Source organism: Thermobia domestica, chromosome 14 (assembly GCF_964235325.1).
Source record: "Thermobia domestica chromosome 14, izTheDome1.hap1.1, whole genome shotgun sequence".
In the NCBI taxonomy this organism is placed as follows: domain Eukaryota; kingdom Metazoa; phylum Arthropoda; class Insecta; order Zygentoma; family Lepismatidae; genus Thermobia; species Thermobia domestica.
Window position 1 is genome coordinate 1,050,548 of NC_137467.1, and position 72,089 is coordinate 1,122,636.

The 72,089-nt window shown below is 36.1% G+C and overlaps 2 protein-coding genes across 2 annotated transcripts in view; both read right to left on the reverse strand.

Moving 5' to 3' along the window:
- Positions 1–7,991: 7,991 nt before the first annotated feature.
- Positions 7,992–34,466, reverse strand: LOC145670635 (uncharacterized). The gene is made up of 4 exons (XM_081739427.1): positions 34,410–34,466; positions 24,005–24,175; positions 17,765–17,950; positions 7,992–8,255 (listed from the first exon to the last, which is right to left on the reverse strand). Exons 1-4 carry the CDS (start codon positions 34,464–34,466, stop codon positions 8,094–8,096), a joined length of 576 nt encoding a protein of 191 aa, XP_081595553.1. The 3' UTR covers positions 7,992–8,093.
- A 35,463-nt stretch (positions 34,467–69,929) lies between these two features.
- Positions 69,930–72,089, reverse strand: part of LOC145669479 (BTB/POZ domain-containing protein 2-like) — an 18,718-nt gene continuing 16,558 nt past the window's right edge. Inside the window, exon 5 of the mRNA XM_081737654.1 lies at positions 69,930–70,898. Within this exon, the coding sequence (XP_081593780.1) occupies positions 69,981–70,898 (918 nt within the window). The 3' untranslated portion in view covers positions 69,930–69,980. The remainder of the gene's footprint in view (positions 70,899–72,089) is intronic.

Sequence of the window (72,089 nt, forward strand, 5' to 3'; positions counted from 1 at the left end):
TAACACTGCATCCCAGAAAAACCCAGGACCAGTAAGATACCATGCTGGATCTAATTTATATGTTTTCTCTGAAATTTTCAACAATATATGTTAGTTGAAGAACATCTGTCTTATTATAAAATTGAGTATATTCATTTATTGCTTTTAAATCAAACTCTTCACAAACTCGTACATGATGCTTATGGCGTTCAGCACTCATTTTTCTCCTGTTAATCTGTTTGTAAATTTGTCTATAGATAAAGGAACAGGTTCTTCTAACTTTTCTTTAGAATCAACAAACTCAAATGGATAATCACCTTTAGTAGTAACTAGATCAAGTTTATCAATTGGAAAAAACTTTGACGTTTCTCGAAATTGTTCTGGCTTTAAATTCATTGCTAACTCTGCTAAGCCTTTTAGTAAAAATCTGAATGTATAACCAATTTGATTCGAGGTCTCTATTTGAGTGAACATTTATTTGTAACCGGCTGGAGTTCGGGTCGCTGTTCGGGCTTCCATTTATTTGTAACCACTTCGTATAATCTGGTCGCTGTTCGTGGTTCGTGGTCCTACCAATAAGTATTCTCCTGAGACTGGAACTTACCTGGACAGGACGATGAAGGACCTCTCCAAGAAGAGTTACAAACTGTTCCCAAATCGCTCGACGGTCTCAATGATGAGATGAGCATTAGACGCCGAGAGGTTCGGGTGTCTCGTCTCGAAAACCTCACGGACGATCAGACGGTCATCCAGACCATAACGCACACAAACATCACTCATACAAACAACGAAAACACACTGGATTAAATAACACTATACTTATTTATTAGAACACTACTATATAAAAAAAATAGCGAAGAGGAATGAACACAACACTGAACACTGAATATGTATTGTCACTGAAATCACACTTTGCCTTTTCAGTTCACATTAGCCCTTTAAATATATAAGATTATAATTCGGATTTCACTGTAAATACTTCTCTCACACCATTGACGCACTTGGGGGATTAGTACTGGGGAAAAGTTGTCTGGATCGTCCCACGATGAATCCAGTTGCTGCGCCAACAACCCTGCTGCGTAAAGATGAGTCTTCAGCAAATTAAACAAGAAATCCTCCAAAGTAGAATGCTGATGTTGGAGGGCGCGTATATAACAATTTAGCGCACTAGGTTTGTGAACCTGGGACTTCACTAGTTGGGGCTAGCCGTAAGAAAACGTCCTTCGCCGGCTAATAGCTTGTGCCCCTTAACACACAATCGTACTTGGTTCCCAACGCAACGTGCGTGGTGGCTACGTACAGTATCGGAGTCAAACTCCCTGAGCACCCAAGGTCAAGGTACGGGTTGCAATGGTCAACTAAAAGTTGGTAGTTCATTCCAAAAATCACTCAGTTAACTCACCTGTATGCACATGCAAGCAGAATACGGAAAATAATTTGTGTTAATTTTAGTCAACTGCCTATAATGCACTAGACACGGCGATAACTCTGGCGTGAGAAAGTACAGATAACGAGCTTCGAAACAACGCAGTTGGTGCCACTTTGGTCACTGGAACATCTGGTCAGCCCGTATTTCTCTAATCTATTGCAATATTTCCATAAGCGATTAAAGAAAACACTTAATTCAGATCCAAATAACTATAGAATATATACTGTGCATATAATAAGTCAGGGAGAAACACTGAAATGGTTTGTCACTAACTGAAATGTTCTCACCAAAAGCAAGGTTGTAAATATATATATATGAAAAAGCGATGAAAGACTTCTTTATCCAATTGTGTGGGAAAGAAGCAATTCCCATCGAAGAAAAAACTTATATGCGTTGCAGAATAAAGTACAAATCGAAAATAATAATCACTGTCTTTACGAAATATACTGAGTGTCCACAAAAATCCTTATATAGCCTGGTAGCGGTTATAAGTGAATCAATGAATCTTAACTTGATAGATCTATCTTTTCCTTTTGCATCTTTATACCGAATGGTTTTTGAGAATGTAATGTAGTTTTCTTCAGTGTTAGCTATTACATCTATTTATTCATTCTCATTTCCACCTCCTAAACTTTTTATAAATAAATGTGCATCATACCTAGAGAGATTGTGGAAATATACAGGAATAAATCCTGGATTTGTATATTCATATTACAATAAGAATGAGCAGCACTTCTAAATTTACCTGTTAAATGATCATGATCGTGTACTTTTGTTTTACATGCATCTCTACTATTTTTAAGCTTTTTATATTCTTTCTTACATTCTACTAGGACTTCTTTTATCTCTTTCCTCTGCTCTTTTATTTCTGTTATACTGTCATCCTCCTCGTCTTCTATTTTGAGATGGTGTTCTTCTTCCAAGTGTACAACTCCATCTTTTATTTTCTTCTTTAAATACTCAATTTTAATATTTAAGCTTTCTATTTTCTTCACTAATAAACGTGGCAGAGCTTCAAGACTTCCTTCACAAATATAACATATTGTAGCTGATTCATATATCTCTTCTTCTTCCTCAGATAATGGAGTCATAGGTGTATAAGTATCATATATTTTTGCTATTTTGATTGCTTCTTCTGTTAACCTTTTTATAAGCTCATCTGCTACATTATCCCCTATGTATTCTACTGGTTCACTTGTATAGGAATCCAAAGTGCTTTTTACATAGTAAGTAAAACTATTAGGTTCATGTAGTTGATAAGCATTTGAGTGGAATCTTTCAGGATCAGTTTGACATGTGCTTATTCTTCTTAGTATTGATTCTAAGTCAGCTATTATTGTGAATGGTATTCTTAAAGAACGCTTATCATTTACAAATTCTAATATCTTATTCCACTCTCTAGGCAAAATGATCTTAGCAGTAGAATGTAAACCACAGTATTCTTCATGCCGATTTAATAATTCTTCTGATTCAAAATGCTTAGCTAAACACCCCTCACATAAAAACCTCTTATGTCCATATTTTGTTATTTGACTTCCAACAAGCTTTCATAAATCTTTAATCAAACCGTAATGAGTTTTATTTCTTTTCTTTAAATATAAAAGACGAATATGATTTTGCATTCTTTATTTGGGTATTCTAAGTGGGTAGATTTTTTCATTATCATCCATGGTAAAGACACTGATATATATATTAGCTCTATTTTCAAATTTTGCTATATCAGTAATTTGTACAGGAAAGGGAATATCTTTAAAATATTTATCCAATTCTTGCTCATATTGTCTAGGAACTCTTTGTGGATTTCTATCAACAGGATGTAATGCTCTTAAAACAGACCATAAGAAGCATTTTTGATCTTTGTTTTTAATATTAATGCATGTTATTCTTCTTTGAATTGTTTCTGGAAGTTCTATATATGATGATCCATTCACTGCTATGTATTTGTTAATTCTTAGCTCAAGATAGTCAACAGAATGCAAAGTCCAATCTGAACTCTTTCCTTGAAACTCTTCCATCTCTGCCCTAATTTTCCTAGTTGCATTTTTATAATATTCATTTAGATCAATGAATTGAAGTATAACTTCATTTGATGTTTTAAAATTATGTTCTCGAATATGTTTATCTGTTTTGAAGCTGCATGTAAATGATATATTTACTTTAAGTGCATTAAAATATTTAAATCCATTTTTAATCATACTTTTAACTGGTTTGTTAATTGAATGTACGAATTTGGAAGGATCTTTATATCCACCTGTGTGTTTTTTTTTTTTTAGTTTGAAAGTATGTAATCTATATTTAAATGAAGTTTCTTTTAGTTCAACATTTATATTCACTCTTTTAGGCTTCGGTTCTCCAAATATCTCTTTTTTAAATGTAAACAGTTTTAAAGCTTTCTTCCTACCTAATCTCTTAGGTTTTGGTTTTTCAAAAATGTCTTCTTCAAATGGGAAGGTTTGGTTATAGTTTAATCTGCTTTGTTCATCTTCTTGTTCTTTAATACGGTCAATAAGTTCTACTTTTCTTAATCGGGAATAATCTTTTATCCCCTTACTTTTACATATTTTTTTAATTCAATTACTATATATTTATTCATAATTACTCTCTTGTTTTTTTGTTATATGAAAAAATAATTTTAATCATTTTCGTATCTAATACAACAGCTAATATTCATGTGACGTGGGAAATCTCGATGTCTATTAGCATAGTGTATTAGAACATGTCTTTCATGGGAATAATCCATCAAAGTTATTAGTGATATAATAAAAGTTAATTCATTTTTATGATTATTACCATAAAAATATTTCACAAAGTTATACGATTAAAATCTAGTTTCTAGATTCTGATTCAAACTCTATATCATGTCTGCTAAATCCATTATTGTATTCCTTCTTACCCTTGTACTTTAAAAATATTCTCATTTTCTTTAAATCATCATTTACTTGCTCGGTATCTTCTTTAAACCTATCTGGAAGCAAAGTTTTCATTTTGTCATTTAAATGTATTAATACTTTTTCTCCAGCTTTCGTTTTTATAATTCTCCAAGATGTAATTTCATATGATTTATTTTCTTCAGCTCAGCAAGTTTGATAGGTTGAAGCTCTTTGTACTTACTTTTTTCAGTTAAGTAATAGGTAGACATGGTTTAAACGAGTAGTATATTTATTATAAGATTTATTTTTTAACCTTTTATAGAATATTTCCCATAAAAGATTTACTGCTTTTTGGACTGTTCATAGACTTTGCAATGACGTTTATGCTGACATTTTGACCGACCGCCATTTTGCACAGGGTAATTTTAGAGAGTCGAGACTTGTTCCGTCTTCTTTCATTTTGCAACAGCTTTTCAACGATATGCTACTTGATCCCCTTACCATTTGTAATTTTTGAGTTGGACACTGTGAGTGACCCTGGGAGGGCACTTTTTACTTTGATGCGTTGTACTTTTGAAATGATGACAAACGTGTTTTCCTGTTTTGACATTTGTCTCACCGTTTGCGATATCTAAGGGTGGCAACAGATTTTCTGGACACCCTGTATATATATATATATATATATATATATATATATATATATATATATATATATAACTCGTACTGTATATGCATTCGGAAAATTTTTATTACAGTTTCATAATAGATGTCATTAGTGCTTTTGATTGGTATATGAACCATCTTCCACTTCGATATATAATCTCCCTCTCTTCCCTTGTAAGACCAATTCGATCAAAGGACACATTTCATATAGTTTGTTCCCATGAACACTTACGCTCTTCGTTTGGGGCGGTGCGGGGAAATTTTCCCACTGGGGGATGTACGCCCGGACATCTACGGTTGCAAGTCAATTATTGTGCATAATGTCTAAGAGCACACTGCGTCAATCTTATCAAAATTGTTTAAATAGAAGATATTTTATGCATTTTTAAAAATAGTTTGCGAATAATTCTCACTTTATCTTATAGTGAGCTATAATTACTTTCGTATTCTGAATAAGGTTTTCGTTTATTGTTTAGTGTATAAAAACCCTGCCCTCCTGAAAATGCACTGACCTAGCAAACCTGCTGGTTACACACAGGTGTAGATTGACTCCATGTAAAGGCCGGCGTTAGAAATATTTGGAGGGCTCTATAGCAATTGGTCATAGAGATAGTTATAAGTCATTTATACATGTGTGTTGCTATAGACAACTTACGTTTGTAATCACATTAGATTTTAGCTATATCATAAGACAATATAACATAAGACATAAGCTATCTGTTACAAGAGTGCTGTTTCAGTTTGATATTTGATTACAGAAGACAGCCACGGCACTGCGGCAATATAGTTGTAACTTCAGGATAGTAAATCTTATACCGCCTTGGAGATTCACAAGATACGTGAATTATTTTATGTATTCCAGAAAATAATATCCGGGTCAGAGTAGAATATCAAATATCTGGGAAGTATTTTGACGAAAGACACGTGCTGCACAAGATAGATCAGGTTGAGAATTGCGCTACCCAAAGAAGCATTCAACAAGAAAAGGTCATCTATTGAAGCTTTCGTGGCGAAGTATTGTAAACAGGTCTTCTCGGGCTAGCAGCCAGATACTCTTATATCTTGCGACGTTTCGAAGGTTGACATCGTCCTCATCTTCAGGCGAACATGATGTATTTGTAGCAATAAAGTGTATGGAATATACACTTCATGTATGTGTGATTGGACTCTTCTGATTGGTGGCTGAAATGGCGGGATATGATTGGTCTCCATGTTTGACTCAGTTGGGATCTTGTGTCTCTGTTAAGGTTCGTTTTTTCTTGTGTGATTGCAACAGCTTCAGAAGGAGGCACCATAAGGGGATGGCAAAACGAACCGTAACAGAAACACAAGATTCCAACTGAGTCAAACATAGACACCAATCATATCCCGCCATTTCAGCCACTAATCAGAAGAGTCCAATCCCACATATATGAAGTATACTGTATATTCCATACACTTTATTGGTGCTACATCATGTTCGCCTGAAGATGAGGACGATGTCAGCCCTCGAAACAGGCCTGTAACTTGTGAGGTTGCGGGGAGGGCAACTGACCCATAGGGCAGCTCGCCGCCGTTGGAGGGGGGTCAATTTTAAGACAAAATTTTCTTACTCCATATACGATACGAAGATGAAATTATGAATGAAGCATCAAACAGGTTCACTACATTACATAAACAGAACAACACATAAAAGGTAAATAAAACAAAAATGAGTCGTAGGCCCATTTCAGTAAAAAAAAAAAAAGTGTTTACTATTAGGGATCCTAGAAATAATATTTATTCGCATGGCTTTAAGATTTATTAATATTGTCCCCTTAATTAATTTGTCATGTATGAAACGGGCCCAGGGGCGTAATTAACGGTCCCGCAGACCTTACTGTGCGGAGGGGCTCACAGGCTCTAGGGCTCATAAAGAGTAAGAGAAGATGGAAAGAGGGGGCCCAAGAATTAGAAAAACAACTTATGTAGGGGGCCCAGATAAGCGTATTAATGCTTGCTCTCCCAGAATAAAATCTAAGTTACGGAGCTGCCTCGAAACGTCGCAAGATATAACAGTATTTATCTGGCTGTTAGCCCGAGAAGACCTGTTCACAAGAAAAGGTCAATCTTAACCTCTTGATGGATATGGCATCAAATGATGCCATATATTTATTTATCGGGAAAATAATCCGAATTTTTTTCACGAAGAACAGTGCGAACTGAAGGTAAGTAAAAATAATATTCTGAAGCACTTGTTTTTACTTACCTTCAGTTCGCACTCTTCTTCGTGAAAAAAAAAAAAACGGATTATTTTCCCGATAAATATGTGGCATCATTTGATGCCATGTCCGTGAAGAGGTTAAGTAGCAGCCTTAATATTGGAGTAAGGAGGAAGTAAATCAATGGACTTTATGGTTCAGAGATTTGGACATTACGCAAGTTAGAGAAGAAGTATTTAGAGAGCTTCGAAATGTGGTGTTGCAGAAAGATGGAGAAGATAAAATGGACAGAGAGAGCAACGAGCGAAGATGTTTTAAAACGGATAGGAGAGAAGAGGACACTTCTAGCCAGCATCCGTCGTAGGAAGGCCAATTGGGTTAGACACATCTTGCGATGAAATTGTCTTCTTCATATCGCCATAGGTGGAAATATGGAAGGAAAGCGAGGGATAGGAAGAAGAAGAATACAAGTGATCGATGATTTGAGAAATATAATAAAATATTGGGAGTTGAAAGAGGAAGCTGAAAATAGAGAAACAGGGAAGAAACTTCTTCAGGCCTAAATGAAAATTTAGAAGAAGAAAAGGAAGAAAGCTTCATTAGAACCAGGACCTTCCAAAAGGCATAATAATAATAATAATAATAATAATAATAATAATAATAATAATAATAATAATAATAATAATAATAATAATAATAATAATTTAATAATAATTCTAGAAAAATAATGGAAATTTATTAATTTTATTTTCGTTATTAAATAGAATTTTTTGTGTTGAGGGAGGCACCATAAGGGAAGGGTAAGTCCACCTCCTAGTTATACCACTGTCTTAACTGCACACAAAACGAAGTATTATTTCTTGCGTACTTCCTTTCAAGTCTTTTATTACATAAGAATTACAATTGAATTATTACAAGTTTAAACTTAAACAAAAGAAAATGATAAAACAATTTATTGCTGTGACGTGGCATTTATGCTTTGTCTAGTCTGGCGTCAATTTCGTAGCATCCAACGATTTCAATATCTTCAAACATGATGGCTTGGATGGTGTATGTCTTCCCCAAAGACAAAGGAAAATATTCATCAAACTTTTCCAAACTGTATGTTTCACCTTCTTCCGCACACAGCTTCTCCTGAAAAAGTAGGCGGTACTTAGTAAATTAAGGAATATTTATTTTCAGGAATACCTCTTCCGTAAAACGAGAGTTAACCAATTAAGTAAGTTAACCATGAGTTAAAAATTAACCAACTGTAAGTTAATCAACCCTGCTGTAAAACAGGTGGAAGTTAAGAAATTAATAGTGGATCTAGCCCGGGGCCGGCGGGCTTAGCCCCTCAGCTTTTTGAGTGACAATAATAATTTATTATCAGTGCAGTGCCATGGAAAATCAGCGCCCGGGTTGAGAATGTACGGCGGCGCCCCCGTACATATGAGTGAGGTCCACAAGCCAACCACGAAGCGCCACCATGGTTGGTGCGAAGCGTGAGAAAATTTTCAAAAATAAACCCTGCTTTTCCTTGAATATGAGCACATTTTAGGGTATTACTTTTTCCTTGCATTTTATATATGTGCACATGCATTTTCCTAACATGAGTAACATATTATAGGACAACTTCCTAAAACAGGAAGAGGATTTAAATACATACTAGTTTGTACTGAACTAAAATATTCAAAGTAATTTTCGTCTCTCTTGTCTCTTTCCTTCTTTTTTCTCCCGAATGTTGTGCTCCTTTATTTCGTCGTCCGGGGTCGTCAGCTCGCTCGCCCTCCCACGGCACGCACTGGTAATTATTTATATATTTTTGGAGGTTTATAGTAAACTCATGATATACCGATCGTTGTTTGAAGTCTTGCTGCACCCCCACTTTTTAGGTTCTAGATCTGCCACTGTAAGAAATTGAACAATATTTTATTTCTATTTATTTTGAAATAACTTATTTATTTTGTAATAATTTATGTAAGTTTTATATTATTTAAAAAGTAGTAAACAAGGAACATAGACAGCATGATAAGTCATCAATTGCCGTTTAATTCATTTTTCTAGTCGGTGTCTTAACCTAATTTTTGAGTAATTCAAATTCTAATCACAATGTAATTTCTATGGATGGCAACACTGTAAATTCTTCCGATTCGTATTTTCGGGTGTAGAATAACATTATCTATTATTGTGGTAAGTTACATTTTATTACCTCTTTCTACTTACGAAAAACGGGCAAAAGAAAAATTATTAGTTTTTCAAAAATATTTAATACTCTGCCGCCTTAATGAATAATACCGTTAGAACAAAACAAGTCACTCCACTAGATCTTCGGAGTCCAACAAAGAATGTTATTCTACATATTAAATTTTGATAATTATCATAATGACATATCGATGATCGGTTTCGGTGCCATTTCAACGATTCTCTGGCTAAAGACACAATCTAATCTACCTATATCCAAGGCAAGGGCGCCCATCAGGGGGGGGGGGCAAGGTGGGGCGCTTGTCCCCCTAAGAGGAAATTGTACTTGGGAATATCGAAAACCCAATAGAATTTTTACATTAGTTACAGCAAAATTTGAAACTATGTTTAAAACGTCGCTTGTATTTGCCCCCCTTGGAAACCAGAACATGGGCGCCCTTGGTCCAAGGTATTATGTGTTGTATAGTCACCCATATAAGTACATTTTTATTGAAAAAGAAGGAGCAGATTTAAAATATTTTTTCTACTGAATGACAATAGCTAGAGTCATGTCCAGTCACGAAAGAATTTTCCAGTTGAGAAAATTTATTTTCCTAATAACTCGACAATAAATTAATCAATTAAAGTATCGATCTGGTAAGTTATCAAGTTATAACTATGCTAACAATAACAACAAAAAGATACAAATTAATTCATTTTTTCACGAGTTATTGGGAGAAGAAAATTTGACAATTGTCAAATACTTTCTTTTCCGCGTGTACGATACATTTGGACAAAGAAAATATTAAAATTTTATTTTATGCATTCAATATGAGCACAATTTGTTATGCGAGAACGAACAAACTGGTCCCTGGTTATTGAACTCACAGCTGTAACAATTCGATCTCGCAGATTATGAAGAGTAGCAGCACACATGGTACATACGTGCAATCTTTTATGTACCCACACAAACAAAATCGCAAAGAGTAAGATGTAGTAACCTTGGAGGTCACTTAAGATGAACAAGATCATATTGCCCACTTCTTCCAATATATCGTCCTGGAGTTCTATCATTCAGATACTGGAGTTCTGTGGGTATTGAATAGAACTAATAGGCATGGGTTTAAAACTTTGAACTTTCTTTTGTATCCAGCAGTACCGTAGCCAGGATGTGTGTTTGGGGGGGGGGAAGGTGCTGTTATAGGTACATATAGAAAAATTACAAACAAAAAATATATAAACATAAAATACATAAAAAATTACAAACATCAAAGTACCAAAGTACATGGTCTGACCTCACTGAGGGGGTGGCCCCTCTTCCCCCCTTCCCTACTCCACTGGTATCCAGTGATGTATTTTATACGTCTCTATCTATTTTTGTTAAATAAAATAAATATTTTAAATCTGCTCCTTTTTTGGGAATAACCAGCTAGAAAATACATAGATCTCTGAGAATAATTCCATAATTGGATTATTTCAAACGACCCAGCAGATATGCAACCCGATATACACCTCTCAAAGAAACACTGGTCAACACTGAAGAAGGAGGCTTTTAATGTAAAGGTATGATCCACGAACTTTTCTCAATTCTAAGGTGATTATCTATTTATTTGAACACTGTACAGCGGTGGACACTTCTAAATGGTACACCTTAGCCGTAAATCTCCATATGGCTGTACCATTTAGAAGTGTCCGCCGCTGTACACCAAGTATATTATAACGCATTGTTTGTTGGCGCTATAGCTCAGTGATAGGGAGTTCACCTCTGGTGCCTCTGGTTTGATCTCAGCTCACGCCAAATAAACTTTGTTGTTGGCAAAGTCACGGCTACTCTTCCATTAAATTTTTAAGCATGTAAAATAAGCAAAGAAAAAGATAACGAATCTTCGAGTTTTACCTCCTACAATTATACCGGTTAGGCTAAAGAAGACGGTGATGATGAGAAATGGATGAAATGGTAGGAGGAAACGGGAGAATCCCGAGAAAACCCACGCACACGGTGTTTGTCCACCACAAAGTTCACTTGGCGCGAGCTGCGATTGAAGCAATGATCCCAAGTACCAGAGGTGAACGCGCTAACAGTGAGCCACCGCGGCCCCTCTCATCAGTTACTCTCAATACGACCGAAATTGGGTTATTTTTTCTGTTCCCATTCTAATCACCTGGCCTTGTGATTTTCATTGAACTGTGTAGTCCAGCAGCCAATAAATAATATTTTCCTTATTGTTTCATGTGATAAATCGTATTGCCTGGCTTTGTCCAAGAGAATAGATGTGTGACATAGAAACCTGTTCCTTGCTTCTGCAACTAGCACTTCATTTTGAGAGACTGTTGTGACTTTAGGCCAGAGCCAGATCTTAAATCCTACGAACTACGCGTTCAGAGGAGGCACCAGTTAAAGAGGGCGCCAAACTGGAATAGGAGTTTTGTGTTTCAAGTGAGAATATTTATTAGAGAAAATGTTATGATGAAAAAATTTTTCAAATAGCTGCCAATAAATATTGTACAGACTGAGATGCAGATAAAATTCATCAAAAGAACAATGAAGAAGTCTAGTCTTTCCGTGGTTGGCTGTAAAACAATTAAAATGGACTCAGACATTAATTGGTGCCAATGCCACACTCACAAGTGATGCTTCTTCTTCTTGTTCACCTCAACCATAGGTTGGCGGGAAACATGGAAATTTTAAAACTTCTCTCTCGCTTGGGAGAGCCGTTTTATATTTCGATAAGGTCTCTTCTTCGTAACTGCATCTAGATATTCTATCCTTGGTCTTCCTCTTCCTGGTTTTCCTTCTACCTTCCCCTCTATCAACACGGTGATCCAATCGGAGTACCGAATAAGATGGCCAAGCATGCTGTTTCTTCTTTTACCTATTATCTTCATGATCTGTTGTCCTAGCTTCCTTTAGTACGTCTTCGTTCCTTTTCCTTTCGGTCCATGAAATGCGTAGCATTCTGCGTAAACACGATTTCAAATGCTTCCAGCTTGGATATTTCAGCTTTTCTCAATGTCCACGTCTCTGAACCGTAAAGCGCCACGCTCCATACCAGGGTCTTAATAAATCGCATACGAACGCCCAATGACACGTTCCTTCATGCTACTAGTCCTCTTGCTAGTTTAAAGAAAATGCCCCGCGGCGCAGGACGATTTAGGAAATATATTTTTTTAAAGAAGGAAAAAGGGATATTTTATGAATAGGAGATAAAATGTAGGGAAATTTAGCTTTTCAATAAATGTCATATTAAGCACTACGACAATACGACTAAAGACAGCGGCGTTCTTTCCAGAATCCCAACATATGCACAAAATACAAGTGTAACAGACTATTCACTCCTTTTCCAACGATCCTTCCACGATCTTGCTAGAGAATATCATTGTAAAATATGTCTTTGAAATGAGAATGAATCAACAAGCGAAAGGAACTCGACTGCACGCGTTGCTTATGGATTGGGTGGCATTATCACAATAGAAGGAAATGTCTTCAAGAGTGCTTCACCTTGTCGTAAACAGTGTCCCGCATGGTGCTTGGGTTCAATGAGCATAGTTAAAGATTGAGAAAGATATGAAATGCACGTTATCGAAGTTCAAGCAACTAGGTTTATGTTGGGGGGTGGGGCGTGGCTCAGTGCTAGAGAGTTCACCTCCGGTGCTTGGGGTCCTTGGTTCGATCCCAGCTCGCGCCGTGTGGACTTTGTGGTGGACAAACACCGTGCTCGTGTGTTTTCTCGGAGTTCTCCCGTTTCCTCCCACTTTCTTCATTCCACCATTTCACTCATCTCTCATCATCACCGTCTCCTTTAGCATAACCGGCATAACCGTGGGACGTAAAACTTAAAGATTTCATTTAAAGATAGGTTTATGTTGTCCATTGGTCCACGGGGATGAATCCTAAGAAAAGACGGGCGGTACAAACGGAATTTTTTATCATTTCTGAGGGAAATTTTAATTTAATTTCCTAATATCTGTGCTTCACACTCGATGCCCACTGCTTAATGCTCACTTTGTTAATGTCTATTAGTCAATTTTTAATTTGTCGACATTTTCGTTTCTACCCTGAAACGTTTCGTTCTTTTTAATTTATTTATAATGATTTGTGTTTTCACTTTTGAATAGTGTTTTGTTTCTCATGTAATAGCCAACAATAGAAAGCGAGCATTTTATCGAGAAAGAAAGCTACGAAACTTGAAAGAAGATGAGATGCAAGTGAAGGCTTTGAAAAGTTTATTTCGACTTCTGAACAAATTTTCGAAAGTGATAATCATACAAATGTTATTGTGGGGCGGTTGTCAATACCAGTTACTGTTAACGAAGCATCTGCAAGTCGACAAACTTTTGAAATTGTAAGTTAATTTTACTTGACTATAATAATTTAATCGTTAAAATGGAATAGATGCGATCACTTTGATTACAGGTATAAGTAAAATTTAAAACATTTAAAATTTTTTTTTGAATATAGTTAGTTTTCACGCAGTATATGCCTACATAACTGTAATCGAAATCGAAACTAATCAAAACATTATCTTCTATCTTCTAATATAAATAAAATAAAGATTTTGTTTGAGTGTTTGTCTGTCTGTGTGCGGCCTGGGGATCAGACGAGTGGACCGAGAGTTACAAAATTTTGGTCAGGGGTACCTTGGCCCAGGCTCCAGATCAAGACGAAGCCCTTTTTTTTAAAATTTCGAACTAGGGGGGTCTCAGGGGGAGCGTTTACCGGAACTGGCTTAAAACCAGATAAATTGACCGAGAGTTACCAAATTTTAGTCACGAATACATTGGTCCAGATTCCAGACCAGAGTTAAACGTTTTTGACAAAATTCGAATCAGGGGGCTCATGGGGCGTTTACCGGAACATGTAAAAGTAGTAGAAAATGATCGATATTAGTGTCGAATTCATACTTTTCGAGGTCGCTGAAATCAATGATGAAACTCCGATCGCATTAACTTCCAAATTCGCGCTATTCTGTTCCGGGTCGGGAGTCACCGGGGGTGGGTGGGTGAGATACCGAGACATGAAAGTAATCGAAAATGGCCGATATTAGTGTCAAATCCATAGTTTTCGCGGTCGCTGAGATCAATGGTGATACTCACACAGGCGTTGACTTCCAAATACAGCCCCCGTGCGAAGCATGGGTATATTCAACTAGTTAGGAATATAAGTAACACTTTTTTTTTTCAGAGCGCTCACTGTCATTCACAGCAGTTTATGCATACGCTCGTTGTATTATAACAGTGTAACAATCATTATCAATCCATTCTCTTGTATTAAATACAGATTGAGCGATATTTTTAAACATATGGAAATAGTCATAATGCAAAGTACATTTTTTTTTTTATTATTAGGTAGTTGTGTTCAGAGATTCACCGATGGAGGTGGGTGGTCCGAAACTCTGAATCCCACAGAATTTCTAATTTTGAAGAAAAATTAGCACAATTTCAGGGGAAATACACAGAATTATTTGAATTTTGTAGGTTATTCCGGATCTAAGACAAATTGAACATCGATTAATGGACACACTTTCGTCATTTGTTGTGTATTAAGCAAGTTCAGGTAAAATTAATAAACAATTATTTGAGATCAACTATTTCTCAAGAACGATTAAATGGACTAGCTTTGATGACTATTGAAAATAACACATTCAATTAAATGGGTATGGATGTAATACAACGAGATTTCGCCAAATTCAAAGCCAGAAAAATGTCTTTGTAACATGAACTTTTCAGTAACAAAGAAATCGAAAAAATAAGCTAATTACTATAATCGTTTCACTAGATAATATTAAGTAAATATGCTTTTAATGAAGCGTAAGAGCATATCTCTTTGTCAGAATCAAACCTATGTTAATGTTAGACATGATCAGGCACGTAGCCAAGGGGAGTCCAAGGGGGTCCGTAAACCCCACCCCACTTCGAGACCAAAAATGAAAAAAATAATGAAAAATGAAAAAAAAAGAAACGAGTAAAAGAAGAATCAGTGTTAAAAATAAAAAGTCACAGCAAGCTTTTGGTTACTCTTTCTTGTGAGGAGATTTGTATTACTTGCAATACATGATGGCGAATGAGAGGGGTATCCTGGAAGAGTCATGGAATCTGTTATTTGGAACAGACAGCAGTTGGCGGAATAATAAAACAAAAAGTTATGTAGAAAGAAAATTGTGGTAACGTTTTATTCAACAGAGAAAGGAACGTAGATATTGTAAAATATTTTACAAGACATTATTGAATATGTACTTTTTATAATAGTGAATATGTACTTTTCCTAATAGTTGAGATCATAATGAAAGGAAAACTGTTATATTTGAATGAACAGAGGAAGGAACGTAAATATTGTAAAATCTTTTTCCATACTTTTTTAAAAATATTCTTTTACTAAAGATTTCTTGATAGTTCGTTATTAAAATACTTAGTAACATATCCTCATTTTATTGTCCTAACAAACCAATATATGTTGCCAGTAAAGTAGTTTAGATTGATCAAACTCCTGGGCCTTCATGTCACGCCTCCCCGCCCCTATTACGAAATCCTGGTTAAACGAACCAATATATGTTTCCAGTAAAATAGTTTAGAATTATCGAGCCCCTGGTGTGATGACCATAGTATTTCATGTCATGCCAACCCCTTTACGAAATTCTTGCTACGTGCCTGGACTTGAAGCTCATGAGTTTTATTGTTTCGACTTTTATGTTTCAATTGTGCTTGTCAAAATACAGGGTGGCCCAAAAGTAGGCATACACCCCTGCATTGATCAAGTATACCATTCTAGCTTATAGATTTATTTGGTTTGGCTCCTCCGAGTTTAAAAACACCTTAAGAACAAATAATAAAGAAATTAAGTCTACCTGATGGATAACAATAAGAAGTTATATAAAATGCAATGAGCTGATCAGTATGGTACTGTATGTCTATTTTTAGGCCACCATGTACATCTTAGGTATATATCTTAGTTGCGTCTTCTGCTTATTTAATAAAACATGCTATTAATTTTAAAATTGGAACTTGTCCAGTATTCCTCCAGAGTCAATTAGTTATAATTTCGCCATTTCTTGGTACTAAAGATATTGAAGAATTGCAATTGTTACAATTATCTGAAGAATTTTTGTCCATTACAACTTTCTACTCTTTTATTATCATTTACGTGGGGGCGTCGACATATTGTTTGCTTACACTTGAGAAATGTCTAGAACTTTAGGCCTCCCTTTCCGTGGCCGAGAAGTGTACCATTCACCACCCCTTTTGAGGATAAAAAGCATAATCCTAACAGCGACACATTATACACATATATAATACTAACAGTTACGTACAGACTTATCAAAAAGTGCAACTTACCATATTAATGTCGGATCACCTTTCGCCCCAGTACAACTTTGATGCGACGTGAAGTGGAGCTATACAAGTAGTGAGTTGCAAGTGGGATAGTACACCATTCCACGAGCGGTGCGTCTTTCAGTTCCATAAGAGAAGATGAAGGCAGAAATTTGTGCGGACTCGTGTCTCCAAAACGGACCACAGATGATGAATTATGTTAAGGTCTGGGGATTGGACGGGCCAGTGGAGACGCCCAATATCATCTCGATATTCCTCAAACCATGTCGCAACAGCTTCAACTGTGCCAATGGGCCCATTATCATCATGGTGTGAGTTCCCGCAAACAACATGTGTACTATAAAAAGCACAAAGTTACCTAAAGTTTGTACATAATCACGAGTAGTGACGCGACCTGTCAGCATAAGCACAAAACCCACTTGAAACCAGTATATTGCAGCGCAAATTATCACAAAGTCTCACGGTTGGGCGGACACACAGCAGATAATAGGTTTCTTTGAGTGCCAGACACAGGCCGTGGTTTCAAATAAGGTGAACAATGACTCATCCAGCCATATCACATGTTTACAATCATCATGTTCGAGGCCATTCGTGTCGTGCTAAAACACTTGAGCTCTTATAAGCGGTTTTGCCTGTCTAATGAGATCCCCATTTTCCTATCACGTAACTTGCGGCGAACTGATTCTCGATACATTCTGTGAAATATGCTGCTTATGTTCCTATATTTTTGTACCGAAGTCGCATGACGGATCTGACTAACAATCTACTTTGATGCTAGGTGAGACCTATCACTAAAGGTTTTCTTCCGACCGCTGTTCCTCTTCGCCGATGTGCTTTTGCTCTGAGTTTTATAGGTCGTTATAACCTTGGACACTCCTTCGCGTGACATCCACTTTCTTCACGCTTTGCCTTCTTTCTGAAGCTAAGAGGTCGCCCATTTTACACCATCGACATGTGCTCAGTTCACTACACTTACGCGTTCTACTGCTTCTCACGTAGTACAGAATTTGATCTAACGTAGCATTACCAAGCCCGTAGCCCGGATCTGCAACCAATCCAGATAACCGACGTGTTTTCAACTGCAGGTGGTTGCACTAAATTGATATCATCTGTATATGTTACTTGTAACGCTGTATAATTTGAAGCGCACTTACTGGGTTTCCTGGACAGGACATCTCGTCGAGATGCATGGCTTTCATGAAGAAGACGTCTTCCTCTGTCTTCTCCTCCTCTGCCTTCTTCTTCTCCAGCTCCTCACACATGTTCTCGATGTTGAACTCCATCGCCTTCTCCTTCTTGGATCCAGGAAAGTCAGACTTCTCTTCGATCAAGATCTTCACCTGCAATCACAACATGCAATACTTAGTATGAAAATATGGTTCCAACGGTCATCAATTTTCATTCCTATGTATATTTTCTAAGTGATTCCAGCACACATGCAAGTACAGTAGAATCCCGATTACCCGAGTTTCGATTAACCGACTTTCTGTGTTATCCGAGCTTAATCCAAACAAAAAATATCTTTTAAAAACTAGTCTGGTTACAACAATAACTAGTCTGGTTCAGGCTTTTGTTTCAGCAAGAAAGCGAAAATGAAGCTAGCGTAAAGATAACGACCCCGCTCGACATTGCCACTAAGAAAGCGAGCATTATTTGTTGCACGTCTTTAGTATAAGTTTTTGCGCCGGTCACAAAAAAAGTTTTTCTCCAACAACAAAGCAGTGTGAGCGACGGTGGGTGTTTTTTTCTAGTTCTCGTGACTATTTGTAGAAATTGTTGGAAAAAGAAAACGTGTCGTTTAATCATTAGAAGATAAAGCTTACAGCTATTAAACGATTATATCATTGTGAAACTATCAAAAAGTTGAATTGAGTTGAATTTGAGTTTAACGTCCCTTTCAGCAGCGAGGCTATATGAGAAGAGACCTACTGGTTAACGTGGAATCCAAACCACATGAGCTCCTGCCGGGAATCGAACGCGGGTCTCCCACGCCAAAGGCGCGTATGCTAACCGCTTAGCCACGAAGGAGCTCGCTATCAAAAAGGTGATAAGTGATTGGTAAACTGACCGTTGGTGACTGGAGAAAAGGCTAATTTCTTATGTACGTATGTAGGTACTGTACAGTATATCCAATAAAAATAATAAATACAGCAATAATAAAGAGGAATAATCAATTAACAACAACTACTGTACAAATTTATTTATGAATATATCCGTATTAACAGAGTTTTTGCTTATCTGAGTTAGGTCCGGTCCACATTACCTAGGATAATCGGATCTCTACCGTATATGGTATAACACATAATTAACTACACCTCCAGGCCGTTCACCTCATTAGGAAACTGTCAATTTTAATAGGTTCAAACACATTTTATCCTGTCACTGCAAAACTTGATAAATTCTTATTAAATTAATCAAATGGTTGCTCGTAAAATTTATTACTTTTTTAACTTTCATACACAAAGTTATGCTATATTTAGAAAACTTCTTTCCAGCGGCCATTTTGTATAGGCGCGTAAAACTATTTTACGCTTTACAAAAGTTTGCGATAAACGCTGAACCTCCCTTACTCTCGAAGCTATTTATTTCAAACAAAACCATTTGAAAGACAATTAAAGAAGAATATTTTATGATAAGTACAAATTTAAGCCTAATTTACTATACATACTTTTAAAAAAATGTTTAAACTTTAAGATCGAAAAACTAAAATTAAAAAAAAAAAAAAAACACATCAACGAAAGAAAAGACAGCGATATTTTTTCGAGACAGCTTTACTGGTGCACTATTTTCTAAAGATGTACCACAGTGGCTTGATCCCTACTCTTTCGTTACAAGCGCTGCTGTCGGATGAAGGAATTCCACTCGCTTTCTCTCGCTTAGCAACAGCTGAAAAACCTTATTGGCTCAACGCGTGGGTGTGTGAGGGTGTGAGCTTTAGTTTACATTTTTGCCACGGTTCAAGTCATTTTGGCAGCACAATAGAAATGTTTTGACACCTGAGACGCTCATACCTTCTCTGTAATGGATCTTCGAATAATGATATTCAAGTGAAATATCTCAAGACACATTTCATAAAATAATTATTAATCGCGTAGTTACAACCCAGACTGTATGCTTGCTTGCCGCAAGCTTGCCTGTCGCTTTTATTTGATTTTATTTCGCTTTCGCATATTAGTCCGAGGGAGAAGCAATTTTTAGCCGTACCATGATTTTATATATATAAGGTTTCTCAGCTGATCTTATATGATTTCGGGGTGCTGATTTTCAATCCGATGAGTGCCACTTCCTAAACCTTGAGGAAACTTAGCAAACGGGGGGGGGGGGGGGGGGTAAAGGGGGGCGGTGTTTTCTTACTTAACATGTATTAAATTACTGGATTATCTCAGCATAGTTTCATTTCTCTCGTTTCCTATTCATAGTATAATACCAATTCATGCATATGTTATAAATAACAATACTAGTAAGCAATTAACGGAGTTTAATAATTTTCTCCTCGATGTATACATATATATATGAATATGCAAATCCAGTGGATACATTGGGATTTAAATATTAGGAATATCACATATTATTGTACATTATTGTGTCTCTTTTGGTTTTCGTGGTAGCTTTATGTTTACCTCTTTTGATTTATTATTTCTGAATTTTGTTCTACTTTGTGTAAATCATGAGGGAGCCAAGTTAGTAGTGTGATATACTAAGAAAACTAATAACTAAATGAAAACATTAAAAGTTTTCTAATTGAAAATTTAACATTTTTACTGTGAAAAATCTACATGCTTGAATTGTTGGAAATAAACCCAATTACATCATAAAAATTCAAGCATTAACCCTGTACCTTGGAGGCTAATATACTGTCACTGATGATTATTTAAGTAAATGCGAAATTAGTTTAAAACACCATTTTAAGGTGAAACAAGAAATGGAAATAACATATGTATAGAGTCGGACGGTACGACATAATTTTCTCAAACTCAAAGTAAAGTAAATTACTGTATTTGAATTGTTAACTGAAGAGGTTCACTTTTCGTTTGTGAATAATGCTGAAAACAAATTCAGAAGCCTTTTCCACAATTTTAAAACTTATGTATTAGTTCTACTTTCTCTTTCCTTGAATGAAAATAGCAAGCCTCACCTTCTAAATCGCTAGATAGGTTTTTCTGTTAAATCATGTTCTCTTATGAAAGTAATATCTTGATTATTGTTATTTCTAGGGATGGCCGCAAAGTTCCAGTTCTTGAAGATCCGGTTTCTAGAAATGGTTCCAGAGCTGGATCCGAAAACCCGGTTCCAGAACCGGATCTTAGCAACCGGTTCCAGACCTGGATCCGAAAACCCGATTCCAGAACCGGATCTCAGGAACCAGTTCCAGACCTGGATCCGAAAGCCCCCAAAGACCCGTAAAGGAGGCAGAAAGTTTATCTTCAAATCACTGCAAGGAAGAGCACGCGCATGTGCCTTCCTCGCCCAGACCCGCTTGTGCCCTCCAGAAAAAAAAATGGTCCACCAGTGGGTGCTTTGGCAAACTCATTGGCTAAACAGGCAAACTGGCGAACTCATTTGGGTGTTACCTAGTTTATTTTAGCCAAATGAGACCAGTGGCTGCCACCTGGGCGCCTGGCTGTCGTGTCCACCATTTCATCTAGCACCGTTCTAGCCCGCTAGCAGCTCGGATTTAGCGTAGGGATGGCAACAAAGTTCCGGTGGAACCGGTTCCAGACCTAGATCCGAAACCCCGGTTCCGGAACCGAATCTTCTAGAACCGGATCCGTATAGAGCTGCAAACCGGTTCCACTAAGAACCGGTTCTGGCCATGTCTAGTTATTTCTTATTTTGGTTAATCATTTTACTTTGGTAGGTATAATTTTTCATCGCTTTTAACCCCTTCAGTGTGGGTGGCGTATATATACGCTTTCATTTTGCTTTGGCTATTTTGTATTGCGTATGGCGAATATACTTGCCTATAATATGAGTAATGTTATCCCGACAATATTTAGCTAGTTTGCGCTTAGCTGGTTTCAATTGTTGCTTAATTAAAAGAAGAAGAGGAAAAAGAAAGAAATTAAAATAGAGTTTGGGCTTCGTCAAATACAGTTTTCATTCTTTGTTTTGTTTGAGACCAGACAGCACAGTAATGGCTTCAAAACGATATTTCAACGATGCTGACGTCGAGCAAGAATTATTAATTAGTGATTCTGATGTAAGTGATTTTGAAACAGATTTAGAATCAACATCCAAAGTTCCCTCCAAAAAATTACACTTTTTACAGCGGTTCGCATCTGAAAATTACGCACTGAAGGGGTTAAAAAAAAATCAAAGGTTTTCTCTTTTCATATTAAACCCTTTAGTACCAGATATTATTTCTGGCCCGTATCCCTGGGGGCTAGGGTGGGCCGCCCCCCCTAAAACTTCCACGGTAGGCTTGTAAATGAACTATAATATGGTTGGGTCGGGCCCTCCCTCACTTCTATCGGGCTCCCCCTACATTTTTGGGCTGGCTACCGGCCTGTATCATTTCCCTATGTGCGTGCTGTAATATCAGGTTTTCATTTGCTGTTAAAAGACTCGACATAGTTATTGTGCACTGCAAGGAGGGTATTCACATTACTGATCAATATATATATATATATTTGCATTGTTGAACATTTGGACTGAAAAAAAGGAAAATTTGATGTTCTGAAGGGATTTTAGGCTGTTTCATGTTGGCAACACTGATCAGAGATCAAAGTTTTTTTTTTTCTATTTTCCGATCTCGAATTACAAACTTGAAATTGCTATTATTAATAATTGTTTATCGTCAAACCAAACACATGCGTGTCGTAATTGAATGCTCCGTTAAGCCTGCCATCTATTGAGACAAAACCTTTCGTTGTTCTTTGGTGTCTGCAAGGTGCTGCCACCTAATGAGAAGTAGTGGAACTAATTCGTGCCTTGCTTTCACTACGATTAATGGACCCTTAATAAAGGATACGTTGTCGTGACATCTCCATGGATGTGACTTAGGGTTGCCATATTTTATTTTTATTTATTTATTTATTTAATTTTATTCCTTTAGCCATCACCAGATACAGCTCAGAGACCATTTTTTTATACTGGATATCCAACAACAACAATAACAATGGAAAGGATTTGGGAAGGTATCGGCCAGGGCCTGTTTAGTAGGTACCATATGCCTGGTAGGACTGAGGGAAACCCTGGAAAACCTCAGTCAGGATGGTCGGCAGCGGGATTCGAACCCACGACCTCCCGAATGCGAAGCCAACGCTCTAACACTTGAGCTACTTCGCTCGGTAAATTAGAAATTAGGATTAGGATTCTAAACCGTAAGTACTGATGTGAACTTGTGTATTACAAATGCTGACCTGGTAACCTTCGGACCATTTTTTTTTGTGTGTGTGTGTGTGTGTGATTTTTTTGTTGAGTGACCATTCCAATGTATTTTTCTAATGAAACTAAAGTAAAGCAAATTTAGTTTTTCCCTTTAATGTTTTATTAAGTTCAACAAATGTGTCCCGAATTGTAAAGTAAGTATTAAGTATTACAGTAAGATAACCATAATTGTAAGGATATCTATAAGGCAAGTTTTCAAAAAAAAAAAAAAAAAGTATATATGGCAGATATTGTTTATACGGTTTTCTCTCTAAGAAACACAAAATAATTTCTGAATTTTTGTCATAAGAAAGGTAAGATATATTCAGGAGTCTTGGTTCAACTCTTATAGAATTGTAATCATTTTTAAAGAGATTGCTACTTGAAATCGTACTAACATACAAAATTACCATGGTTTGCCACTCGCACTGGGCAAATAGCTCACAGCTTGAGAATCAGCGCTACTGCAAATTTAACTCAATCGCGTATAGATTGACACAGACATGTACCGTACCATTTTACGTTGAATATAACAACAATTAATCAACAAAGTCGTCTTAGATTTTTCTCCAATCCAAAAAAAGCGGGTGGTTTTCGTGATTCAGAAATAATTAAGCGGGGGACGGATATAAGACCTGAAAATCGGGAAATATGGCAACCCTAATGTGACTGGTATTTTGCAACGGAGTATTTTTATGACATCCACCTAGATGTCACTGGAACGCAAGACATTTAAAGTATGTCACAGGATTGGACATCTTCTGTATATTTTTATTGTCATTCGTTATTGTATGTATTAATCATTTTTATTACAGCCATTTAAAACTCTATAAATAATTTATAATCACCCTATACAGTGGATATAAACATCTAACAATGGATATAAATTCTTAACTGGCATACTCCTAATAATGACACCATAATGTTAAAACCATTGTTAAGTAGCATAATTCTAACAATGGCACACAGTCTAACATTGATGCATACATAGCTTATAATTGTGGAATATCATTATAAATACTCACAGCCAACAAATTGTCTTCCAAATCAACGTCAATAAGATCCAAAATTTCCACACATCCTGTAATTTGGCAATTACATTCATTAATTATAAATGATACATTTTGGATCTCCAATTTTTTTTTCTCACTGGCACAGTTCCTGAAGTCGCTGAAGTAGATGTCGTAACCATTGCACTGGAAACAAACAAACATGAAAAAAATAAGAACTTTAATATGAGATCTTTCGTTACAGAAAAAATAAGTATTTGATGCACATAGTCTCTTAGAATGAAGTATTCATTACAGTGTAGAACACCAGCGAGGCAACTAGGGCAAGGTGACCAGACGTCCCGTTTTAGCCGGGACAGTCCCTTATTTTCAACCGTTGTCCCGTTTTTTTCTGATTCTCAAACGGGACGCCTAAATGTCCCGTTTTTAAGCAAACATGACCCAGGTGTCCCGTAATTATTATTCAAAATATAAATGGTCAATGCTAATTCTACACTCTTCCGTACCAACACGCATTGGGAAGGTTCAGCCGTGCCTAGAACTTCTGAATATTCAAATCAGAATTGAGTGTTGTGTGGTTCAAGTGGGAATTGAGTGGGAATTGTGTGTCGAAGTAGTGAAAAGTATTGTTGGGTAGTACTTAAGTTAGAAACGCTGTGTTATCATTCTTACTTGTATATTTTGTAAATTGAAAACACTGCTGAGTCCCAAAATGTAATTTTGATTCCCCCCCCCTTCCGTCGCCGATTCGTATGCGTCCCGTTTTTGAAAGTAAAAGTTCTGGTCACCTTGAACTAGGGTAGTTGTTGTCCAGGGCAAGAACTCGCCTTAGCGACCCCCCACCAGGCCCGTATCCAGGGGGGTCTAGGGGTTCCGTACCCCCTAAATTTTTGCTGGCCCCTGAAAATTTTTACAGTAGGCTTGCAAAAGAATTATAATATGGTGATGAACTATCATATGGTTGGATCGGCCCCCCCCTAACTTCAGCCGGCCCCCCCCTACATTTTTGGTCTGGCTACGGGCCTGTCCCCCACCCCCAAACAACCAAACAAAAACGCTCTCCGACTAGGCCTGATATTGGCATCACAAAGTAATTCTCCTATTCCATTTTTTCTTCAAGTGCTTAAGCTTGATTTCAAATTTGCAGTACACCCTACATAATTTAACATTTAGCACAAGATAAAACAAACACCAAGCTAATTAGTATTTGATTGCCAAATAATCTGGGAGTAGCATGATTTATATATTCTTATAGTATTATCATAATAACTGCAAATCACAATGTTTTTACAAGTATATCGGGATGTGCAAGAATGAATCAACAATCTGTTCCTTTAGAATAGAATAATTATGACAAACAGTCAAGCCGTTGTCTCAAGTATTATAGTCGGACAGTTTGCAAATCTCTTAAATCGATGGAAGTTAAATGAAAACACAAACAGCTGGAACTAAAGTTTAACTTTGCGGGCTCTTTGGGTTTAAAGGTTTTTACAATGTCCTCTAAAGATAACTTTGAAGCTAACTTATGCTCAATGGTTATGATCTTAAAGTTGGTGAGTCGTTGTTGTCCTGTTAAGTTTCTATTTTTTTTTTATCTTTACTAAAATTTCTTTCCTTGCCTTATAGTGAAAATAAAATTTTTCCCGTTTTGCGCCCTCCAATTCGGCGCCCAGGGCAAGAGGCCCCGTTTGCCTTCCCCTACTTACGTCACTGTAAAATTCCAAACCTTCTACATTAGGGGCAGTGGCACCTCTACAGTTCTAGGACTAGGGATGCGCACGAGACGAGTCGAGACAGGATTTTCCTGACAAAATTCGAGTCGAGACACGGCTCTTCCAATAGAGAAATATACATTTTTCAAGTCGAGACATCACTTTTACAGCAAAGTTTGGAGAAGAAACAGCCATAAATCTTGTCTCGTGCGCATCCCTATCTAGGACAGAGAAGTGTCATACTCTGACTCTCAGGCCTCCAGTAATGTTTTACTTGAAAGGCATTATTTAAACTCTGGTATTAGGTACAATTATTACAAGAAAAATTTGGCTTTCATAATCTAATATAAATTAAATATAATTCGCTCAGTGCAAATCTTTTAGGGGTCAGTTAGAAGTAAATTACGGAAACATATTTCTTCAATAATTATTTCGAGTGGTGTGCCAAACGTAAACTACCACGCTTTTATAAACGTATTTTCTCAGGATATATCAATCTCACAGGTAAGGATTCCCATATTTGGATTCCATATGAAAAGTTATTTCAAAATTATTCTGTATATTTGAGACGACATTTAGTACGTCCCCCAAATCCATGGACGGCTCTGGAACCGGTACTGTGACTTAGAGTGAAAAGTTATTTACTACGGGCCGTGGTGGCTCAGTGGTAGAGCGTTCACCTTTGGTGTATGGGGTACTTGGTTCGATCCCAGCTCATGCCAAATGAACTTTGCGGTGGACAAACACCGTGCGCATGGGTTTTCTCGGGATTCTGCCGTTTCCTCCCACGTTCTTCATTCCCTGGCTCGAACGTCATCTAGGTTGAAAACTTGATCGAGATCGGTCGGGTGGTTCAAGAGATTAAGAGTCACAAACATAGTCACTTCCAATTTGGATCTGAAGGTTTTTTTGTTCCTAGACACCGCTATAATTAACGAAAATATGAATTGTGAACATCAGATAGAAAACAACCAGATAAATGGTGAATCATAATGAAAATGATGAGTATCACACATATAGTCACTGAATAAAGAAAAACATGAAATGATCCGGGATGTTCAAAACGTTTGAGCGGTGATGTATGTTTACATAGACAAAACTTTCATATCTTATGCACCTGCTTTACTACACGAGAGGAGAGATGAAATATTGTAGGCCTACTAGTGTAAGAATGATCTGAAGTCTCTTATCTCCTTGCTTTACCATATGATAAGACAGCTGTTTTATTACGCTAATGAAAAGATGATAACATGGACCAGTCTAGTCTCGTGTCTGGTTCGCTCACCACATGAAAGAGTAGCTGAGTTGTTCTACTAGTGATAGAATGCTAAAATAGACAAAGTGGTGAAGTCTCGTATCTCCTTGACTCGCCTAATGAAAGGCGAACTCTGGCTGCCAAAGAAGTTTCTGGCTCAGAGGGTTTAACAATGAAATAAAACAACAATTACTTACATGTCCTTTTCCTGCTAAAGCCCTCGAAATAAAACAACAGAAAAAAGCCAAGTTTAAAAGGGAAATCATGGCTTCAGAGGTTGCAACTTTTGTCCTGTACGTCCAATGAACAGGAAGAATAGAGAGGAATGTTTGTGCTATTTATATAATTCATCCCTGCTCCCTTCAGTGACCAATAGAATCAATAGGAAGTGTACTACACAATATAATCCTGTAAATGTAATGTCGTAGAAAGGAAATGCGTGAAAAGAAATGACAATATGTTGAGAATGTTACCCAACAACTTCACAGACTAACACTGTCCCATACAGTGTTTCAACAATACAATATTATTGAAAAGCATTGAAAGAATTTAACCTTGAACATAGAATAAATAGAATGGTTTGATAGATTTCGTTAACGCAATCCCTGTTGCAAAATTATTGATTATTAATGTTGTTTACGATTACAAATTACGATTTTAAAGTGAATAAGGAGAACAACAACAGTAATCAATCATCACTCATCCGATCGGTGACTTCCTCTGCCACAGAGGCTCAAGTTTATCTCTGATTTGCTGCTACGATACTTGGACAGAACAGTCTAATAAAAAAGTTGATCAGCTGGTATATTGTTCAACTTCTTTTCAGCAGCAGCATTCAGCCGGAATTTTCTTTTCTAAATATTAGATATGAATCAGTGGATAGTTTCAAATATCTAGGATCAATATTAACAGAGGAAAATCATATTCACGGAGAAATTAAATGTCGACTAAAAGCAGGGAATTCGTGTTACTATTCGGTTCAAAATCTCTTGTCGTCGCGAATTCTGTCGAGGAATTTGAAGCTTAAAATATACAAAACGATAACCATGCCTGTTATTCTGTATGGATGCGAAACATGATCGTTTACTCTGAGGGAAGAACATAGACTGAAAGTGTTTGAGAACAAGATCCTGAGACAAATATTCGGACCCAAGAGGAATGGGAATGGAGGAAACTTCATAACGAGAAACTACATATTTTATACGGTTTACCGAACATTGTTAGGGTCATCAACTCTAGAAGGCTTAGGTGGGCTGGTCATGGAAGAAAGTAGAAACGCGTTCAAAGTCTTGACTGGAAGACCAATCGGAAAACGACCATTAGGAAGACCTAGGCGCAGATGGGAGGACAATATTAACATTGATCTCACAGTGATTGGAATAGAAAGTAGAAACTGGATGGAGTTAGGTAAGGATAGAAGTCAGTGGAGAGCTTTTGTGAACGCGGCATTGAACCTCCGGGTTCCATAGGCCATAGAGTTAGTTAGTTAATTAGTTAGATATGAATCAGTGGATACAAACGTGAGAGTTGGTTATGAGTATATTTCTCAGGAAAAGACAGATGTTTTGATACAGATCCAAACAAAGGGCTAACAATGGCCTTTATTGATTGTAATAAAACCTGAAGAAATGAAACAAATAGTTAGAAATATTGGATTAAACGAACAGCATCTTGATGTAAATGAAAGAGCACAAGTAAGTAAGTGGGTAAGTGGGGTAAAGTACGAGTCTTTGCTGTGGGAAACTTAGGTGTAACTATCCGTTCCAATTTAGTCGCGACAATTCTGAATTCAGAGAAAATGTCCTGTGTCCAAGGGCGCCGATTTCTCTGTAACTTTGCGGGGGGAGGGCAATTATTAAAAAAATACATATAACAATAAAAAAATCATATTCATAAAAATACATGGGGTCCCATATGAGCTTTGGAGGCCACTCCGCGACCCCCCAGAGTCGGCGCCTTTACTTGTGTCTTGACTTTCATGTTTATAGCTGAAGAAATTGATGATTATTACTATTATTCTTAGCTTTCTCCACTCCTTATCTGGGCAGGTGAAAGGCGCTTATTCATAAATTTTTGTTACGAGGGATCTTATAATACAATATACTATATTTATGTAGTATCGAACATGTGTTCTTCTACATCCGAATAAGAAACGATTTCAACGAACTTAAAAAGTTCGTTACTGAATTTTCTATGGCTATGTGTGTGTGTGGCGAATTTTTCAATTTTGAGCCCTCCATTCGATAGATATCTAAAGGAGTGGTGGCATTTTTCGAGTCACTCTTATCGTTCCCGAGATATGTTCCGATTTCGGGAGATTGAAGAAGCCATATTTCGGGAACCGTAAGTCATAGAAAGATCATACTGGTGTTGGTCAATACCCGAGAGGATGGTGAACATTTTGGTACCAAATAGTAATCGGTGGGCACTGGCCAACTGGTCACCATTCGACAAGAAGTTCTGATTTCGGGAGATTTAAGGAGCGATATCTCCGGAAACGTAACTCATAGAGAGATGATATTACGCGAATTTTTCAATTTTTAGCCCTCCATTTTGAGTGTATGTCTTCGTAAAACAACATATCGTAGAGAGTTTTAACAGAATTATTAAACAAAACATGTGGAAAAAGTTTAGTACGCAAGGAAATTATAAATGGATAGATATATTTCAATATTTATTTAATGAGTATAATTATAATAAAGGACGTGGAACAATTAGTATAAAGCCTGTAGAAGTTAAGAAAAATTAATTCTTCTTTAAGTTAATTCTGGCAATGCTCTTGGAGCATTCTCAACTCGTTAAGTACTGACTCCTATATTCTCACTAAAAATGAGAAAATTGGATTGTTTTTATCAGAAAAGAAATAGTACAGACAGTGGTGTTATTTTAATTTTTTTAACAACCGAGTTATATATATCTGTTAGGAAACAAATCATACAAGGTAGACAAAATATTTTTTTTTACTGGATACCAAAAGTGACAAGTAGGAATCCGCATAGCATCTAATACAAGATAGTGTAACGAAATTAGGTAGCACTGCAAATATATTGCAAGCGAATTATCCAAGATTGGTTATCAAAAAGTATTGGAAAAATCTTAATTCAACAATGGATCAGCAATTGTTGATAATGATCAGTATGTGTGTCAAATATAAATATTGTGAAACCAGTTCTCATTCTTGACATCTGAGCATTTGAGAATAAGAAAGAAACGTTCTGAGAGAGCATATGTTTAACACTGTAGCTGTATGAATCTCTAAAACCACAGATAGGTAAACTAAAATTTATTGTTCCTAGGTATAACTAGGTAAGATTTACTATTATGTCTCGGTGTAACAAACGGTTCTGCGAACTGGAAATATTTTAACAACCGGTTCTAGCAAACCGTTGCAAACCGGCTGAATAGCACCACTGACTTCAGACGATGAGTATGGTCAAATCTTTAGTCCATATTAAGTTTCATTAAGAAAGTGTACAAATTGTGTCGAATTACGAAAGTTTTACGAAAGGTCCTGACCCAGCGGTTCCCCCGTGGGTGCTCCCCTGGCAGATGATATAATAAAATACTGGTCATCCAAATAGATTACTGTTTCTCTATATTTCTAGTTTTAAGTAACTAAACTAACTTTATGACCCATGGAAGCCGGAGGTTGAATGCCGCATTCACAAAAGCTCTCCACTGACTTCTATCCTTAGCCAACTGGATCCAGTTTCTACTTTCTGTTCCTATGTCTGCAAGATCCATCTTAATATTGTCCTCCTATAACGGTCGTTTTCCGATTGGTCTTTCAGTCAAGAATTTGAAAGCATTTCTACTTTCTTCCATTCTAGCTACATGATCTGCCCAGCTGAGCCTCCTAGACTTGATGGCCCTAACAATGTTGGGTAAACCGTATAAATTATGTAGTTTCCTCGTTGTGAAGTTTCCGACATTCCCCATTCTCGTTCCTCTTGGGTCCGAATATTCCTCTCAGGATCTTGTTCTCAAATACTTTCAGTCTACGTTCTTCCCTCACAAGTAAACCTTACGTTTGGGTGAATCGAGTTGCTGACTGAGACACATATGAGAAAGTAGTACTAAATGTGGTCAGTATTTCAGTGAAGTTGTAGGTGCGAAGCTCCAGGGGTTTAGGAGATACAGCTACCAGAACATCACATGGAAGTACAGAATAGTCTTCATACAGTTGGAGGTAAAAGCCCTGTAAGACCTCTTGTAACGACAAAAGGTGAATAACAAATATATGGGTACATATTAGGACAAGGGGAAGTCATATAGTAAGGGTATACCTGACGGCGGCCATCTTGAAATCCGCCATTTTGAATTAAGATTAAGTTTTTAAAATAGGAATAGGGTCGTGATACATTTAAGGCGCAAATTTAATCAGAACAATGGTGACGTTAATTTTGATTTACGCGCAATTGGTAAAAAGTTACAGGGAAATTAAATATTATTGCAGCATATGTATTAGTCCTTTACCCCACCTTGTAAATTTTGTGTTAACGATAATAATTAAATAAAAAGCAGGTGGATAAATATTAGGTCTATGGTAAGAGTTGCCTTGATGGCGGCCATGTTCAAATCCGCCATTTTGAATCAGACGAAAGTTTTAACCAAAACGCATAACATTGACACCTTATTAATAGCAAATTTTACCATAAATCCAACGGTATAACCATTTTTGCTTTATCATTAACCAGCATTTGTTATCGCATAAACAAGTTGCTAATTTAAGGAAAAATGACCAAAGTGGAATTGAGTCATAATTGAACTTGGGTCTTTCTTCCAGAAAAGTCCTCAATTACTACAATCAATACGACACACACAGCCATTAATCTTACCCTTTCACAAAAAAACCAGCATAGCAACAAACAAGAGAGGTGTTGTCGTGTGTGAATGGCACAGACAAGGTGAGCAATAGTACAGTGAGGACAACAGCGAGCGAGAAATAGATGTGAACAGGATACAAGAAAAACAACGAAATGGCGTGCAAGTACAGCATCAAACAACTAAGATTGTAACGGCAACATTGTATTTCTGATTAACTTCTAGCCCGAAGTCATCTATTGCATTACTCTATTCCCATGTAATTTTGTGCTGGTTAATGATAAAGCAAAACTGGTTATACCGTCGGATTTATGGTAAAATTTGCTATTAATGAGGTGTCACTGTTATGCGTTTTGTTTAAAACTTTTGTCTGATTCAAAATGATGGATTTGAACATGGCCGCCATCAAGGCAATTCTTACCATAGACCTAATATTTATCCACCTGCTTTATATTTAATTATTATCATTAACACAAAATTTACAAGGTGGGGTAAAGGACTAATACATATGCTGCAACAATATTTAATTTCCCTGTAACTTTTTACCAATTGCGCGTAAATCAAAATTAACGTCACCATTGTTCTTCTGATTAAATTTGCGCCTTAAATCATGTATCACAGTACCCTATTCCTATTTTAAAAACTTAACCTTAATTCAAAATGGCGGATTTCAAGATGGCCGCCTTCAGGTATACCCTTACTATATGACTTCCCCCTAGTCCTAATATATACCCATATATTTGTTATTCACCTTTTGTCCTTACAAGAGGTCTTACAGAGCTTTTACCTCCAACTGTATGAAGACTATTCTGTACTTCCATGTGATGTTCTGGTAGCTGTATCTCCTAAACCCCTGGAGCTTCGCACCTATAACTTCACTGAAATACTGACCACATTTAGTACTACTTTCTTATATGTGTCTCAGTCAGCAACTCGATTCACCCAAACGTAAGGTTTACTTGTCAGTATAAGCGAGACGAACCACACAGCACAACAGGCAGGATATCGTTTTATATATTTTAAGCTTCAAATTCCTCGACAAAATTCGCGATGACAGATTTAGAACTGAATAATAACACGAATTCCTTTCTTTTAATTTCTTCGTGAATAAGGTTTTGGTTTGTACTATTTATTTTGTTCTTCCTTTATTTTGGGGTTTACACCAAGTTTCTTACAATTCTGCATGTATCAAATATCAAGCTTTTTGTATCTCCTTTAATAGAGAAAGGGTCAAGGGGGTGATAACTCCCCCCTTGGGGAAATTTTGTCCCTATATTGGTAATGTTCCTTAGGGTCCTAGGAATAAAAAAAAATAGATGTTGGTCAACATATAAGTGCAACACCTGGGTCCTGGGGCCCTTAATTCTTTAGCACACGTGTATATTTACGGACATAGATGGGGTCACTTTAAACTACCATAGATCAGACCGTTAGTACAACACTGGAACAAGTTATACTTCGATCGATTTGTAAGAATGTAGGCTTTCAGTTTAAGTAACGAACGAGATATTTTTATCTACAAAGGAAAGATAATTGAGGGATATTTAAGAAAATTTCCTTAAAAACGTCCCTTCACCTGATTCTTTTAGTTATTACTTGGCAACGCTGCAAAATAGGTGAATAATAAAATGTATTTATGTGTCCTATTTTATGTTCAACGTGAACTAAAAATTTCGTTTTGATCGATCAAATAGCAGCACAGAAAATATGTATTTTATAGTTTTCACAGCATGGAAGTACGATTATAATTTTGTGTGAAAGTTCCATTTTTATTTTTCTATCGAAAACGAGTGATACAAATTATTGATTTTCTCATTTTATGACAGATTCCCAGTACTGTGACATGGGGATACTTTGATCAAATTTTATCTGTAAAAGTCAATATCTTCGTTTCGTTCTACATTAGATAGAAAATAAAAAGCATGACAAATCGGCCTTGCTGCACCTACATATTCTGTAATTGTAAAGTCAAATTGTTCTGTTCTTACCGTGAAAAGAAAGGAAATGCGTGTAATCAAAGTTACACTTAGTTTGGGGATACTTTGATTATTATTGACTTTGTCGTGCAATATTAAAGAAAACCCATCGAAAAGCTAGAAAAAGGAAAGGAAGTGCCTGTTAGTATATCGTGGGTTCATTTGTAGGAGATGGAGGTAGTAAATAACCAAAGTAAATGTCATTGCAAATATGTATAAACTGTTTAGATTGAGAATGTAGCTGCAATATGGCACATTGGATGATTAAGGAGCTAGAAACATATAACCATACTAAACAGTGAAATATGTGAAGAAAACGTATTGAGATGTTCACATAGCTTGTAGTTCCATCTACTGATTTGGCTCCTCACTTTAAGCACATAACACAAATAATGGCAAACAAAAGAATAAAACGTAAGAAATCGCAGCCTACATCAGGAGAAGCGTTCGAAGGATCTCAACTATATCGTCTGGTCGGATGACTCAGACATCATCAGCAATAAGCCTGCGCCAATCCTTTTTATTTTATTTGCGCCAATCCTTTTGTGACCTACGACGATTATTTATGGTTCAGTGCCTGTTATTTGACATAAAAATTTTTAAGTTTTTTTTCCTTGCTGGGAAGCAAACTTTGATACAACATACTGACCAACGTCGTAAACCTGTGGCTGCAGTTCGCTGCTAGGTGACAAGTGTTGCGTGTGCGGCATCTCGAATGCTCTTCTATCACAGGCAAATCAGTGGTGTCGTCTCTGTCAGTGTCTTCTTTTGGTGTAGTTACAGCCGTAGATATACCACATCCAGGTGCAACATCCAGTCTTTTCTTCTTTCTGGGTAGTTTGCTTGACCTACCGGTAGCGAATCACTGCTCTTTGAGCAGTGTGATTAAAGCATCTTCGACACCATGGATGGGATCTTCTGCAGCATGTTCTTTGGGCAGTTTGTTAAACACTTGTTGACAATCAATGGGATATATCCCACACGTATGGAATCCATTGATCAAATTTCTCTTCATTGCTAATGTCATGTTGCAGTTGTAATCGTATGTGTGACACGTGCTACTACTGCGTCCATCTTCTTCAGAGTTTTCGTCAGTAGAATGGAGAACATGTTCTTTGGAACTGTGCGTAATCTTAGATATTGTACTTGAAATCAGTGAGACATGAGCGCCAGGCATGAGTCTGAAAAACGCAACATTCAGCGGCTTGCAAAGATGTGTGGAGTTAGCAGCCAAGCAAATAAATAGGGATGCGCACGAGACGAGTCGAGACAGGATTTTCCTGACAATATTTGATTCGAGACACGGCTCTTCCAATAGTGAAATATACATTTTTCAAGTCGAGGCATCACTTTTACAGCACATTTTCGAGACGAGACAGCCACAAATCTTGTCTCGTGCTCATCTCTACAAATAAAATCAATGGCTCAGTGCACAATGACAACAGCTGAACATCCAAATGCGACGACAAATTATCATTGATTAGCACCTTCCGACCTTCTAAACGTTTTGCGTGTGGCAGAAATTTGATTTTGAACCAGTCACGGAATGTAGCTCCATCCATCCATCCCATCACTTGATCAATGTTGACCCTATGGTGTGATCAAAGTTACCCCTTCAATTTTGATCTTTGCTAGACGATAAATTAGCACATACATTTTGCTTTTATATTTTTTCACTACAATCCCAGAGCTACCAAACACAAGTTACACTCAGTTCAATTGGTATATATTTTACACTTACGTTTGTAGATGGGAACTTTCGCAAACATTAGTTACGCTTATAAATTTATACATATCTTCGATGTAGAGATAGCGCTTCCTCGTAGGGACACGTGCGCGGTGTCTATAGCTGTGTCCCAAGTAAGTGACATGATTCTCAGGACTTCCACTTTCGCAGAAATGACTACGATATATTTTGTATTAGTGCTGCTAGGTGACTTTCTATTGACTTTGGAAGTTTTAAACAAAGTATCCCCATATCAGAGTACCGAGAAATCCCCCAGGAAGGTTTTATTTGATGGTCCATGGTATAGTAGAAAAAATTTCAAAGCAATTTTATTGTTGTACGGTTACATTATGTTCTTTTGAAAATATTTGTGGTTCTGGTGTTCTACAATGAATACAACTTCCAAACATGTCTGCTGGTATGTGAAGTTATCAAAAAAAAACTCTCGAAGTTATTGTATAGTGCATGTATTCTTATTGTATATGCACACACATAACCGCACTTAATGTAGTATATAATATATAGTTTTTTAATTCCCGTAATACCAAACAATGTTATATTCTTTGTGATCTTGTCTGCCTGTCTGTAAGTTGATAGTAGTAGCGCATTCATCCTGAAATCGACGTGTTCTCAATTATTCTGTAGAAGAATGGTAAATAGAAAGAAACCAGTCATACAGACGACAATTGCAACAAGAAAAGGAAGTGCTGTTGTGAAAAATCGAAAACCTGTGTAACATACTACGCATAAAACAAAACTGACATGAGGACGAGAAATTTCATCAAGAAAAATTTTTATAGAAGTTTTCAGGTCCAAGAACTGCGGCAAGAGAGATACATTGCAAAAATGCGTCGCTTAATATAACTTTGCATCCAAATTCCTACAGAATACGACACAAACAAAGACGGTCTATTGTTGGGACTATCAAAGTTCTACAAAATTACCACGATTGCTAACTCGGTCTGCTGAATCACATTTGGTGGAAAATTGTGCACTCTTGGTAGATAATCTATTATATTTAAATCGCACTGCTGCACGACAGTGTGTAGCAAATATCATATTGGAGCAGTACGTATTTTGCTAGAAACAGCGAAAATAGGGATCACGAAAAAATAAAAAGGATGTTTCAGGGAATCTCTGGTGACCTGTGTCAATAGAATTGGTGAACATACTATTTAAGGAACAGCTATTTGAAAGGTAGATGAATCACTAGTATTACAGATTCAAGAAGTGGCTCTCATAACAGCTGTAATAAGGTACCACATCTTATGCCGTAAAGACATAAGAAATGATGCTAATAAAACTCCAACTGACCAAAGCAGTATATATATTTTAAGATTATATATTTGTGTTACAGTTTCGGCTATGTAACATAGCCTTCGTCAGACACGTCTGCATTCTTGAATTTTCCAAAGCTTCGATGAATAATTTACAAACTACAACAAATGAGTAGACACTAACCAAGTGAAGATGAAATATCCAAAAATTACTTACATTGCACATGAGAAAGCTTTTATGCAGATTTGTGCATATGCCCAGTGCACATACTTAAGGAGTACAATGTTGAAATGTCAAGTTCTATTCGGGAAAAGTATCTGATGTATGTTCAAGAAGATGACCCAGGCAGTGTTAATGAGGAATACAAAATGTGTGAATACAAGAAGAAGTTGCTGAAACATTTCCCAAGTGCACTACAGTTTATTTAATCAGGTCGTCGAGGTGAAATTGTGTATACAAGAAACATACCTAAATATAAATTCGTTCAAGACGGACCGTGTGCAGTTTTGTCAGTAAGTGTTTTCGTTACTGAAGCAGCTTTATTGTTACTGCGAGCTGTTATTAATCACCATCGACAAGCGTCAGTTCTTTCGTGGCTGCCCACGGCAAAATTGTTACATTCGAAGAGCTTAGACTTACCCCACCTCCTTATATGGTTTATCTATCATTTTAGCTGCAAGTAATACAGGCCCAAGTCTTAGAAAAATCCGGGTGGCCAAATTTTTAGGTCAAGATGTTTATACAGTTGTTTCAGGTGTACCATGGTTGATATCAAAAGAGATAATCCTAGGTATAACAGTCAGATATCTCACAAGCTGTACAGAATTGATAACTCTGGTCAATCGTATGGGCCACTCATCTTCATATTCAGAAATATTTGAATTAGAAACAGCAATGTGTGATTGTGTTGTCGAAAGCGGCGATGACCTCCAGCCATCAATCTTAAAAGGTTCACCAGTGTTCTCCTCCTTTTGATGGGATAATTTCCGAGGATTTGCGTATCACTTCCAATTAAAAGAATAAAGATAAACTGCGTGAGGAGATTAGGCAAATCTGAGCTGACAGAATGTAGCATTCCCGCCGTGAGCAACCCACGAAGGAACTCACACCTGTCGATGGTGATTAAGAACAGCTCGCAGTAATAGTAAAGCTGCTTCAATAACCAGAACAGTTATTGACGTACATGTACGGAGTGTGCCTTTTACGAATTTATCTTTAGATATGTTTCTTCTATGAACAATTCCAGGTAGACTTTCTGGTACAAGTTGTAGTACCTCATTTCGGCTGCTATGACATCCACTTCTTGGATCTCTAACAGTAGTGATTAATCTTTCTTTTCAATAAGTGTTCCTTTAATAGTCTGTTCAGAAATTCTAGTGACATGTGTCCCTAGAGTTTCCCATGAAATATCCTTTCCCTTTTTTCATGATCCCCATTTTAGTTCTATATCTGGCAAAATACACATTGCTCCTAGTTAAAAAAAGATGTCTGCCATATTATCGTGCAGCAGTATGCTCAGAATATGGTGAATTATCCACTAAGAATGAACAATTTTCCACCACCCATGATTCAACAGACTTCGACTTAGCAACCGTGGTAATTTTGAGAAACTTCGGTAGTCCCAGCGATAGACCGTCTTTGTGTCGTATTCTGTAGGAATTTGGATGCAAATTCATGTTAAGCGATGCATTTTTGCAATGTATCTCTCTTGCCGCAGTTCTTGGACCTGAAAACTTCTATGGAAGATTTTCTTGATACAATTTCTCGTCCTTCTGTCAATTTTGTTTTAAACGTAGTATATTACACAGATTTTACGATTTTTCACAATAGCACTTCCTTTTCTTGTTGCAATTGTCGTCTGCCTGACTGGTTTCTTTTTGTTTACTATTCTTTTACAGAATAACTGAGAACACGTCGATTTCAGGATGAATGCGCTACTACTATCAACTTACAGACAGGCAGACAAGATTACAAAGAATATAACAGATTGTTTAGTATTACGGGAATTAAAAAACTATATATTATATACTATATTAAGTGCGATTATGTGTGTACATATGCAATAAGAATACATGCACTACTTCGAGAGTTTTTTGATAACTTCAAATACCAGCAGACATGTTTGGAAGTTGTATTCATTGTAGAACACCAGAACAACAAATATTTTCAAAAGAACATAATGTAACCGCACAACAATAAAATTTGATCTAGTATACCATGGACCATCAAATAAATCCTTCCTCGGGGATTTTTCGGTATTAGGAATCTGTTATAATATAATAAATAAGATAATCAATAATTTGTATCACTCGTTTTCGATAGAAAAATAAAAAGGGAACTTTCACACAAAATCATACTTGTACTTCCAAAAAATAAATTATTATGAACCCTGTGAAAACTACAAAATACATAGTTTCCCTGCTGCTATTTGATCGACGAAATTTTGAGGTTAAGTTGAACATAAAATAGGATACATAAACGCATTTTGTTATTTACCTAGTTTGGAGTTATGCCACGTAATAACTAAAAGAATCGCGAGAATGGACTTTTTAAGGAAAATTTTATTAAATATCCCTAAATTATTTTTCCTTTGTAGACAGAAATATCCCGTTCATTACTTAAGCCGAAAGCCTACACTCTTACAAAACGATCTAGGAATAACTTGTTCCAGTGTTGCAGTAACGGTATGATCTATGGTAGTTTAAAGTGATCCTATCGGTGTCTGTAAATATACACGTGTGCTAAAGGGTTAAGGGACCCAGGACCCGTTGTTGCACTTATATGTTGACCAACAACTATTTTTTTTTTGATTCTCAGAGCCCTAAGGAATATTACGAATATAGTGGCGAAAGTTAATCAAGGGGGTGGGGGTGGATTTACAATGTGTGACCCGAGTCCGAAATATGTTTTAGCATATAGACTCGAGCTCGTGTGATAATCAAATGAGCCCGAACTACATAATCTTAATAATTAATGCAAAATTACGAGGGTCATTCGGAAAGTAAAGAACCTTTTTGTATAAACACTTTAATAACTGATATACAAAGGCGAAATTTGTGTTACATACTATGTGATACTTAAGTTACTTTTCGACATAGTCGCCGTGTAAATTTAAACACTTGTCATACCGTGGTACAAGTTTTTCTATGCCTTCGGCATACACAGTTGCCGCCAAAATGTTGAACCAATCACTAACAGCTCCCTTAAGTTCATCATCACTGCCGTAGTGGCTTCCACCCAAAAAGTCTTTCAACTTTGGGAATAGGTGGAAGTCACTGGGGGCTAAGTCTGGACTATAGGGTGGATGCTCCCAAACTTCCCACTTAAACTGCTGAAGCAAGTCCCTCGTCAATGCCGCGGAGTGAGAACGGGCATTGTCGTGGAGGAGGATGATGCCGCTGGTCAGCAATCCGCGCCTTTTGTTTTGAATCGCGGGGCGAAGTCGACGTAACGTCTGACAGTAGGCAGCTGCATTTATGGTCTCACCTCTCTGCAAGTAGTCAACGAGCAAAACACCCTTACGATCCCAAAAGACCGTAGCCATAACCTTTCTGGTGCTCAAAATTTGTTTGGCTTTTTTCGGCTTTTTCGGAGAATTTGAATGGTGCCATTCCATGGATTGGCGCTTTGTTTCTGGAGTGATGTGTGAAATCCACGTCTCATCTCCAGTAACAATACGATTTAAAAGTTCATCGCCATCCTTATGGTAACGGCTGAGAAAAATCAATGCGGCTCCCATTCGCTTGGTTTTGTGTTCCTCCGATAACAGTCGAGGCACCCACCTTGCACTAATTTTTTTGTAACCAAGTTCACCACTGACAATTTCGTACAACACAGTTCTTGAAATTTCAGGAAAGAATTCGTGCAGCCCATCAATAGTGAATCGCCTATCCTCTTGAATTTTGCGCTCAATTCTTCCTTTGAGTTCGTCAGTCACAACAGAAGGCCGGTCCGAGCGTTCCTCATCGTGCACATTCGTCCGTCCGTCATTAAACATAATGCACCACTTACGAACTGATGCTTCATTCATTACATTTCCATACACTTCAGTGATTTGTCTATAAATTTCTATCGGACGCACTTTTCTTGCATTCAAAAATCTTATCACACCACGAACCTCACACTTGGCGGGATCAGTAATTGTATCGCACATTTTACAGTCGCACAGCGAAGCAATAACGGCCCGTAGCGGATCGCAGCTGGTGCCAGACTGAGGCTAAAGCATGCCCAGGTCAATAACCCGGCGGCAGCGGGGGTGGGGGAACACGCGCTAGCGCAAAACGTTCTTTACTTTCCGAATAACCCTCGTATATATTTATTTACAGCAATTAGACATTTAATTTTGCAGTTGTGCTATAAAAGTTCTCCAGAAAGAACGACACAATATATATCGTTGTACACTATATTTACAAAGTTAAGCCCGAGAAATATGGTTGTATATTTAAAAATTTACTGCCTGAGCACGGCCAGGGCCCGAAGTGATATATGCTTTGTATGCTTGTATGCTTAAGCCCGCTGGCTCGGCTCGAGCCCGTGCAGATCTCTACCATGGTGTAACAAATGGAAATGGAAATAAAATTGTTATTCTAGGAGTTTATTCAAAGTTATTAGTTTTAAATTACATATAACCCAGGGATGCAAATAACCACTCCCCCGGGGCGAGTGGATCATCGATGCGGGCGAGCTTTTAATATCACTACTATTTCAAAGGTAAGTAAATGATTTCTATTGTGGGATGTGGGCTTGTAGTTTTTTTCGTGGGCTAATAAAATTTTGTTGCTTATTTGCATCCCTGATATGGCCTATCAAAATGTACTTTTTACCCTTAGTTGTTTAGGACAGAAATTGCTTTATTTTTAAGTATGTCTTACGGCAATAAGCAAATACTTCGGTATTCAATTTCAATAATAAATTCTAATTTTCGCTTCCAACCTCCTTACGTTTATAGTTTACCTTAGTTCAAGCTAAATTTCAATATTTAGATCCAAGAGTGCATAATAATTTCAGAATAATGATCCCTATTCGGCGCTGATAACATATTTAATGTTTATGGCTCAAAATTTATTTTATATTTTTAAGTGCTGTCTTAATAGAATTTTTCTCGCTGCAAAATCGAGTCTTCGGATGATAGAATTGAGGCTAACAGAAATGAATAAGAGTACCACTTTCTGGAAAATATTGAAATGAAATGAAATCAAGTTTTACATCCCACGCTTATGCCGGCTAGGCTAAAGGAGACAGTGGCGGATCTACAAGGTAAAACTGGGAGGTCAGTCAGAACTCAGACTATGGTAGGTATATCATGAGTTTACTGTAAACTTTCAAAAATATAATAGCTTAAATTATTTGTGTTACTCAAAAAGCTGGTAGGCACCGGGATAGATCCGACTGTACGGTGATGAGAAATGAAGGAAATGGTGGAATGTAGAAAGTGGGAGGAAACGGGAGAACTCCGAGAAAACCCACACACACGGTGTTTGTCCGGCGCAAAGCTCACTTGGTGCTTTAAATCTATTTTTACATCATTTAAAATAGTTTAAGCTCCACATTCCTCGACATAATTCACTATTTTGAATTGAATTTTGAACTGAAAAACACGAATTCGCTGCTTTCAGTCGACATTTAATTTCTTGGTGGATTTGGTTTTGGTTTATTAATGTTGATCGTAGAGATATAAAAATATCCATTTTATCGAATGTATAATTTGACATCTTAATGCACCCATAATTTGCAGTATTACGATCCCGACGAAATGGGTTTTTAATATTCTCTGCATTTACTTGTAAATGTATTTAGATTTCTCTGCATTTACTTCTAAACCCATGCCCCTGAAAGCGTTCAATAAAACCTTTGCATTTCTTTCTATTATTCTCCTCTCGTGCTACTTTTGCATTGAAATCCCCTACGCGGGTGTTGGTCAGATACTCATTCGATTTCTCCGTAGAAACTATTTCTTATATCGTAATACTATATTTTCAAACTTGTAGACATACTTACATGCCCTGAACCAGCTTCAGTAACAGCCAGAAGAGAGGAAACAATGGCGGAAAGTAGAACAATTATCATCTTGAAGTGATGCTCGTCCAGAAGGTTAACTTTCCACTATATTAAAGACTTTAAACAGAACTGAAGAGCTAATTCGTATTTTAACAAGAGGAAGTTGATCAATATTACAAGATATGAAAGAACGGAAGTGATGCAGAGTGCGTGTTTGCTGAAATACAAGCGAAAACCTTGATGGAATAATAGAGATGGACAGAGTTGATTGCATCAGCAATTCGTTATAATAAATGTTTCTATGTGTTTCAGAAATTCTCTTTTTTTTCTTTTTTTGAATCAGATTCCAGCGGAAAAATAGAAATTCCACGTAGATCCATATCTTATATAGGCTCGGTCCTAGAATGCATCACGAGCTCCCTAAACTTCAAAATATTAATAGCATTGTTTTTAGTTTTAATTTACCATAACATTCGGATTACTTTGCACTTGATTTAGGGAATTTTAAACAAAATTGCATGTAACATACAAGCGTAAATATTTAGAACACTGTATTTTACACATATAATACCAAGATATATAAGGAAAACATTGGTGCAAGTGCATTAGTAAACATTCAGTATGACCATAGTTATTGTAATATAAACTTTGCTGTAAAGTTACCCCAAAATGGGAATACTTTATCTTCAACATACGAACATAATGTTTCTGTGCAATGTTTTCCCCTCAGTATTTACACATTTCACTTCCTAAAAAAAAAAAAAAAAAAAAAAAAACGCATGCAGTCTACAAATATTGGTATTAGAATGATGGTACAGGTACCAGTAATTACAAGGGAAATCACCCTATTTTCCAGCTCCGATTTCAATGAAATAGTTTTTTTTTTCTGATAGAGGACATGTATGCATGCTGATGACAGAAATTTTTGCAATGGTGCATGTTTTCTATTTTTTTAAATATAATTTTTAAGAGTTGGGATGTGGTTATTAGAGATTACTGCAGAAGTCTCTTACTACCCTTTGTAAACGGGGTGTTAATGAAAGAACAACCATGTAGATACATTAGGGTGGTCCTTAGGTATATGGGAAAAAATAAATTTTCGAATTTCTTCCGCCACACCCCCTATTTCTTTTCCTTTGGCAATAGAAACATCATACACAAAATTTCACAAAAATCCATCAACGTTAACCTGTGCCGCAAAGCAGTTGATTTCTGTAAAAAGAAACCCATTTGAATTTCAATGGCACTCGATTTACTATTTGACAATGAACGTATAATAATTATCACAAATGTAAATAGGACAATATAAAGCTTTCCTCTGTAATTCAGAATTGACTAGGTTTCAAATACAGTCGGTTGGTTATCAGGCAACAAGCTACAAGCAGGATGACCATCGTCCGTACATATAGTACTTATGGTTTATGCACAGTGTTATGAACCACTGTGGAAAAGATATTTAGTTCTGTTTCTCATGTCACTTGCTTTGTTAGTAAAATTTACAAGGGTTAGAAATCAATCAGCTAATAAATACAAGTAAAAATGATAGTGGCTGATATTTAAAAAAATGGACAAATATATATTTATTTGAATTGTAGATCGACTTAATGATAACTTTTACTTTTTACGCAAGGTAGCTTTTCCCCATCATGGAAACAAGTTTCTATAGTCTTTCACCACTTGCAAAAGGAATTGTTTCTGTTCTTCATTTTTAGTTAGAACTGCATTGTGATCTACCATTAACTTTAAGCTCTTTCCACTGCGTCATTTGTAACATGAAGCTTATCAACTACTTTTTCCCGAAAAGAAATTCATCATTTGTCGACCAACAAACCGGATCAAGGTCTAGAAAACCTGTAGAAATCCGAAACCTTTCGAAGAACTTCTTCGTGTTTCTATCACAAAATCAGCAATTTCTTTTTCTTCAATATCATCTATTTCACTAGCGTGCAGTTCAAATCGCTTCATCGTTTCATATGAACTGTCACTATTTTTAAATTTTTCTGCTATTTTATGTTTTCTTCATTATTGACATTCTCGTCAAAAAATGAAAGTGCTCACACTCCTCTGAGTGGTACCAAAGATGCTAGGAAAACTTCGATAAAGCCACTCTCGAGACATCAGAGTTTATGAGTTTGTACGTTTGAAGGCTCTTCAAAAATGGTAAATCTTGATGTGATGAACGAGATGCACTGGGACAAATAAACCAAGCTTTCACATACAACATAAACCAAGTTTTTTAGAACAGGAAAAGTGCACACTTGACGCAGTCCTTCTTCTTCCCGCTCATTTAATTTAAACTGATTACTAAGGGAAAATATTTTTAAACATCATAAGGCTTTTCCCATCCACCTTTCCTGATTTACAGCTCCAGGGAAACGGAAGGAAATACCTCCAGGAGGCGTACTTCCTAGAAAAATTGCTGTAAGCTCCAAAAGTTCTCTGTAATCTTCTCTGCAATGCTTCTCTGCATTTCCAAATTTTGAACAGCAAAAACTAGCGTATCTTTCTTCATATTGTAAAGAACTGAATTAACACTTCGATCAGAAATTCATGTAACAAAATTGTTGTGTTGAAATCCCGGCCACTCTTTTTGGAAACGCTTAAAAATTGGCACCTCTGGGCCGGGAGAAAGTGAAACACATTCTTCAAATACACACTTTAATATCAATTCAAAAATGTGATGCCTACACGGAAGATATAAAAGACCTTTTTCCAATTTCTGTTCAAGAATACAAGCTCCATTGATACGTCCAGTATTAGAAGAAGTAGTGTCCCATTGCCTCTGCTGTTGCGATTAATATGTGCATGGAGCTCTATCAATCAATTTATTGCCATCAAAAGCCGCAACGAGTCGTGGAGTAAAGAAACGTACTTTCAGTCTTCTTCTCAAAGATTCTGTCACTACCTCATCAGAATCTACTCCTTCCATTGGAATTGTATTTACTGTTTGGCATACATATTCGTCTTCAACACTTGAATTGATAATCGACTATTCACCCGTTTCGCTCACTTCACAAGTTGTCCTTTTTGCCTTTGAGATATAAGGAATTTCTTGTCCTCTCCTGAATTTGTATTACGTCTAAAGCATTTGCATGTGCTGTATCAAATAAATCGTCTAACATATCTAAGAAATATGACTTGTCTCCTCTTCACTTCACTATTTCCGATACTTGATTTTTGAAACCGATGTCACATTTCATACAATCCAATGAGTTTATCGATGCTGTGGTGAGTATCCTTGATTGGTATTCTTGCTTTAGACCAAAACATTTCTGTTTCACGTATTGCTAACCGAGCATTCTCTCTTAAAGGTAATTTTTCATTTGTATGTTATAAAAGAATGCACCAAGTATTTGTTTGATGGACAGTAACTTACAACCCAATATCGGTTCACTCATATTACCAACGAGGTAAATACCACTACGATAACTGATTTCACTAGACACCGAACACATAATGATCACTTTGTTCATTTAATCACCTGTAATGATACAAGACCCACAACGAAATTTCAATTCCCTAAAAATACCTGTCATATCAAAAGATCACAAATATAAGATGCAAAAAAATTCTTTGTCCGTCATCCCGGTTAAAGGGTTGTGCCCTTTCTTCGGGTAAGTGCATTAATTTGACTGATTGAATTGAAGGAAATGTAGGTGGTCTAAGAGGTTTCTTAGTTATCATTTATTTATTCATCATATTAATATTAATCATAGACACACATACATATAAAAAGAAACACATACATATAAAAAGAAACACATACATGAACGGTAATATTTTAGGTGCTATAAGTGAATATGTTAACATTGACAGGTATTAGATGAACAGAAAGCATGGAGGAATTTGTGGACTCAAAAACAAAAGGTGCAAATGTAGTTAATGGAATGGATGAAATGAAGTGCTCTGGACGTCACATCACTGGGTTATGTTAGTTCAGACGAATGAAGTTATCTTCTGTTCCTGGGGCGATTCAGGAACTGATGAGGACGGAGGAGGCCCTTGTTAATAGGTACTTACTGTGCGTATGATGGATAGATATGAAATGAAAATTCATGCGAACGATACACTGCAAAGATTTCGGGGTCCAGCACATCGTTATCTAATTGTAAATGATATAGTGTCATGAAGTGCTGAAGGGGAGTGTCAATGTAATGAGGCGGTGCATCATTATCACGGTCGTAGCGGAGAATTTCAAGCATCAGGGGATGGTGCTGAGCAATTCGTTTGCAGATATAACGTATACGAAGTTGTTCAAGATGATTTGGTAATGGTGGGAAGTCGATCATCTCATAAAGTAATCTCGTTGGATGCGGCAGACTTATACAATATGCTAGGCGTAGAGCATGGCGCTCGAGGATAGCAATTTTTGGGTAGAATTTTAACGGTGCAGATATCCAAGCTGTATGTCCGTATGTTAACGTACTCCGCATGAATGTTTTATATGTATTGATTACGGTACGTGCTCGTAGTCCCCAAGTTGTGCCAACTAGCCGTTTTAGAAGATTAAGTCGGTTTTGTGCTTGGCCTATGAGTTTGGTAAGATGTGGAGTCCAGGTAAGATGAGTATTAAAAATGACACCGAGATACGTAACAGTAGTTGACACGGGAACCGGCGTAAGATCAACCTGAAGGCGAAGTAGATTCGGATTTCGATGGACTCGAGAGCGGCGTCTACGTGTCAAGAAAACTATGGCTTGTGTTTTGGAAGAGTTAATGTTCAACCTCCATATGTGACACCAACGCACGAATGCATCAATAGCTTCTTGCATGGTTTTATTAAGAGATCGTACTGTGCGGGCAGTTGTGAAAAATGCAGTGTCGTCCGCTAACTGGAATATTGTGGTGGTATTAGGAACGACTAGATCGGCGACGTACAATAAGTATAATAAAGGCGACAGAGATGAGCCTTGCGGTACTCCAGAATGTAAGAAGATAGGATGAAATAGCGTTCTATTGATCGAGATATAAGCTAGTCGCCCTATTAAGAAGGAGTTTATGAATCGAAGGTACGAGGGTGGTAGAAGGTAATTACGAAGTTTGTATAGTAAATCAGGGTGCCAAACCTTGTCAAAAGCTTTTTCTAAATCAAATGTTACAAGGCAAGAAGGTAAGCCTGTATTAAACTGATTATAAATGGCTGTGGTGAGACGGAATAATTGATCTAGAGTGCTAAAATGTGGTCTAAATCCAGCTTGGTGAATTGGAAGAAGGTTATGTGATTTGAGATGGTCGTGCATGCGGCGTACAAGGATTCATTCCAAGATTTTGCAGAGACAACTTGTGAGGTGAATAGGACGATACGATGTGACTTCTGATGGAGGTTTCTTTGGTTTAGGGAAAAGAAGAATTTTGGAGTATTTCCAATCGAGCGGAAAAAATCCAGTTCGTAGAATAAAGTTATAGATGCTGCTGAGAAAAAGGAGAAAAGAATGAGACGCCTGTCTGACGAGAACATATGTAACACCGTCAAAGCCTGGTGCTGTATTCCGTTTGCCTATAAGTGCATTACTGATAGTTTCGGGGTAAATTGTCATGGTTAGAGGATTATTTGGTTCTAAAGTATGATCAGCACATGGTCGAAAGGAAGTAGAAGCTGCATCGGTATGTCGGTTGATAGCTGATTGTAAGCGGTCTGGTGTATACCAACCGGGTAGTGGGGTAAAGATGCCTTGAAAATAAGAAGCAAATATATTGGCCTTGTCCGTATCCGTAAGGACTGCTTGATGGTTATGAACGATGGAGTATGGCGTACGAGAAACTCTACCAGTTAGTTGATGAAATTTGCGCCAATATTTTGTAGGATGTGCTTCATTAGCAAGTGTGTTGCAAGTTTCGATCCAGTGACGCTTCTTAAACGCAACGATATAGTTATGAGTTATCCTTAAGTATTGGCGATGCAGACGAAGCGCTTCAAGGTTGCCCGTAGTTAGATATTCACGGAAAGCTCTGCGTGAGGCTGTAATAAATGTTAAGTATTGCGGAGGTAGCTTAGGTTTATGTAACTGAACTTCAATTGTTGGAATTGAACGTTGTGCTGCGTCCTGAAGGGCTGTAGTTAGATCAGTTATTGTCCTATCGAGTTCGTATTGTGTGCTAGGCATAGTGAATGAAGTTACTGCAGCGTCTAAGTCGGAACGATATTGCTCCCAATTTGCCCTTTGGTAACAGTAGAGGGCTTAGGCTGAGTGCTAGAAGAACAGTGAAGTTCGACTTTGATGGGAACATGGTCGCTACCTATGGAGTCTAGCACAGATATATGGATGGACTGAGAGAGAGAAGATGAGGTTATGACTACATCAGGAGTAGTACTACTGATAGGACGTGTAGGTTTCGGGAGATTATGGAATTCAGCTCGTGTTTCATTCCGAACAAAATCTAAAAAGTTGTCCTTGTCTCGTTGTGAGCGACTATGAAAATTTAGATCGGCCATCATAATATAATGCCGGAAATTATCATCAATGTGGCGGAAGAAATCATAATTAATAGCTCGTCCTGGACGATAGTAAATGGTGACAAGGGTCACTGTGCGGCCTTGAAAATAGACCGTCGTGATGTGTTCGGGAAGGTGAAGTGCAGGTGGAACCGTAACTGCACGATAAGGAAGATTGTGCCGGATGCCAATAGCTGTGCCTCCGTAGAGACGTGGGCCTGTTGGAGCGTCGTGGCGAAGTAGATGATACTTTGGTATATAACACGTTAAGTATGGTGCAAGATAAGTTTCATTTAGTGCAAATGCGGCAATTTGTTCTTCCTGAAGGAGCTGGGTGAAGAGTACTTGATGTGTCAACAGAGATCGTATGTTAAGAAAAAGTAAGTTGTAACCCATAATGATAAAGAATATAAATGAATAGGTTGAATTTTCCATATTAAACATAAACCTCAAGTGGTTGGATTTGAAAATGCACTGTTGGTCCCGAATAAGTTGCATGTAGTTGTAAATTAAACAAGAGTTTAACTGCGTGCATGATTTGAGTTAGAATATGGTTGCGAAGAAATGGATGAATGTTCTGTAATGAAATAGTGAGAAAACGGAGAAGATCTTCTACAGTGACTGGATGACGTAATGAATTTGCTGGTGGAGTACCTGACTAGTAGCAGAAATTCTGAGAATTCTGCAACTTTTCTAGAAATTTCAAATTCCCTGACTCCTCCAGGATAAATCGCTCACCTCGCAACCATGTATTGCAAGTAATACAAATTTCCTCATAAGAAAGAGTAACCAAAAGCTTCCTATAGTTTATTTTTAACGCTGATCCTTCTTTTTCTCATTTCATTTTGTTTCGTCCTTTCCTATTTTTTTCATTTCTGGTCTCGAAGGGGGGGGTCCGGACCCCTTGCTTCACAGGAGGAATTTTCTACACTTGCTCCGCTGCACGCCTGGCTAAAACTACTGTTGATTTTGACTGACGTAAAAATTACTTTTCCAGCACAAAATGTTAATTTGTTTGTTTCTCTTAAAAAGGAAAAAAAATGTAAAGAAAAAGAACAGTGTAATTGTCTTTCGCACGTTTAAAAGTGACCAGAGAGCTATTTCTTTTAAACGATTGTCGGCATTATAACGAAAAGCGGTATTATTTATCCCATACTAAATTTTAACCTGATAGTAAACCAAATGCGTTTCGCATAGTCTGATGCAAGTTCAATCGACCACAACGAGAACGCGGATTTTATTCCTTTGGTAGAAGACATATAAGAAAAACTTAAAAGAATTACCGATTTTGTGCAATTATATTGCAAAGAATATATAGAAATGTGTCTTATCGTTAGAAAGTGAAAAAATGGGTTTCCAAATCGGTAAAATATGTCAAAATATGTCCTATCAACTTTGCTTATTTCAGCTGGTTTTTGTCTGATACGTGAAGATCTCAACCCATTATCCGATTTCCAAACATAAACTCCCGGGCGTTATTGATAACTGTAAGAATCAATGTCACGCAAGCAGAATGATCCTTTACATATGTACACGTCGATCTGTGAGATAGAGACTTGCACGGGCCGGGCTCGGCAAGAGGCCCGGTCCGGCTCGTGGGCCAGGCTTGCGCGGGCCGACTCTGTTATTTCTTTGGGCCGGGCCGGGCTTGGGCTGGCCGACACTGATTTCTCTTCAGGTCTGGCCGGGCTGGGGCCGATTAATTCCAATTCTTTAATAATTATTGACTTTTGTTAAACGATAATTGGAATAAAGACAAACGTTGAAGAAGTGTGCCCGTGAAAAATATTACAAAATGAAACTTTTAAAATTTATCGGGCCCGGGCCGGGCTTGGGCCTAGAATTTTTTAAAAAACTTATCGGGCCGGGTCGGGCTCGGGCCGAAAATCTCCAAAATTTTTCGGGACCGGGCTGGACCGGGCTGGACCGGGCCTAGGTACATTCAGGCTGAATTGGCCTCTACTACCGTCTATATACAGTCCTTTCTTTCATACGGAAAGTACGTATAGATGGAACACTTATACGGAAAGTATTATAAAACATATATTTTCAGTTTTATGTTTGCTGCGGGATATTACATAAACTCGAACGTTAAGTCCAAAAACTACAGGATTTACGCATCTAACCTACGTTTTACGTACACCACATACCATTTTTTCTCTGTATGCATGAATTTCCGTTTTAGTACGCGGGTAAGGATGAAAATGGAACCCATTCTTAGAACGAGTTCGATCCCGATATTGTAAATAGCTGTTAGATTACAAAAAGCAATTTTACCTTTTGCATTACGTAAACGTATCGCGCCAATTTATGTATCTGTCACAAAAGTTCACGTTACGCAGCTTCATTTTGTTGTGCTCCGTTTCGCTTTTTGTTATAAAGCTGGTCCTGCCAAATGCACTCTAGCCTAACTTAATAAATCGACTAATTTCTTTAATGTAGAAATCAATGTATATTTTCTGCCCCATCTATCTCTCTAGATATATTGATATATGGGACAGAAGATAACCATGGTTGGCAACATTAATGAAGAAATTAACCTTTTTTTTCAGTATAGCGTTCTACAATTATGCACCAAAGCTAAGGGAGATGGTAAATGACATGAATGATACTGGTGAAATTATGAAAGAAACCCTGAGAAAACACACACGGTACTTGTCCACCACAAAGCCCACTTGACAGGAGCTAGGATTGAATCAGGGACGACACGCGCAAGAGACAGCACTCTACAACTGAGCCAATACACTCTCTTAGAAATTACCCGATGCATTAAGTTGGACTGGAGTGCATTCGGCAGGAAGAGCTTCATATTAAAATACCAAATGGAACGTTCAGAGCACAAAATAATCAAGTTCAATTGCCAAAACTGTGAGAAAAAATATATACATTTTCAAGGAACGCTTAAGTAATGAAAAAGTTAAGATTGCTTTGCACATCATAACACATATTTACAATATTTCGATCTAAATATTTTAATCTCTGAAAGGATACCCCGATAGAGATCTTGAAGTTGGACTTCATTCCGTTGAACACTGAATGTGCTTAATGCAATATGTGTAAAGGTAAAACTCTCAATGAATGTATTCTGCCTGTTTTCAGATATGTACGGAGACGTGGACAATAACAAGATCTGCAGCAGCACAACTGAACTTGGCGAGATGTTAGGAATCACCCGCAAAGATAGGAAAACAATAATATGGAACAGAAGAATAACAGGAGTGATGGATATTATTATAAAAATAAAGTGATGATCAATGAAAAATAAATTCCAAAACAACCAGAAACAAGCTAGGAAACGTCCTCATAAAAGCAGGGTTGTGAAAAAATCACCCTTTTGTAATAGAAACTCAAAACCATGGTTCATTTAAACAGTTTTTTTGGGTTAAGTTTGTTTCTTGGTTTATATGAAAAACTATGTTGAAGTGTAATAGTTTTATTAGAATGCTAATGCAGTTCTTCCATATACAGGAGTAGTACACACAGATGTAGTATTTGTAGTTATACTTTTGTCCTCCTTATTATTTTCACGAAGTTTCTTATATTGTAAATTGTAGTTTTACTTTTGTTCTTCTTATTACTTTAATTTAGTTTCTTATATTGTAAATTGTAGTTTTACTTTTGTCCTCCTTATTACTTTAATTTTCTTATATTGTAAATTGTAATTTTACTTTTGTTCTCCTTATTACTTTTACGAAGTTTCTTGTATTGTAAATTGTAATTTTACTTTTGTTCTCCTTATTACTTTAATTAACTTTCTTATATTGTAAATTGTAGTCTTACTTTTGTCCTCCATATTACTTTCACTAAGTTACTTGTATTGTAAATTATAATTTTACTTTTGTCCTCCTTATTACTTTAATTTTCTTATATTGTAAATTGTAATTTTACTTTTGTTCTCCTTATTACTTTCACGAAGTTTCTTGTATTGTAAATTGTAATTTTACTTTTGTCCTCCTTATTACTTTAATTAAGTTTCTTATATTGTAACTTGTAGTTTTGCTTTTGTTCTCCTTATTACTTTCACAATGTTCGTGCTTCGACTACAATACGAATTCAATAGTAGTCACGTAACTGCAAAGATGGATGGTCGGACGTTTGATGTAAGTAGAAATTTCTTACCTGTTTAGAATCGTTTCAGAAAGATTCAGACTATTGGCTGATTGTGCCAATAGACCTTCATTTACTTAGAGACCTTCAGTTAGAGACATGGTGGATTATGATATATATATTTAAAAATCTCCGTTTCTTATTTTTTTAAACTACAAAAAACCAAAATTAAAAGCGGAAACATTAGATTTCCACAGATTTTGGTACCAATAGAGGGATAAATGCCGTGATTGAACCTATCTTTACGACACTAAATTCATAGAAAAGAGGCCGTTTCTCGTTACCTGTTACAGTTCTTGATCTGCGAGGATCTATATTGAAACCAGAAAAGGTAACATATTCTTACTATTTCGGTATGAATGCAGACAGAATCAAAACTGAACTTACTATTAAAAGTGTAAATTCACATGAAGAAACCTTTCCAGATATCTATTACCATTCTTTCTGTGGTAGTAGTCAATATTAAAACCAGGGAACATAGTACCGTTCTACCATGGGATCCAAATGTTGCCCACACCTAAACTCAATTGTCTATTAATAGTATTATAGTTGAAAAGTTCTATCGATTACTGCAAGATGGCATATCAGTGTGAATATTAATAACAACAGCACAGATGCCACTGAGGTGTGTATTGAGAAAACAACGCTTGCATTAGTGCTTTGCGTATTCCTTCGTGAACATATTTGTTTTCCCAGTATCAAAGAGTTTTCATTATTAATGTATTCCTTCGTGAACATATTTGTTTTTCCAGTATCAAAGAGTTTTCATCATTAGTGTATTCCTTCGTGAACATATTTGTTTTCCCAGTACCAAAGAGTTTTCATTATTAGTGATTTCCTTCGTGAACATTGTTTCCCCAGTATCAAAGAGTTTTCATTATTAGTGTATTCCTTCGTGAACATATTTGTTTTCCCAGTATCAAAGAGTTTTCATTATTAGTGTATTCCTTCGTGAACATATTTGTTTTCCCAGTATCAAAGAGTTTTCATCATTAGTGATTTCCTTCGTGAACATTGTTTTTCCAGTATCAAAGAGTTTTCATCATTAGTGTATTCCTTCGTGAACATATTTGTTTTCCCAGTACCAAAGAGTTTTCATCATTTGTGTATTCCTTCGTGAACATATTTGTTTTCCCAGTATCAAAGAGTTTTCATCATTAGTGTATTCCTTCGTGAACATATTTGTTTTCCCAGTATCAAAGAGTTTTCATTATTAGTGTATTCCTTCGTGAACATATTTGTTTTCCCAGTATCAAAGAGTTTTCATTATTAGTGATTTCCTTCGTGAACATTGTTTTTCCAGTATCAAAGAGTTTTCATCATTAGTATATTCCTTCGTGAACATATTTGTTTTCCCAGTATCAAAGAGTTTTCATCATTAGTGTATTCCTTCGTGAACATACTTGTTTTCCCAGTATCAAAGAGTTTTCATTATTAGTGTATTCCTTCGTGAACATATTTGTTTTCCCAGTATCAAAGAGTTTTCATTATTAGTGATTTCCTTCGTGAACATTGTTTTTCCAGTATCAAAGAGTTTCCATCATTAGTGTATTCCTTCGTGAACATATTTGTTTTCCCAGTACCAAAGAGTTTTCATCATTAGTGTATTCCTTCGTGAACATATTTGTTTTCCCAGTATCAAAGAGTTTTCATCATTAGTGTATTCCTTCGTGAACATATTTGTTTTCCCAGTATCAAAGAGTTTTCATTATTAGTGTATTCCTTCGTGAACATATTTGTTTTCCCAGTATCAAAGAGTTTTCATTATTAGTGATTTCCTTCGTGAACATTGTTTTTCCAGTATCAAAGAGTTTTCATCATTAGTGTATTCCTTCGTGAACATATTTGTTTTCCCAGTATCAAAGAGTTTTCATCATTAGTGTATTCCTTCGTGAACATATTTGTTTTCCCAGTATCAAAGAGTTTTCATTATTAGTGTATTCCTTCGTGAACATATTTGTTTTCCCAGTATCAAAGAGTTTTCATCATTCGTGTATTCCTTCGTGAACATATTTGTTTTCCCAGTATCAAAGAGTTTTCATCATTAGTGTATTCCTTCGTGAACATATTTGTTTTCCCAGTATCAAAGAGTCTTTATTATTAGTGTATTCCTTCGTGAACATATTTGTTTTCCCAGTATCAAAGAGTTTTCATTATTAGTGTATTCCTTCGTGAACATATTTGTTTTCCCAGTATCAAAGAGTTTTCATCATTACTGTATTCCTTCGTGAACATATTTGTTTTCCCAGTATCAAAGAGTTTTCATTATTAGTGTATTCCTTCGTGAACATATTTGTTTTCCCAGTATCAAAGAGTTTTCATTATTAGTGATTTCCTTCGTGAACATTGTTTTTCCAGTACCAAAGAGTTTTCATTATTAGTGATTTCCTTCGTGAACATTGTTTTTCCAGTATCAAAGAGTTTTCATTATTAGTGTATTCCTTCGTGAACATATTTGTTTTCCCAGTATCAAAGAGTTTTCATTATTAGTGATTTCCTTCGTGAACATTGTTTTTCCAGTATCAAAGAGTTTTCATCATTAGTGTATTCCTTCGTGAACATATTTGTTTTCCCAGTATCAAAGAGTTTTCATCATTAGTGTATTCCTTCGTGAACATATTTGTTTTCCCAGTATCAAAGAGTTTTCATTATTAGTGTATTCCTTCGTGAACATATTTGTTTTCCCAGTATCAAAGAGTTTTCATTATTAGTGTATTCCTTCGTGAACATATTTGTTTTCCCAGTATCAAAGAGTTTTCATTATTAGTGTATTCCTTCGTGAACATATTTGTTTTCCCAGTATCAAAGAGTTTTCATTATTAGTGATTTCCTTCGTGAACATTGTTTTTCCAGTATCAAAGAGTTTTCATCATTAGTGTATTCCTTCGTGAACATATTTGTTTTCCCAGTATCAAAGAGTTTTCATCATTACTGTATTCCTTCGTGAACATATTTGTTTTCCCAGTATCAAAGAGTTTTCATTATTAGTGTATTCCTTCGTGAACATATTTGTTTTCCCAGTATCAAAGAGTTTTCATTATTAGTGTATTCCTTCGTGAACATATTTGTTTTCCCAGTATCAAAGAGTTTTCATTATTAGTGTATTCCTTCGTGAACATATTTGTTTTCCCAGTATCAAAGAGTTTTCATTATTAGTGATTTCCTTCGTGAACATTGTTTTTCCAGTATCAAAGAGTTTTCATCATTAGTGTATTCCTTCGTGAACATATTTGTTTTCCCAGTATCAAAGAGTTTTCATCATTAGTGTATTCCTTCGTGAACATATTTGTTTTCCCAGTATCAAAGAGTTTTCATTATTAGTGTATTCCTTCGTGAACATATTTGTTTTCCCAGTATCAAAGAGTTTTCATTATTAGTGTATTCCTTCGTGAACATATTTGTTTTCCCAGTATCAAGGAGTTTTCATTATTAGTGTATTCCTTCGTGAACATATTTGTTTTCCCAGTATCAAAGAGTTTTCATTATTAGTGATTTCCTTCGTGAACATTGTTTTTCCAGTATCAAAGAGTTTTCATCATTAGTGTATTCCTTCGTGAACATATTTGTTTTCCCAGTATCAAAGAGTTTTCATTATTAGTGTATTCCTTCGTGAACATATTTGTTTTCCCAGTATCAAAGAGTTTTCATTATTAGTGATTTCCTTCGTGAACATTGTTTTTCCAGTATCAAAGATTTTTCATCATTAGTGTATTCCTTCGTGAACATATTTGTTTTCCCAGTATCAAAGAGTTTTCATCATTAGTGTATTCCTTCGTGAACATATTTGTTTTCCCAGTATCAAAGAGTTTTCATCATTAGTGTATTCCTTCGTGAACATATTTGTTTTCCCAGTATCAAAGAGTTTTCATTATTAGTGATTTCCTTCGTGAACATTGTTTTTCCAGTATCAAAGAGTTTCCATCATTAGTGTATTCCTTCGTGAACATATTTGTTTTCCCAGTACCAAAGAGTTTTCATCATTAGTGTATTCCTTCGTGAACATATTTGTTTTCCCAGTATCAAAGAGTTTTCATCATTAGTGTATTCCTTCGTGAACATATTTGTTTTCCCAGTATCAAAGAGTTTTCATTATTAGTGTATTCCTTCGTGAACATATTTGTTTTCCCAGTATCAAAGAGTTTTCATTATTAGTGATTTCCTTCGTGAACATTGTTTTTCCAGTATCAAAGAGTTTTCATCATTAGTGTATTCCTTCGTGAACATATTTGTTTTCCCAGTATCAAAGAGTTTTCATCATTAGTGTATTCCTTCGTGAACATATTTGTTTTCCCAGTATCAAAGAGTTTTCATTATTAGTGTATTCCTTCGTGAACATATTTGTTTTCCCAGTATCAAAGAGTTTTCATCATTCGTGTATTCCTTCGTGAACATATTTGTTTTCCCAGTATCAAAGAGTTTTCATCATTAGTGTATTCCTTCGTGAACATATTTGTTTTCCCAGTATCAAAGAGTCTTTATTATTAGTGTATTCCTTCGTGAACATATTTGTTTTCCCAGTATCAAAGAGTTTTCATTATTAGTGTATTCCTTCGTGAACATATTTGTTTTCCCAGTATCAAAGAGTTTTCATCATTAGTGTATTCCTTCGTGAACATATTTGTTTTCCCAGTATCAAAGAGTTTTCATTATTAGTGTATTCCTTCGTGAACATATTTGTTTTCCCAGTATCAAAGAGTTTTCATTATTAGTGATTTCCTTCGTGAACATTGTTTTTCCAGTACCAAAGAGTTTTCATTATTAGTGATTTCCTTCGTGAACATTGTTTTTCCAGTATCAAAGAGTTTTCATTATTAGTGTATTCCTTCGTGAACATATTTGTTTTCCCAGTATCAAAGAGTTTTCATTATTAGTGATTTCCTTCGTGAACATTGTTTTTCCAGTATCAAAGAGTTTTCATCATTAGTGTATTCCTTCGTGAACATATTTGTTTTCACAGTATCAAAGAGTTTTCATCATTAGTGTATTCCTTCGTGAACATATTTGTTTTCCCAGTATCAAAGAGTTTTCATTATTAGTGTATTCCTTCGTGAACATATTTGTTTTCCCAGTATCAAAGAGTTTTCATTATTAGTGTATTCCTTCGTGAACATATTTGTTTTCCCAGTATCAAAGAGTTTTCATTATTAGTGTATTCCTTCGTGAACATATTTGTTTTCCCAGTATCAAAGAGTTTTCATTATTAGTGATTTCCTTCGTGAACATTGTTTTTCCAGTATCAAAGAGTTTTCATCATTAGTGTATTCCTTCGTGAACATATTTGTTTTCCCAGTATCAAAGAGTTTTCATCATTAGTGTATTCGTTCGTGAACATATTTGTTTTCCCAGTATCAAAGAGTTTTCATTATTAGTGTATTCCTTCGTGAACATATTTGTTTTCCCAGTATCAAAGAGTTTTCATTATTAGTGTATTCCTTCGTGAACATATTTGTTTTCCCAGTATCAAAGAGTTTTCATTATTAGTGTATTCCTTCGTGAACATATTTGTTTTCCCAGTATCAAAGAGTTTTCATTATTAGTGATTTCCTTCGTGAACATTGTTTTTCCAGTATCAAAGAGTTTTCATCATTAGTGTATTCCTTCGTGAACATATTTGTTTTCCCAGTATCAAAGAGTTTTCATCATTAGTGTATTCCTTCGTGAACATATTTGTTTTCCCAGTATCAAAGAGTTTTCATTATTAGTGTATTCCTTCGTGAACATATTTGTTTTCCCAGTATCAAAGAGTTTTCATTATTAGTGTATTCCTTCGTGAACATATTTGTTTTCCCAGTATCAAGGAGTTTTCATTATTAGTGTATTCCTTCGTGAACATATTTGTTTTCCCAGTATCAAAGAGTTTTCATTATTAGTGATTTCCTTCGTGAACATTGTTTTTCCAGTATCAAAGAGTTTTCATCATTAGTGTATTCCTTCGTGAACATATTTGTTTTCCCAGTATCAAAGAGTTTTCATTATTAGTGTATTCCTTCGTGAACATATTTGTTTTCCCAGTATCAAAGAGTTTTCATTATTAGTGATTTCCTTCGTGAACATTGTTTTTCCAGTATCAAAGATTTTTCATCATTAGTGTATTCCTTCGTGAACATATTTGTTTTCCCAGTATCAAAGAGTTTTCATCATTAGTGTATTCCTTCGTGAACATATTTGTTTTCCCAGTATCAAAGAGTTTTCATCATTAGTGTATTCCTTCGTGAACATATTTGTTTTCCCAGTATCAAAGAGTTTTCATTATTAGTGTATTCCTTCGTGAACATATTTGTTTTCCCAGTATCAAAGAGTTTTCATTATTAGTGATTTCCTTCTTGAACATTGTTTTTCCAGTATCAAAGAGCTTTCATCATTAGTGTATTCCTTCGTGAACATATTTGTTTTCCCAGTATCAAAGAGTTCTCATCATTAGTGTATTCCTTCGTGAACATTTGTTTTCCCAGTATCAAAGAGTTTTCATTATTAGTGTATTCCTTCGTGAACATATTTGTTTTCCCAGTATCAAAGAGTTTTCATTATTAGTGTATTCCTTCGTGAACATATTTGTTTTCCCAGTATCAAAGAGTTTTCATTATTAGTGTATTCCTTCGTGAACATATTTGTTTTCCCAGTATCAAAGAGTTTTCATTATTAGTGATTTCCTTCGTGAACATTGTTTTTCCAGTATCAAAGAGTTTTCATCATTACTGTATTCCTTCGTGAACATATTTGTTTTCCCAGTACCAAAGAGTTTTCATCATTAGTGTATTCCTTCGTGAACATATTTGTTTTTCCAGTATCAAAGAGTTTTCATCATTAGTGTATTGCTTCGTGAACATATTTGTTTTCCCAGTATCAAAGAGTTTTCATTATTAGTGATTTCCTTCGTGAACATTGTTTTTCCAGTATCAAAGAGTTTTCATCATTAGTGTATTCCTTCGTGAACATATTTGTTTTCCCAGTACCAAAGAGTTTTCATCATTAGTGTATTCCTTCGTGAACATATTTGTTTTTCCAGTATCAAAGAGTTTTCATCATTAGTGTATTGCTTCGTGAACATATTTGTTTTCCCAGTATCAAAGAGTTTTCATTATTAGTGATTTCCTTCGTGAACATTGTTTTTCCAGTATCAAAGAGTTTTCATCATTAGTGTATTCCTTCGTGAACATATTTGTTTTCCCAGTATCAAAGAGTTTTCATCATTAGTGTATTCCTTCGTGAACATATTTGTTTTCCCAGTATCAAAGAGTTTTCATCATTAGTGTATTCCTTCGTGAACATATTTGTTTTCCCAGTATCAAAGAGTTTTCATTATTAGTGATTTCCTTCGTGAACATTGTTTTTCCAGTATCAAAGAGTTTTCATCATTAGTGTATTCCTTCGTGAACATATTTGTTTTCCCAGTATCAAAGAGTTTTCATCATTCGTGTATTCCTTCGTGAACATATTTGTTTTTCCAGTATCAAAGAGTTTTCATCATTAGTGTATTCCTTCGTGAACATATTTGTTTTCCCAGTACCAAAGAGTTTTCATTATTAGTGATTTCCTTCGTGAACATTGTTTTTCCAGTATCAAAGAGTTTTCATCATTAGTGTATTCCTTCGTGAACATATTTGTTTTCCCAGTATCAAAGAATTTTCATTATTAGTGATTTCCTTCGTGAACATTGTTTTCCCAGTATCAAAGAGTTTTCATTATTAGTGTATTCCTTCGTGAACATATTGTTTTCCCAGTACCAAAGAGTCTTTATTATTAGTGTATTCCTTCGTGAACATATTTGTTTTCCCATTATCAAAGAGTTTTCATTATTAGTGTATTCCTTCGTGAACATATTTGTTTTCCCAGTATCAAACAGTTTTCATTATTAGTGTATTCTTTCGTGAACATATTTGTTTTCCCAGTATCAAAGAGTTTTCATCATTAGTGTATTTCTTCGTGAACATATTTGTTTTCCCAGTATCAAAGAGTTTTCATTATTAGTGTATTCCTTCGTGAACATATTTGTTTTCCCAGTATCAAAGAGTTTTCATTATTAGTGATTTCCTTCGTGAACATTGTTTTTCCAGTATCAAAGAGTTTTCATTATTAGTGTATTCCTTCGTGAACATATTTGTTTTCCCAGTATCAAAGAGTTTTCATTATTAGTGTATTCCTTCGTGAACATATTTGTTTTCCCAGTATCAAGGAGTTTTCATTATTAGTGTATTCCTTCGTGAACATATTTGTTTTCCCAGTATCAAAGAGTTTTCATTATTAGTGATTTCCTTCGTGAACATTGTTTTTCCAGTATCAAAGAGTTTTCATCATTAGTGTATTCCTTCGTGAACATATTTGTTTTCCCAGTATCAAAGAGTTTTCATTATTAGTGTATTCCTTCGTGAACATATTTGTTTTCCCAGTATCAAGGAGTTTTCATTATTAGTGTATTCCTTCGTGAACATATTTGTTTTCCCAGTATCAAAGAGTTTTCATTATTAGTGATTTCCTTCGTGAACATTGTTTTTCCAGTATCAAAGAGTTTTCATCATTAGTGTATTCCTTCGTGAACATATTTGTTTTCCCAGTATCAAAGAGTTTTCATTATTAGTGTATTCCTTCGTGAACATTGTTTTTCCAGTATCAAAGAGTTTTCATTATTAGTGTATTCCTTCGTGAACATATTTGTTTTCCCAGTATCAAGGAGTTTTCATTATTAGTGTATTCCTTCGTGAACATATTTGTTTTCCCAGTATCAAAGAGTTTTCATTATTAGTGATTTCCTTCGTGAACATTGTTTTCCCAGTATCAAAGAGTTTTCATTATTAGTGTATTCCTTCGTGAACATATTTGTTTTCCCAGTATCAAAGAGTTTTCATTATTAGTGTATTCCTTCGTGAACATATTTGTTTTCCCAGTATCAAGGAGTTTTCATTATTAGTGTATTCCTTCGTGAACATATTTGTTTTCCCAGTATCAAAGAGTTTTCATTATTAGTGATTTCCTTCGTGAACATTGTTTTTCCAGTATCAAAGAGTTTTCATCATTAGTGTATTCCTTCGTGAACATATTTGTTTTCCCAGTATCAAAGAGTTTTCATTATTAGTGTATTCCTTCGTGAACATTGTTTTTCCAGTATCAAAGAGTTTTCATTATTAGTGTATTCCTTCGTGAACATATTTGTTTTCCCAGTATCAAGGAGTTTTCATTATTAGTGTATTCCTTCGTGAACATATTTGTTTTCCCAGTATCAAAGAGTTTTCATTATTAGTGATTTCCTTCGTGAACATTGTTTTCCCAGTATCAAAGAGTTTTCATTATTAGTGTATTCCTTCGTGAACATATTTGTTTTCCCAGTATCAAAGAGTTTTCATTATTAGTGTATTCCTTCGTGAACATATTTGTTTTCCCAGTATCAAGGAGTTTTCATTATTAGTGTATTCCTTCGTGAACATATTTGTTTTCCCAGTATCAAAGAGTTTTCATTATTAGTGATTTCCTTCGTGAACATTGTTTTTCCAGTATCAAAGAGTTTTCATTATTAGTGTATTCCTTCGTGAACATATTTGTTTTCCCAGTATCAAAGAGTTTTCATTATTAGTGTATTCCTTCGTGAACATATTTGTTTTCCCAGTATCAAGGAGTTTTCATTATTAGTGTATTCCTTCGTGAACATATTTGTTTTCCCAGTATCAAAGAGTTTTCATTATTAGTGATTTCCTTCGTGAACATTGTTTTTCCAGTATCAAAGAGTTTTCATCATTAGTGTATTCCTTCGTGAACATATTTGTTTTCCCAGTATCAAAGAGTTTTCATCATTAGTGTATTCCTTCGTGAACATATTTGTTTTCCCAGTATCAAAGAGTTTTCATTATTAGTGTATTCCTTCGTGAACATATTTGTTTTCCCAGTATCAAAGAGTTTTCATTATTAGTGTATTCCTTCGTGAACATATTTGTTTTCCCAGTATCAAAGAGTTTTCATTATTAGTGTATTCCTTCGTGAACATATTTGTTTTCCCAGTATCAAAGAGTTTTCATTATTAGTGATTTCCTTCATGAACATTGTTTTTCCAGTATCAAAGAGTTTTCATCATTAGTGTATTCCTTCGTGAACATATTTGTTTTCCCAGTATCAAAGAGTTTTCATCATTAGTGTATTCCTTCGTGAACATATTTGTTTTCCCAGTACCAAAGAGTTTTCATCATTAGTGTATTCCTTCGTGAACATATTTGTTTTTCCAGTATCAAAGAGTTTTCATCATTAGTGTATTCCTTCGTGAACATATTTGTTTTCCCAGTATCAAAGAGTTTTCATTATTAGTGTATTCCTTCGTGAACATATTTGTTTTCCCAGTATCAAAGAGTTTTCATTATTAGTGATTTCCTTCGTGAACATTGTTTTTCCAGTATCAAAGAGTTTTCATCATTAGTGTATTCCTTCGTGAACATATTTGTTTTCCCAGTATCAAAGAGTTTTCATCATTAGTGTATTCCTTCGTGAACATATTTGTTTTCCCAGTATCAAAGAGTTTTCATTATTAGTGTATTCCTTCGTGAACATATTTGTTTTCCCAGTATCAAAGAGTTTTCATTATTAGTGATTTCCTTCGTGAACATTGTTTTTCCAGTATCAAAGAGTTTTCATCATTAGTGTATTCCTTCGTGAACATATTTGTTTTCCCAGTATCAAAGAGTTTTCATCATTAGTGTATTCCTTCGTGAACATATTTGTTTTTCCAGTATCAAAGAGTTTTCATTATTAGTGTATTCCTTCGTGAACATTGTTTTCCCAGTATCAAAGAGTTTTCATTATTAGTGTATTCCTTCGTGAACATATTGTTTTCCCAGTACCAAAGAGTCTTTATTATTAGTGTATTCCTTCGTGAACATATTTGTTTTCCCAGTATCAAAGAGTTTTCATTATTAGTGTATTCCTTCGTGAACATATTTGTTTTCCCAGTATCAAAGAGTTTTCATTATTAGTGTATTCCTTCGTGAACATATTTGTTTTCCCAGTATCAAAGAGTTTTCATTATTAGTGTATTCCTTCGTGAACATATTTGTTTTCCCAGTATCAAAGAGTTTTCATTATTAGTGATTTCCTTCGTGAACATTGTTTTTCCAGTATCAAAGAGTTTTCATCATTAGTGTATTCCTTCGTGAACATATTTGTTTTCCCAGTACCAAAGAGTTTTCATCATTAGTGTATTCCTTCGTGAACATATTTGTTTTTCCAGTATCAAAGAGTTTTCATCATTAGTGTATTGCTTCGTGAACATATTTGTTTTCCCAGTATCAAAGAGTTTTCATTATTAGTGATTTCCTTCGTGAACATATTTGTTTTCCCAGTATCAAAGAGTTTTCATTATTAGTGTATTCCTTCGTGAACATATTTGTTTTCCCAGTATCAAAGAGTTTTCATTATTAGTGATTTCCTTCGTGAACATTGTTTTTCCAGTATCAAAGAGTTTTCATCATTAGTGTATTCCTTCGTGAACATATTTGTTTTCCCAGTACCAAAGAGTTTTCATTATTAGTGATTTCCTTCGTGAACATTGTTTTTCCAGTATCAAAGAGTTTTCATCATTAGTGTATTCCTTCGTGAACATATTTGTTTTCCCAGTACCAAAGAGTTTTCATTATTAGTGATTTCCTTCGTGAACATTGTTTTCCCAGTATCAAAGAGTTTTCATTATTAGTGTATTCCTTCGTGAACATATTGTTTTCCCAGTACCAAAGAGTCTTTATTATTAGTGTATTCCTTCGTGAACATATTTGTTTTCCCAGTATCAAAGAGTTTTCATTATTAGTGTATTCCTTCGTGAACATATTTGTTTTCCCAGTATCAAAGAGTTTTCATTATTAGTGTATTCCTTCGTGAACATATTTGTTTTCCCAGTATCAAAGAGTTTTCATTATTAGTGTATTCCTTCGTGAACATATTTGTTTTCCCAGTATCAAAGAGTTTTCATTATTAGTGTATTCCTTCGTGAACATATTTATTTTCCCAGTATCAAAGAGTTTTCATTATTAGTGTATTCCTTCGTGAACATATTGTTTTCCCAGTACCAAAGAGTCTTTATTATTAGTGTATTCCTTCGTGAACATATTTGTTTTCCCAGTATCACAGAGTTTTCATTATTAGTGATTTCCTTCGTGAACATTGTTTTTCCAGTATCAAAGAGTTTTCATCATTAGTGTATTCCTTCGTGAACATATTGTTTTCCCAGTACCAAAGAGTCTTTATTATTAGTGTATTCCTTCGTGAACATATTTGTTTTCCCAGTATCAAAGAGTTTTCATCATTAGTGTATTCCTTCGTGAACATATTTGTTTTCCCAGTATCAAAGAGTTTTCATTATTAGTGTATTCCTTCGTGAACATATTTGTTTTCCCAGTATCAAAGAGTTTTCATTATTAGTGATTTCCTTCGTGAACATTGTTTTTCCAGTATCAAAGAGTTTTCATCATTAGTGTATTCCTTCGTGAACATATTTGTTTTCCCAGTATCAAAGAGTTTTCATCATTAGTGTATTCCTTCGTGAACATATTTGTTTTTCCAGTATCAAAGAGTTTTCATTATTAGTGTATTCCTTCGTGAACATTGTTTTCCCAGTATCAAAGAGTTTTCATTATTAGTGTATTCCTTCGTGAACATATTGTTTTCCCAGTACCAAAGAGTCTTTATTATTAGTGTATTCCTTCGTGAACATATTTGTTTTCCCAGTATCAAAGAGTTTTCATTATTAGTGTATTCCTTCGTGAACATATTTGTTTTCCCAGTATCAAAGAGTTTTCATTATTAGTGTATTCCTTCGTGAACATATTTGTTTTCCCAGTATCAAAGAGTTTTCATTATTAGTGTATTCCTTCGTGAACATATTTGTTTTCCCAGTATCAAAGAGTTTTCATTATTAGTGATTTCCTTCGTGAACATTGTTTTTCCAGTATCAAAGAGTTTTCATCATTAGTGTATTCCTTCGTGAACATATTTGTTTTCCCAGTACCAAAGAGTTTTCATCATTAGTGTATTCCTTCGTGAACATATTTGTTTTTCCAGTATCAAAGAGTTTTCATCATTAGTGTATTGCTTCGTGAACATATTTGTTTTCCCAGTATCAAAGAGTTTTCATTATTAGTGATTTCCTTCGTGAACATATTTGTTTTCCCAGTATCAAAGAGTTTTCATTATTAGTGTATTCCTTCGTGAACATATTTGTTTTCCCAGTATCAAAGAGTTTTCATTATTAGTGATTTCCTTCGTGAACATTGTTTTTCCAGTATCAAAGAGTTTTCATCATTAGTGTATTCCTTCGTGAACATATTTGTTTTCCCAGTACCAAAGAGTTTTCATTATTAGTGATTTCCTTCGTGAACATTGTTTTTCCAGTATCAAAGAGTTTTCATCATTAGTGTATTCCTTCGTGAACATATTTGTTTTCCCAGTACCAAAGAGTTTTCATTATTAGTGATTTCCTTCGTGAACATTGTTTTCCCAGTATCAAAGAGTTTTCATTATTAGTGTATTCCTTCGTGAACATATTGTTTTCCCAGTACCAAAGAGTCTTTATTATTAGTGTATTCCTTCGTGAACATATTTGTTTTCCCAGTATCAAAGAGTTTTCATTATTAGTGTATTCCTTCGTGAACATATTTGTTTTCCCAGTATCAAAGAGTTTTCATTATTAGTGTATTCCTTCGTGAACATATTTGTTTTCCCAGTATCAAAGAGTTTTCATTATTAGTGTATTCCTTCGTGAACATATTTGTTTTCCCAGTATCAAAGAGTTTTCATTATTAGTGATTTCCTTCGTGAACATATTTATTTTCCCAGTATCAAAGAGTTTTCATTATTAGTGTATTCCTTCGTGAACATATTGTTTTCCCAGTACCAAAGAGTCTTTATTATTAGTGTATTCCTTCGTGAACATATTTGTTTTCCCAGTATCAAAGAGTTTTCATTATTAGTGTATTCCTTCGTGAACATATTGTTTTCCCAGTACCAAAGAGTCTTTATTATTAGTGTATTCCTTCGTGAACATATTGTTTTCCCAGTATCAAAGAATTTTCATTATTAAACATTGATTTGCGAGTTACACGTGTTGTAGAGATATCTTGATATGGCAGAGCCTAACAATTTATCCATTAGAGAATGCAGGTCTGTTGCAGGCAAGAAGAGAACATGGAGACCGCCCATCTTGAATGATGCTAAACTTACTGAGCCTATAAGTGTGATGCAGCGTTTCGATCGGCTTCCAATAGTGCTGATCACCGCACTTGATTTTCATGATCGAGCAGCAGTTCACGAGCCTAATGCCGCAGTCCGAAATGTGACCCGTCGTTTACAGTGGTGGACGGAACACCGCCATTGAACTCTCGGACAATGGATATCCGTCATATGTAGTGATGTTTCACGCTACCAGATGTGGCGATCCGATTTACATGTCTGGCTGTAGCGTGCGCCTGGAAAAATCTCTTTATAGGACTGTATCATACCCACAGTGAATTTGAGAGTAAGTGGCATGAAGGTGTAGTCTTGCTTTTTGTGTTATAGTCTTGGTCGTCTTGTTTCAGTTGGGGAAAACATGAATGTCGAATCACACCAAACAATTGTAGACAATTCTGCGCTACCGGCATTATGGAAAGAATTCAGTATTGGTCTATACCTGTTTCAGCACAAAAATGTTCCATGTCATACAGGAGCATTATAAACACATGGTTCAACGACATGGGTGTGGGAAAACTTGATTCGCCAGTTCAAAGTCTAGATCTCAACCCATTTAAACCTTTTGGACGAGTTGGAGCTCCATTTGAGAGCCAGGCCATGTCGCCCAAGAATTACCACTAAACTGGTTGCCGCTTTGCAGGATGAATGAACCACGATTCCCTTTGACATCAATTGAAAATTGGCGGAAAATCTTCCTCGAAGAGTTGCGGACGTCATTGCGGCATAAGGTGACCCTACAAAATCTTGTCTGGAAGATTCGATATGGTACTTGAGTGGGTGTCTGGTGACGAATGACAACATAGTGTAAGCTAGCTTCACCGTGTATTTGATCGAAATCGATATGACGTTAACTTTGTTGAGGCAAGGAGGGTCACCGAAATATCACAGAAGCGACGAACTATTCCTCGCCTAGGGTGTCAACATTCTTAGAGCAGTGATGGTGAAATGACAGCCCAAAAATAAACATGAAAAATATTATACGAGCTATACTTCGTGGACAAGCGGTTAGCGTACGCGTGGGAGAACGGGTTCGATTCCTGGCGGGAGCTCATGTGGTTCGGACTCTACGTTAATCACTAGGTCTGGCCTCATATAGCCTCGCTGCTGAAAGGAAAATCAAACTCAAAACCAACTCAACTCAACTTATGAAAAATACTATTTATTCCTTTTCTTAACTCCATGTGTAACAAGAAAAGTGTAGCTTGCTTGCACCTGAATCGAGACAATTTTTAGCTGTGAAAATTTTTCTTTAACTTTTTGGTTACAGAGGGCATTCTACAAGATTAGATCGTTGATAATGGGCCGTTTTTATTACAGAAAAAAGTGCAGATTTCATAGTCAGTATGTAATTGGCCTAGACCGGTGAAATAAGAAGCAGGACATGCGTAATAAACCAAAAATTCTGAAACTATAACTAAAGAACATTTAGAAAATATTCGCCTTCGTTGGGGGCAAGGAAAATGAAAACTGGCTGGCTCCCTAATTTGGCTGTTATTTCGGTTTGGCCCGCACTGCATTATATATTGATTGTCACTGGCAACTCTCTCTATAAAAGAAGTCCTGGCAAAACAATCAACGCCTTCGCCAAACTGTTTAAGCTACAAACTGGAAATTTGCACATTACATAGGATTTGTAAGGCAAGGTATCACTAAAGAAGATTTTTTTTTAAATACAAATCTATATATATAAAAGAGAACGTACAAATCCTTTGTTCCCTCATCACGCTAATACGGCTGAACCAATTTCTTTCATTTTTGGGGGGTTATTAGGATTTGGACCCTAGATTGTTTTTATCATATCACTTTAATTTTTAATTACCAGTGTCTTGAGATAATTGACGATTCAAGTGTCCATAACGTACAAATCCTTTGTTAGTTCATCATAGGTAAAAATAAACGTATTTATATGCAACCCGCATGACCGTGTCACTCGGCGGGTTAACATAAATGACAGGCGATATAATGTTAACATTTACTGCAAGCATATTTCACGGGTATTAAACACATGAGATATGGAGTTGTGCATTTAAATTTTCATTTCAACCCAGCGAAGCGGGTAATATATGCTAGTTTTAGATAAAAGAGGGATAACAGAGTTAGATGGAACAGGCCCGTATTCACGGGGGTCTAGGGGGCCGGGACCCCCTAAAATTTTCACGGTAGGCTTGCAAATGAAATATTATATAGTGATGAACTATAATATGGTTGGATCGGGACCCCCTAACTGCTACCGGGGTCCCCTACCTTTTCGGGCTGGCTACCGGCCTGAACTGGAAAGAAACTGGCTATACGAGGATTCACTAAGATGGCTATAAGGGGATTCGAATTTCCTATGAGACTCCGACGAATTCTATGCGAAAACGGCAGAAGAAAGAACGGAAAACACTGTCCACAGTAACAGGTGGAGGCATTTTCTAGTAAAAAATGAAACAAACGTAGTAACTTCAATTACTAATAACTTTTAATTGTTGATAGTTGGAAATTAAACAATTATATTTGCTGTGAAGGTGATTGATAAGGGTTGATTGGGGATGAGAACCCTCTGACAAAGCAGTAACCATTGGATGTGACGTATCTGAAAATTTGGAAAGCTTCGATGCTGGGTTTCGTGAGCGGATACCATCCGGTTGTAAGTAGTCTGAGCTGCACTATCACTAAATCTCCCTCGTTCAACAGCAGAGGAGGGCGGATTACGTGTGTCCAAATACTGTCCCACGGAACTCTTTGATTAAACAGAGTTTTCTCATTTAGAGTATTATTTTTAAATATCGATATCTCGCATTTTTCTTCATAGGATGATATATCTCTGTCCGGATAAAGTTTTTGAAGAACTTGTTTGTTTGTAGATTGCGTGGTGATGAAAACGCTTTCGACACATCCGCCGCGTGTGGCCTGAAAATACTCCTTCACAGAACGAGAATCATCTCTACATTGGTAATAGTGAACAAGTGTCTTTTCTTTCCCGTTCCCTGGATAGACATCAATCAACTGGTCAAGCTTAAGTTCTTGAAATAACTGGTCGAAGTTGTTTCTTTTCACTGCACAATCACTTAGCGTATCAGGCATCTTCAAGCTTCCCGGCTTCAGTAGGTTGTATATCACAGCCACTCTCTCGTCTTCTGATAACAATCCCGTTGTTCCAGGTCCTGAGGTGAATTCCTGCTTCGCCATTGTAAGGAACCGGATCTTCTTCAGTAGAGGAAGCATCAATCGTCGCATGTTATCAGTGGTCACCAACTCATTTCGCTTTCTACATTGGCAGACGGACCACTCAACAACCGCTTCCCATAATTCCAACTCCGATGATATCCTCAGCGTCTCCTGGTCAAGGACGAATTCCATCACGGCAACTGATACGGTAGGCATGCCGTTCTCTCTTAAAGCAGAACTACAGTTGTATTTCAAGTTCTGTTAATGATAAGACATAAATACTTGTAAGTTAATGTATTTTTCTACACACTTTCAAACAATTGGAATAAATTTACGATAATCAATTCATGCAGATCATTATTTATATTACTACTAAATACTTATGTACACTCATGTCCAAAATTATTGTCGCATGTCTATAAATATGTTGCTGTAGGAATATAATTTGATAACGGATCCGCCTGGTTTTTCTTACAATATTAGTATGTGTATAATCGGCAAAGACATGTATGTGGCAAATTTCACGTCAAAAGAGCAGTAAATAAGAACAATAAAACGAAAATAAAACTTTCTTATCCATTTAGCAACATTTTGTTTTACTCATTCTAATTTTCGTATTTATAATTCTTTTCCTATGAAACTTATCACAAACACACATTTCCCCGATAAAACACATAGTATCAATATTAAAAGTACGCTGCAAAATCATTATCAAGTTATATTCTTACAAGAAGACCGTTATAGACATGCGACAATCATTTTGGACATAAGTGTACATGTTTCTGCTTATAACACTTGGTAAAATTCTAGTTTATCGTTAGCGATTAAAAATAAAGATTCAAAAATAAGACATGAGTCAATCGACAGATCTCATTCGCTTGAAAAAATTACATGGATAAGTGTGTTTCGGGCAAGTGGAGAAAATCTATTTCCTTGTGAAGCTAAAAATTGATGCTATACGGAGACTACGCCATCTGTTAAGCTGAATTGACAATAAAGTTCACCCTCATCATTCTGTCTGTTATGACACTATGAAGATGCACAGTATGCAGGATTTTAGGATTAAGAATTTATATTTCTGGGCTTGCTCCATCTATGCCGATGTTAGCCCGTCACATTTGAGGGATGGCATTCCCTGACGAGCACACTATCCGGAAAAAGGGAAGGAAGCGGCCTGGGACCTATATGTTAGGTACCACTCCGACATTTGCCTGATGTGAATGAAAAAATCCAGGAAAACCTCATTCAGGATGGCTGGCCAATTGAAAAAGCTTTTAACACTTTTTCGGCCGAGTGCCCCCACCGGGAATCGAACTTGGAACCGCTCGCACCGAAGGCGAGACCGTTAGCGACTACGCTACGCTGGACTACAGTATAGATAATGAAATATAGCAAACAAAAACCACTAACTCTTAAATATTAGTTCTTTTTCGCATTTAAAGTCCAACG

Excerpts from the sequence above, each read along its gene's own strand:
- LOC145670635 (XM_081739427.1), bottom strand. The coding sequence starts at position 34,466 with ATGCCGCACACGCAACACTTGTCACCTAGCAGCGAACTGCAGCCACAG. Across the intron at positions 17,951-24,004 it reads TGGAAGACAATTTGTTGGCT|GTGAAGATCTTGATCGAAGA; the intron begins GTGAGTATTTAT and ends TTGTGATTGCAG. Across the intron at positions 8,256-17,764 it reads TGTCCTGTCCAGGAAACCCA|GAGAAGCTGTGTGCGGAAGA; the intron begins GTAAGTGCGCTT and ends CTACTTTTTCAG.